The sequence below is a fragment of the Lissotriton vulgaris genome, chromosome 12 (assembly GCF_964263255.1).
Source record: "Lissotriton vulgaris chromosome 12, aLisVul1.2, whole genome shotgun sequence".
NCBI lineage: Eukaryota > Metazoa > Chordata > Amphibia > Caudata > Salamandridae > Lissotriton > Lissotriton vulgaris.
The window spans coordinates 650,444,302-650,516,390 of NC_141700.1; positions in this window are offsets into that span (position 1 = coordinate 650,444,302).

The following is a 72,089-nucleotide window of genomic DNA, read 5'->3' on the forward strand; positions in this document are numbered from 1 at the left end:
TCACATGAGTGCAGGGTGAGTAGAGTACTCGTGAGACTGCAGGGTGAGGTACAGGGTGAACAGTGCAAATGCATTGTGAGTGCAGAGTGATCACTGTGAGTGCATGGTGAGCGGGTGAATGGTGTGAGTGCATGGTGATCAGTGTAAGTGCATTGTGATCGTTGTGAGTGCAGGGTGAGCGTGAAAGTGAAGGGAGAGAATGAAGAGTGTGTCTGGGAATGCACCCTGCATTGAGACAACACTTAAGGTAATTCAGCATGTTATTGACGGCGGCCTACGGTTTAAGTTACAAGTTAAACTATTGCTACTATGACATTAATCATGGATCGAGGGTGGAGGAAATAAATGATGTACTGATTCTGCAACAAACTTCCAATCTTATGATTAGGGCTCCCGGTTTTATGGTATTTAATTTTTTTAACATTTCCATCTGTATTTATCCATATTTATTTTTTGGTTTTTTTATCTGTATTTATCCACATTTATTTTTGTTGCAAGAGAAAAAAACCTGCTGAAGCTAGTACTTTTCCAAATATATTTAAATTGACATGCACACCTGCACTAGGTTGTTATAGCTGTTTATTTAATTGGTGCCTATGCCTAGTGCACTTTACATATTGAGAGCAAATTTCTTCCTTGTCCTCTAAGAAAAGATGCTTGAATTAGTGATTTTGATTAGGTCTCGTTAATACAGCTGCCTGGCAAAATGTCAATGCATTACTCCCTATTTTACTCACATTTAATCAGCTATCACAGCGAGCGTCTGCTCGAAGAATATTAGATCATTCTTAGAGTGCACTAGAAGACAACCTACCCCACAAGGCAATGTAACTCACCAAAATATCTAAATAATCCTGCATCTTCATCTGCACAGAATAGTGTTATCATATGGACACTATGGAGAAAATGTAGAGCACAGGTGGTGAAACGGTCATTTCTGTTTTTATTTTTATTTAAGTGCTACTGTTTTTCCAGAGTCTGGCTGTTATTGCTAAGAAAATTTAAGTGATGCTAACTGACTTGCTCACCTCTCACTCAGCCTCAGTGCCCCACAGCACACAGGGAGGTGCAGCCCAGCTTTATGCTAATAGTTGTTTAGGCCCCCCTTCCCACCCCACATGCCCTGCCTATCAACCTCCTTCACTCTCCCATACAACAAAATACCTAAAGGTTGCTGGGCCTGCAGCCGATGTCCTGGGGTGTTTTCACACCTCTTAATGGACATCGGCTGCTTGCACTGCTCCAACAATTATCTTGCGTGACTACCGCTGTGAGGGGTGCTGGAGGGTCTCTGCACACACAGCGCTCCCATCTGCACTGGTTCCCCCATCTCTGGAGCAGTTTGAGGGCAGCAGTTTCCCATTTCTTTTGGCAGCCCCTGTGCACCTGTGACTCTGATTTTACAGAAGAGCACAGAGGCAGCAGGAGTATTTGTTTTGTAAGTATTTTCCAATTTTTATATATAAACAGACAAAAACCAAAATGTTTTAATCTGTATTTATTTGTAAAAATCTTTTTAAATGGAAAACCGGGAGCCGTACTTGTGATTAGGGTTGCCAGCTCCTTTTTTTATGTCCCAAATGGTACATAAACAGTCACCAAAAGCCGTATTTTCAGAACTTATCTGTGCATACTTCGAACCGCAAATTTAAATAAAAAGCACTTCTAATTGTGTTCTAGGGCTGCCTGAAAGATCCGTGACTGATAGTTAAAGGGAACAAAGACAGAAAAGTCACATTACAAATGAATACATACTTTTTTATTTAAAACCCAATTTAGTCAAGATGAGATCTTTGCAGGCGCTTTAAACACATGCCTTGCATTTTTCTTTTGCCAACCCTACTTTATATTCCTTTTCATGAAATGCATTCTCACACTACAGCAAAGGAATAGGCAGTACTCCCTGGGCCCCACAGGGAGGACTGGAACCAGAAAAAAAAATCTAAACCTCGGTAACCAGTTTACAAAGCTGTGTAAATATGCAAATGGTCTTTAAAGACCCGTGAAAAACTTGGGTGTGCCGGAGATAAGACCCTGAACACTGCCCAACCGGTCCCCAGCAGCCCAGCCTGAGGCACACAAAGGGGAGGGGTGGGGAGCTAAAGCCCTTTCAGCCCAATGGGGGTTGCGCGCCTGACAACAAACAAAAACCTGTACCGCAACTGGATCCAGTAATCAACAATGTGTAACTGGTCAAATAGAAACTGGAACTTTACTAATGTGTTCCCGAAACGAGGGTACATATGTGACCTTTTTGGATAATCAGACTAAATATGAGCAACTTTAACTGTTGATTAAACATGCCCCTCTAGAAAAGGAAACCATGACATAAAAATGCCTGCTTTAGGTTTGACTATGGACTGAGCTGGATTTTTAAAGTGTGACGATGTCACTTATGTAAATATCGTAGCGTGTGCTTTGGGTGGAACGGAAATAAACATTGTTTCTATGTAACAGACCTTACATGGCCATGTTGTGTTTGTAAACTCTGCTCTTCTGCATCAAACAAAGATGTTTCAACTCACACACTGTGTAAATGTGTGCAGCTCCTCCTCTGGCCTACATTCATGCGCAATCCCTGTGCACTCCGCATAGAGCTCCTGGACTCACCCTACTGCCTAAAGAGGGTGTTGGCGTAGTGGTCCCAGCTGACAGCCTTTAAATAGAAATGTCCCCTCCTATGGAATCAGGTCCCCCAGAAACTCCAAACCTAAGTTGTGACCCGGGCTCATAGCGGTGAAGGCATCTGTGGGAAATCCAAGTCCTCTCTTTTGCACAAAAGGTTCAATGTCAACGAGCCATGATCTTTATGCCCTAGCCCTGCCTGTTGGCTTAATATATGCTGCAGTCCCAACGCAGAGCTGTGCACAGGTGTCGTCTGCCAGTACCGACTACACCAATCCTGATAATCCTTTCATGTTGTATTAGTGAACAACATGTCTGTAGCACCTGGATTGGATAGGGCAGGCAGACATAGGGCTCATTTAGAGACTAGGACACTGTGTCTGTTTTCTCCAGACTCTTAGCACACTGCAGATTGTGAAGAGACGAAGTACGCATGTCATATTGGCTGTGGGAAACAAAATGGGAAAACTGACATGCGCACTTCAATTCACTGCAATGTGCAGGGTGGCTGCCAATCATCATGTTTGGACAGCCCACAGTACGTTATTAGGTGCAGTGATAGAAGTAACGGCCATCAACCGGAACATAAATAAATTACTTAAAATGACAAAAAATACATATATATTTTTGTGTGCTCACTGGTACACAGTAGGGAAATGCCCTGGTGCTCCTGTGGACAGTCTGCCCCTGCCATGTCTATTATCTCCAACTTCAGTACTTGAGCATCTTGCTATGGGTTCTTTAGAGTCTTTTGACATTCTGTTCATGTCACTGCCTTCATGGTCCTTAAGACTTAGGGTAGCAAAACCACTGCAAGGAGTGGCAAAGGACAATCGAGGGTTAGCAATTTCTGCCCGCTAATGGTGTTCATGCTGTGGGTCAGGCAGGACAGCGTTAAATAATTTTGGTAAAATAAAGCAAAATATATATACTGTTGTTGCCTGTTCTGGAGCACAGTGTTGCCCGTATAAACAATAGAATTGTAAGGCAGTCCTACTTTATGATGGTGACATGTCATGTTGCACAAGAAGCCATAGAAATGGTCCATTCACCATCATCAAATACACTGAAGCCTTTTTCACCTCTACCGAAGGGCACTATACTGCCTCTTCATGTGGCAAAATGTGACTTTGAAAGGAGAGGAGTCAATTCGACCTAGGTGAAAAAAAACACAAGCACAAGCCCAGATCTACACACCAGTCCTTTAAATATGAATTTCAATAAGAACAAGTAGAGTCGTCACTTCCTTGTCTTTGTATGGATCATGGACCAAGTGCAGATGAATTTTAACTTAATTAGTCTCCATGGGGAGGCGCTAGGGGGCGCACAGCGGAATGGCTGGGTAAGACTGCAGCTCCGCCGGATGGCCATGAACGGAAAGGGATATCTCCAACTAAATGCCCACTAAATGAATACCGAAGCATAACTAACGACGTGGGAAGGTATCGAGAGTCTCACAAGATGCATCAGCGGTGAGAAGATTGCCAGAACCTAGCGATATCGGCATGTAAAACCTAACGGAGGCGACCGGCATCGAAGATGGCGGCCGTCTAAAGCAGAGAAGCTAGACTATCAGGATGCAGGCTGTGAGTACGCTGGCAAACAAACATTATGCGAGGCCAGATGACCTGAGCCCACTGTTGTGAACATTGTGAGACTGCACCTAACAGAAACGATCTCCTAAGCGCGCAGAGATATAGGAAGGCACCCAGACCCATATCGGCAGACGTCGACAAAATGGCGGCGCCCAGGGAACCGGAGCTGTTGGGGAAAAAGTAGCGCACCGGCATTAGCGACAGAACTGGGGGTTCCTATGTCGAGGGCCATTCTCCGATAAACCCTGCAATCAACCTGACGCAGATTTGAGGCTTGCTGCTGTTGAGCGACTGTGGAATCACCGAACACTGCTACTGACGCAGTGCGAAATAGTAGCGGGAATAAATGTACACGGTAGGCAGCGGTTTAACGTAACTGTCGAGGCGGCTGAGAAACCGTGCCATGATGATTACCCTTGGTGCATGACACAACATATTGATGGGCTCTGGTGAAAATCGACCTACATATACGAGGGAGTGTCTCTTGAACGGAAGTGGAACAATGCATTGAACCCCGCTGGTGAAAAGCGCCGGTGGCATAGGTGGCGACACTGCACGCGGGACATCCTACGAGGGTAAACGCCGGAAAGCTACACTATAACCCAGCTAGTGCCGTGGATGGGCCGGACTGCTTTGACATAGTAGTGAGGGCTCGCGGACTATTGCTGATGCACCTGGGACAGTACTCCTTCATTGTAGGCCGGTACACTACACTAGGTGGTAGCTCCTCAGGGCAGGACTAACGTCACAATGGCGGCTAATAACAGAAAGACCAGGGCAAAAAAACAGTACACCAGACTAGCAACGGATCTCTCAGCAGCAATGGTGCGCCCAGACAGACAACAACCAAAAATAACATTAGAATCCAAAAAGGCGCCAAAAAACACAGAGGGTGTAGCTGACACTGACGCTACTGCAGAGCAGCCACTTAGCAGCAACGTAGAACAGATACTGCAAGCAATACAATCAAATTTACAGGACATTAATGGGAAGCTTGACCACCTGACGTGCCGTGTGGACAGCATGGCAGCCAAACTGGAAAAACATGGTGAAAGACTAGAAACTGCTGAAATGCGCATTTCAGCGGTAGAGGATGAATCAAACGCTACCTCGAGCAAGTGTGCTGGCATGGAACGTGTCCTAGACGTAATAAAGGCGAAGGCGGAGGAATTGGAAGCGCGCTACAGGCGCAATAATGTGCGCATTTCAGGGCTGCCAGAAACGACGAACACAGGCCGCATGGAATTGTATGTGGAAAATTATGTACAGAAATATTTGGGGCAGAAGCACTTTCGCCTATATTTATCGTTGAGAGAGCGCATCGTTCACTCGCGCCTCGACCACCAACAGGAGCCACACCAAGACCAATAGTAGCTAGAATATTGAACTACCGAGACCGTGATACTATACTATGTCTTGCATGTGAAAAAGGCCCAATCACACATCAGGGATACAACCTGGAATTCTACCCAGACCACACCGTAGCAGTGCAACAAGCGCGGAAAGAATTCTCATCAGTAAAAGCGAAGCTTCGGGATCTCCACATAAATTATTCCATGTTGTACCCGGCCAGGCTGAGGGTAATGTGGGATGGGAAAGCTGTCCTGCTGATGAATCGAAAGCCGCACAAGAGTTTGTTAAAAAAGTTTCAAAGCAGAATAAAGAAGCAGCACGGAGAGAACAACAATGTGACTCGGAATGAGCCAAGGATATCAGGTTGTAAATGGTCTTCATCACATGGCGGTAAGGTTATGTTACATGAATGACATGACAAGACATTGTAATCCCCTGGTTTGGTGGGACGCTGGAGATGCGCAACAGGTTCTACTGGCAGATAAACTTTAATGTTTGTATATAACGCATCTATATATTCTAGATGGTTACAATTTAGTAATGGAAAGGAGTGCGTTGGGGTGCAGACTCACTTGAATCACGTACTTATTGTGAAGGGCTTGACACACCCATAAACTATGGCATCAGACTATGTTCCAGGAGCCAAAGACTGATGAAGGAACGGGCCCTGCAGGTCTCCAGAGTGCAATATGAGGCTACACGGGATACAATAAACTGATTGGGCATGGCCTGGCCATCATGCTTAACATGTATGGCACATTGCAGAAACACTATTTGCGCCACATAAGCTCTTGACCTGAAGCCTCTACTTATACTCCTGACATGGTTGCCTATTTATCCCAGATTACTTCTGGTTTATAAGCTTGGTATTGTACTGGGAGTTACTGTGAAACATACTGCATAGACTGTTCTATATGCGAATTATGGTATTGGGGGGCATGTTCGAAATCCCTGCAACACACGATTGTAGATGCTGTGGTATAGAGCTGTCCACATCCATTGATTTGGGTGGTGAGATGTGCCCCAAGCGGACCTCTAATAGGGTGAACCCCAACACAGTTATGTTAATGGGAGTTGTTATGAAGGGTATGAGGCTTCGGCAGGTTTGGGTTGCTGAAGTGGGTGGGAGAGGGAGGGGGCAGAAACTTGTTAGTGTTAAGAGACCAAGACATCTGAGATGTATTAACCTACTGCATGTTCAGCAACGGCTGGTAATTGTGGCACACCTGGGCACACACTCTACCATGACTTATCGCTCCGATCATACTTTTACTTCTCTGACTATTTATATATATTCCCCCTTTAATGACGCACAATGTAAACAGTACTGGTAGAACTCATGTGAACTTCCTCACGTGGAATGTTAGGGGTTTCACACAGCCCAAGAAAATAAGACAGGTGTTTGCCTACTTGAACAGATGGAATATAGATATAGCCTTCTTGCAGGAGACTCACATAGCACCTAACACACATCAGACTATAGGCAAACTCTGGGCAGAATCGACCTACACATCCAACTACTCATCATACTCGAGAGGGGTAATAACGCTGATTCGGAAAGGCATGAATTTTACGGCACAACAGGTGATACATGACCCAAATGGCAGATATGTTATTGTGACAGGCACACTGCATGGGCAAAGATTAACGTTGGTTAATGTCTACGGACCAAATGTAGATACACCTGACTTTTTTCAAGGGATGTGGGAACATATGCTCACATTGATGGACACTCATATAATATGGGGCGGAGATTGGAATGTGGCTCTAGTGGATAAGATAGATAGGTCCTCTAACTCAACCAAACCGCACAGACAGGCCAGGGCAAAACTTATACATATGTTGAAAGACATGTCGCTAACGGACCTGTGGGGACATACATACCCAAACATACCAGGTGCGACGCATATTAATGTAATTCACAACAGCTGGTCACGTATTGACTAATGGTTGGGCACAGATAGCATTGCACTATGGTTAAAAGAAATAACGGTCCTTCCTAGAACACTCTCAGACCACAATCCCGTTTTATTAAGACTCACAATACCGAATTATACACCACCCCCCTTTCAATGGAGGGGTGATGTATATATAGATATAGAGTCAGGATAAATGGATACGTCTCAAACGCTTTTTCTATTGAACGTGGAACCAGGTAGGGTTGTCCACTATCGCCCCTACTGTTCGCGCTAGCCCTTGAACCGTTGGCTTGCCGGATCCGTCAGGAGTACAAATCATCTGACTTACAGTTCCCATCCAGACCGCTCCATATCGCTTTATATGCCGATGATATGTTGTTGTATGTTCGGGACCCGGCAGAACATCTGAACCCGTTGTTGAGAGAATATATTAAATTCGGGGGACACTCAGGCTTGGCCATAAACTGGTCTAAATCATCGATCATCCCGCTGACAGACACGACTACTCCACACGACACTGAATACCCATTAGATTGGCAAACGGAACCTATACGATACTTGGGGGTGTTGTACCACAGAAACCCGGAGGTGGTAATCCGTTCAAATTATGGGTGCACTTTCTCCAAATTGGAGGACAAAGTGAAACGTTGGATACAATTACCATTATCATTGGTGGATCGCATTGCGATAGTAAAAATTAATATATTACCTAAATTCCTCTATCTTTTTAATAACATAGCTATTCCTCGTCCCGGGGAAGTCTTTCGGCGCTGAAAGTCATTGGTTTTACAGCTGATATGGGTGGGCAAACAGGCTCGCATAGATCTCAGAACGCTGACTCTCCCATATGACAGGGGAGGATTCAGGGTGCCGGATTTCCTTTTGTATTATCTATATGCACAGGCACAATATGCAGTTTACTGGTACCACGAGGTACCATACCTCACTCACACTGCTGTAGAGGAGGGAGACGCGAAACCTATACCATTGACAGCAATTATGACACATATAAGACAGCCACTACATGCACATGACATAAATACGATCGACACTACAGTGAAAGCGTGGAGGAAGCTAGGACAGTTAGCGAATAAAACCCCACTATACGCACCAGAAATGCCAATACACCACCATCAGGCGTTGTCGGTCACAAAGGAACGAGTTGGCATGTCACTACTGCAACAGGTAGGCATAGAAAAGATGGGGGATCTATTTCAAGATGGCACTTTCAGAGATATGGAAGAGTTAACTTAAATCCAAAACAAGACGCAGCTGTTTTGCTTTACACATTACAGACTAAAGAGGGCTTTGAGGGACCACTACCCCACTTTCCCCAACGAACCAGAAAGTCTAAATACACTACAACTTATACTCAAAACTCAAGACTTATCACACCTAGTGTCAAGACTATACGCAATGGCACAAGCAGAAATACCACATACCACAGATAAGGCTAAAACACGAAGGGACTCTGTATTGACTCATCCATTAACAGAGCAGGAATGGCAGCAGACATGTGCATTGGTAAAGATTCTTACTCCTAACGGAAATCTCCGAATTATACACTACAAGTTCCTTCACCAGGCTTATTACACACCTGCCAAAATGTATACATATGGCCTACAGGATGATGATAGGTGCAAAGGGTGTGGTGGGGAGGGAGCGAATTTTGCACATTTGGCATGGTACTGTCCGAAAACCCAGGATTTCTGGAGGGCAATAGCTTCTAAACTGGCTATTATGGTAGGTGTGGAAGTGGAATGCACGTTAAGAACCTGCTTGCTAGGTATAATACCACAAGTCAAAGCTACTAAACGTAAATTTTGTGTTGTGTAACTGTTACTGGCAAAGAGACAAATTGCACAATGCTGGAACAGTAAAAATGTGCCCATAACATCTCGTTGGATGCGAGATATGACAAACTGTAGAGATAAACTTCTAACATATGAGGAGGAACTACAAGTGAAATCTCGACCAAAAGATTACTGGAGTTATTTTACGGAATATGTAAAATCATTGGTGGATGATGTGGAGGTGTGACCTACGAGACCGTACTACCAGGAGTCAGATTACGCCATTGTGTTTAAGTGCCTTAATATAGGGTCTGCACAGGTGTACTGTATTTCACACAATTGTCATTGATATAAGTTTTGGATTACACTGGTCTCAATTTATGGATATAATTGTATCTTATGTTATTTCTGTTATGTTTGAAGAAAATCAATAAACAAAGTTTTTAAAATTTGTCTCCATCCGCCCCTCACACTGCAATTGAGGTACTTTTCCTTTTAGTTTTATATTTTTATATAGGCAAACTCGACCTCACTGGAAGGTGTGGGGCGCTTTACATCAGCACCAGTTACATTACACAAGTTCACATTCATTTTAATTTGTTAAAACGGGTAGATGACGTGATTTGCCCAGAATCACTGGATGTTGAGGCGAACACGAGACTCAAGCCTAGTGCTCAGTTCCAGAGTCGTGTCACGTCTGTCTACATTGCCCGTAGTGCAGCGTCAGATTGGTAACAGGGGTATTCGGGCAATGCCCGAGGGGCCGCGGTCCGAGTTCCAGCTAAGGGCTGCTTTTGAGCAGCCTGGGGGCCGATTTGGGCGGTGTCTCTGTTGTTCGACTATACCGCCAGCGGCCCTGTGGGTGTCTGAGTGGCCTTTCTGGAGGGAAAATGGGCACTCATTATCTCCCTTATAGCAGCAACAGGTACAGGTGTCATCCCTTTTCTTTCGCTGGGCCTCCCATTAATGTAGGCATACTGAGCGGGGCAGGAGACCTGAGCAAAAGTGGCCTCACTTGTTTTCAGGTGTGTTTCACTAGTGTAAACTGATGCGTGCATTCCCCCCCACGCCGCCTTTTTATGTAAAATTACGCTGAAAGCAGTGATTTGAGGGAAGGCATTATGCAAACGTGGGCCGATTTTTTTATGCGTGCCCGAGCCGATTTTTAATCCCAATCCAACCCTGCCGTAGTGCCACATTATTCTTATTGGTGTCAGTGCTTGCTATCCAGAGAATCATGTCTGGGGCTAGGTCTAGACATTTTAAGACACCTTGTTCCCAGTGAATGTGCAGAAGGTGTAGCCTTTTCATCTGAAAGTACAATTTGGCAGTTCTTTCATCTTTTACGTTCCACGTAAGTATCAGCGGAAAATCCGTTCCGCTTGCGGATTTTGCGAATTTTCGGTCGATCCGCGAACTCCCGCGAATTTACCGAGAATTCGCAAATCCGCGAGCGGTGGATTTTTCCGGGGGCAAAAGTTGAAGCCTGGCCTGTTGTAACTATTTTAGGATGGCGCCGGCAAGCTGCCAGCGCCATCCTAAAATAGTTACTAAGTTAGCTTCAACAGGAAGCTCTAATAGATAAAATAAAGCAGGTGCTCGATTTTATCTATTAGAGCTTCCTGTTGAAGCTAATTTAGTAAGTATTTTAGGATGGCGCTGGCAGCTTGCCGGCAACATCCTAAAATATTTACCATGCCCTTCCTGTGACTCTTTCATCAGCCCAAAAACAATCGTGAGCGTCGTCGAGGCAGGTGTGCCTTCTTCACAAATCTACCGTGGAAAATCAGCTGTGATGCTGGATAGAGGCTTTTGCATCCGTGACTTTCACGAGCGCAATACCCGTGCTGTTTCTGTGACCAGGAGCTTATTTCTCTTCATCTGCTGAACTGATCTTTCTCTGACCTTTTATACACACTAGAAGCATGTGTGAACTCACATGGTAGCCCTGCCCGTTTGGCCCAGCCCACACACTCGTGGTTTGCACCGTCTTCCCGCCATTCACCCACTATGATGGACAGCTCACTCAAGGGACCCCTGCGCCCTTCGGGGCGATTGCATAGTAACACACACATGGTCGTTCGAACTAGTTGATGCTCAAATTCAGTGACTCATTCATTAGCCCAAAAACAATCATGAGCGTCTTCGAGGCTGGACAGGTGTGCCTCTTCCCAAATCTACAGTGGAAAATCAGCTGTGATGCTGGGTAGAGGGCGGCCTTTGCATGGTCGCTCGAACTAGTTGATGCTCAAAATCAGTGACTCATTCATTAGCCCAAAAACAATCATGAGCGTCTTCGAGGCTGGACAGGTGTGCCTCTTCCCAAATCTACCGTGGAAAATCAGCTGTGATGCTGAGTAGAGGGCGGCCTTTGCATGGTCGCTCGAACTAGTTGATGCTCAAAATCAGTGACTCATTCATTAGCCCAAAAACAATCATGAGCTTCTTCGAGGCGGGACAGGTGTGCCTCTTCCCAAATCTACTGTGGAAAATCAGCTGTGATGCTGGGTAGAGGCCTTTGCATCCTTGACTTTCATGAGCGCAATCCCCGTGCTGTTCCTGTGACTAGGAGCTTCTTTCTCTTCATATAATTGGGTTCGCACGGGTTGCTGCAAGTTCGCACGCGTTTTGTACAATTTCGCAATTTGCAAAATGGTACAAAACCCTCGCGAACTTGCAGAAACCCGTGCGAACATAAAAAAAAAAAAATCCGCAAATTCGCGAGAATTCGCGGATTTTGCGGATTGCGAGTTCGCAAATCCGCAAAATCCGCGAACGCGAGATTTGCAAAATTCGCCCATACTTAGTTCCACGCACGCCATCTGGAACTCCAATACAGATAAGAAATTACAAAAAGACAACACCGACCAAATTAGACAGATCACATGAAAAATGTTTACCATACATCTCACTTTGCGTGTGTATCAATTATGGTGGCATACGTGTAGATGATGTCGTACCATTACATTGGTGCCAACATGGTATACTACATAGACAAAATCATTGCGAAACTGGTAATTCTAATTAAATAAAGACTGTGTGACTTTGGCAAGGAACCATTTATTGTAGTTTTTGGTGGAATGCTACTGCGACATTTTGCATAAGCTTAGTCTGCTTTCATTGTTTTCAGGTGCGCCAATATAACACATGCAAAGAATAGTCATTTTCTGCTGTTTTGAAAAGCATTGCTTTCTTTTCCAAAACTGTGGGTGGGTGCATGCTATCTTGTGCTTATCACCCTTCGCCAATGTGAGAGCATCATTTACCAGTCAACTGTTTGGCAGAGAAGAGATTAAAGCATTGCCACTGAAATTATTTTTATGTTATGCTTCACCAATCACTTACGCAGAGAAAGTTCGTTTAAGTGCATAATGAAAATCGGCTACTGGAGAAATCAAACTTAGCAAAATAATTAAAACACAAAGGTAGCAAATTACATCTCTCCAAGGAAAAGGTACAGTTCTAGTTATTCTGGTTTTGGGAAGGCGTACCTAATTTCTTTACTATACACCTGTAGTAGAAGTTTATCGAAGCTGCCCCCCCAATCTCTTCACTGCCAAAGATTGCAGGGAGCAGTCTGGATCCATGAAAGGGAGCACATGGACGGACAAAGCTAATAGCTCTCCCATAGGTGAAGCCTATTGGCTTTGCCAATGCTTGTTAACTTTTGAGCTTCAACGATTCCAAGCAACAACTCAGTATAGTGGCCTTATCTCAAGGATTTGAACCTGATATTGCCACTCAAAGACATCCTCTTAAAGATTTTCCACACTCACTGACACCTTGAGTTGTCAGTGTTTATCTGTGAGGTGCAATACTACTGACAGGCTTTGAGAGTAATGATAAAATAGCAACAAAAAAAACAAAACAGACTGAAACCTGTCGGTATTGATGCAATCCTTGCTGCGCACCTACAGCATGAAGGTGGATTGCTTTTTTAGTCAACTGCAGAATAAGAGCCAGATGTACGACCCATTTTTGCATGCGCAAACGTGATTGGGAACCCATTTACGCATGCAAAAACATCATGGGCTATGTACAATCCTATTTAGCGAGCCTCAAACCCATGTACTAATGTTTTGCGACCGCAATTGAGGTCGCAAAACACTCGCAATTTAACACCTACTTCAAGTAGGTGGTAATGCATTCACAATTGGGGAGGACCCCTTTCCCTTTGCAAATGCATGCAGAATATTTTTTTAAGGCAGGCAGTGGTCCACTGCCTGCTATTAAAAAATGAAACAAAAACGTTTCATAATTTTTTTTAATTGCATACCGGATCGCATTGAAAAAAAAAATACTGCTTAATATAAAAGCAATCCCAGACATGGTGGTCTGCTGAGCCCAGCAGGCCGCCATCCCTGGGAGGGCCTGTCATTCCCAATGGGCTTGCAAATTGCGAGAGACTCATTAATATTAATGTGCCTCGCAATTTGCGACCCCATTGGGAATTGCAAACAGGGTTAAACACACTGTTGTACATTTGATTTTGGCTTCGCAATTTGTCGCAAATTGCGAGGCGCAAAATCAAATGGCCATACATCATCCCACCCTAATTCTTTTTCTTTCCTGCTAGTTGTGCCTCATGTTTCTTTTGTAAAAACAAGTTATGTAACCGCTCTTCTATAAAGCGAGGGCCGTGTCTGCTGTCTAATTGCTGCGCCTACAAGATCCATTTAGCCTAAGCTTATGTTAAGAGAGAAGAGACATTTCGTTTACTAAATAATAACCATTGAAAAATTGTTAGCTTAAACAGTTCTCTGTTTCACGGCCCCTCCCTTCCACAACTGTAGTCTAGGGACCACCTGTCACTCAGAAGGAAGTGGCAGCTGTTCCACAAAATAGGAATGGACACGTTCTGCTTGCTATGTGTGTTTTTATAATTCAAATGTTTTTTTTATTTCCTCCATTTCTACTTGGATGTTTGGAATTCAAATTAAGTCGCCTCAGTTTTGAAGTGTTTTATATTTTATTTGTTGCAACGATTGTGAATTTCGTTCAACAAAGTTGGACCACTGAATGCTTTAAAGAAATGTTGGCCCCCACATTCACAAAGGTGAAGGGGTCCCTTGAGAACCCCTTCCCGTTTGCGAATGCGTTACCACCCCCTTCGCGGAGTCGGTGAAATATGAATGTTTTGCGACTGCATTCCGGTCGCAAAACATTCATACATGCCCCTGCGACTCGCTATTAGGAAGTGATGCCCTTGGCACGCCCTTCCTAATACCAACTCGCAAACCCTATTTTGTGAGTCGGTAATAGGTTACTGACTGGCAAAATGAGGTTGGTACATGCTAAAGGCGGTTTTAACTGTTGCAAACAACCTGATTCTTCTCCATTTGCAATGACACAAAACTGTCATCCATCTGGCCCCAAGTGCCTTGTTTCTCTTTTTTTTTCATCATTACATTATGTTCATAATCGACCATTTTATGTTTTTGATATTTGATAGTGCTAGTAGTCATGGACACGCGCATGCCAATGGCTGTGATTCTCGGGTATCCCTCAGAGCTGCTGATGTGAGGTTTTGTGTAGTGTATCTAGGAAGGGGTTTCCATATCTGTGATTGCTCAAATTACAGACTGTTTATAAATATAGCTTACTGAGTCGTCGACAACCCCCGTGGCCAGTGTGGTGCGGCACATGCTACGACATGAACATGGGAAGCGAATACATCTGTTGTTCATGTTTACAAAAGCGCACAGATGACACCAGGCATTGTATGGTTAAATAGTCCTGTAAGGAGATGCCTGTTTAGAGCCTGTCAGGATGTATACATGCCTCCCAGGTGGCGCTCCAGACCGGAAGTCGCCTTCCCCCGTGTGCACCTAATTACACCGCCCGAAGGCCCGGCCCTGCGGCTCAAGTTTGGTTTCCGCCTTGTCAGATGCCCTTCTCTCCCTTCCCGGAGCCTCTATCACCCTCCAGTACTTTGGTCAACACGTTTTTAAAGAACTATCAATGATGAGAATGCTTTGGACAAAGGTAAAATACCCGGATGAGAGGGTCAGGGGTCGTTGCTCCAAAAGGAGCACTTTAATTTTTGCACAATAATATATAGTTATTTTTGGCTACAGAGCACTACAGATTTATTTTTATCATTACAATATTAATAATACCAATAATAATAATAATAATAATAATAATAATAATAATAATCATAATCATAATCATAATCCTAATCATAATAATCATGATTAATAACAGCTGGTACTAATTATTTCTTCATGTTAGCTGAAAAATTAGATTTTTTGCAAATATTTTTTTTTATTTGAACACTTTCCATTCATTCTCTTTAAAGCAGATGTAGGTATTTGAAGATATTTATAACTCATCAAGCATCAATTCTGTGTACAGTGAATTGTCGATTATTACTAATGAATAGCGTCTGCCACACCCAACTCTGTTTCAAAACCTTTTAACAAGGCCCCTTACCTGTACTCGTCACAAGTGGAATAAAGCGCCCCCTATCAAATGTTTTCAGAGATATTGAAAGTCATTCCGCAGGTCAGTGAGCTGAGAAGGCCGAGTTCCTTTGTAAAGTCCAGGACTAAAAGGTGACTTTGAATGTTTTTATTACAGTAGGTGGTATCTTATGTCTTCTAATACATAGTCACATCGTTAGCCAAAGTAGGGACAACGCCCAGGTGTTCTCCTCTGTCTTACTCTGCCTCCTACACATGACCAAAGGTAGGAGCGCAGTTTTCCCACTACCCCTCTCTACTGCACAAGCTAGGTAAGACAGCAATACCTGGAATTACAAAGTGTGTACCTGCCATAAAATGGCAGTAGCTTGACATATGTTTAGGTTATTTATAAAGCACTAAATGAATAATGAGGTTGTATTTGGCAATGTGTACGCAGCAGTGGCGTAACGAACCTCGAGGGGGCTCCCCTGCAAAGTCCATGGAGGGCCCCCCTTCCGGCTCACTCAGGAGCTCTCAGGCCAGCATACTTTGCTGAGGGGGCCCCCTGGAGCTCGGGCCCTCCCGCACTGCAGGGTCTCCAGGGCACGGGGCTCACGATTCAATCCCTGGCACCAGGGGCGGCCTTAGGCGTGTGCAAGCTGTGCACTTGCACAGGGCCACCAAACGCTAGGGGCCACCACACCAATATATATCCTTAATATAATAATCCTCTGAGGATGGATACATATTTGTGTGGTGGCCCCTGGCAGGGATTTGGCGGCCTCCGGCTCTGTTCCACTTCCAAACACCCTGACCCCCCTCTTCAATGGCCTCCGCGCTCCGCCCTGCCCGGACCCACTCTTCAGGGGCCCCCTACCTACGCTCCCTGCCCAGGGCCACCATGAGCCTAGAGCCGCCCCTGCTGGCACCAGCGGCAGCTCAGCATCATGTGACTCTGGGCAAATCATTTCATCTCCCCAATGGCCTCCCAGCTCCTGGATACCCTTAGGGCTGATAAGTTCACTCCTTACAAATGAGGATTTATAACTCATTATTTATTTAATGCCTGTATCTTCTGATGTCAGGCTGCACTTGCAATCACACAAACTGGGTTGAACTTGCTGGCTCAGGATTCCATGTGCTGTGTCTGCGCAGTAATAGACCTGGGAGAACATGCTGACTGAAGCCTATGTTATATGTATTTATATTACTGGAAGGGATGAGCCCTGGGATCGGTGTTACCCCAGTTGAGGTGCTATAAGATAGGGCAGTCTGCACAAAGTAACACACTGTGCTCAGGGCCATAAGGGGTCATTGAGCCCCTTTTAAAACTGGAAAATAAAAGATTTTTCTCTAAAAACTGTTACTATCCAAACCCAAAATCACCAGTCAACCAGATAATCAATACCTTATAGACACCCTTTGCCACAAGCCACTTTGAAACTTCAGATAAACCATTTCTGTGCTTGGTTTTGCAGGACTGAAAGTAAGTATTGCTAACCTACTTTATAATGCATAAATTAATACGGTTTTGCACCATGATGTCTTGCATGACCTAAACATAGGTAATGAATGAAAGTTTCTCTGACAAGTGGGCCCCAAGATTAGTCCTGTCTGTGGCCTCAAACATCCTTTGGATGGCACTGCCACAATTGAAGGCTGAACGCCTGACCCTGCTGGGTAAAGACTAAAGGCCTCATTGCGAGTCTGGGGGTCCACGGACTGCCAGACTCGTGGGGGAGCAGTGGTGGCAGTCTTCTGACCACCCTATTACGGGCAGGGGCGTCGAGTCGCCCTGGGACCACTGAAACCAGCAGTCTTGAGGTTGCAATATGCTTGGCAGGCCCGTCAAGCATATTACGAGTTTCCTCACCGCCACACTTTTCATGGTGGTGCGACCAACATGAACAGGATGGTGGTGAAGAAACAAAGGGCCCCTTTGTGTCTCTGCACCATGGGGTGTATGCAAGGGTGGTCACATGATGTGCCCTCCTGTGTGCATACACCCCAGGACCTGCATGGCATGCACTGCAGAAGTCAGTGCACTGCAGGTACTGATTTAGACATTCCCATTGAGGTGCCTATTTCATAGGCACTGCCGTGGGAACACCAAAGAACCACCCACCACACAGGAGAGAACCCCTAGTCTGACGGACAGTTCAGCCACTGGTGTGGCTGTGCGGGAGTGGGGCAGTCCCACTCCCACACCCACAAAATCGTAATGAGGCCCTAATGTAAGAAGCACTTTACGTCAAACGCTGAGGCATGTAAAATTTCTGAGGCTTCATTTATTCAATAAAACAAGATCAAAATGACAAAATTCTAATAAGTAGAATCATAGCGCCTAAAAGCATAAAACGCCAACTGCAGCCATATGGTCGCGTTAGACCGGGTCAATGTCAACATTTCAGCATGACTACTATGAAGCACAGGTCGGATACAGTCTCAGATTAGTCCTGCTGTAGTTTTATCTGCTCAAGTTTTGAGCCAAGAGTCCCGTTCGAGTTGGATTGGATTTTTGTTAAAACAACGAATTCCTGTGCTTTTAAAATGACGCAGTTCGACGCAGCCAAAAATGGCCGACAGCGATGTGCCATTTTGTAGTAAATGAGGCCCTGAATGTTTTGTTACCGTGATTCAGTTGCAAAACAATCATACATAGCACTGCAATTCAGTATTTGGAAGGGATGCTCTAAGATGCCCCTTCCAAATACCGAACTGCTAAAGATAAATTGCGATTAGGTAACATGTTAGCGAATCGCAATTTGTGCTTTGTATATGGAAAGGCTTTTTTGTGGTCAGAAACGACTGCAAAAATGCTTGTGTACATATGGGCCTTAATGTTGTGCCTTAGAACTGATCACTTATAAACTGCACAACACTGTCATCTAGGTTGGAGTGGACGGTTGGGCACATATTTATAAGAAGTGCATGTCACTGTCCTTTGGTTTGGAGTGAAAGGTTCAGCACACATTTATAATGCACACTGCATTGCGACCTGGTTTTGGGTCAGAGGTTGAGAGCTTAGTTCCAACCTGAAGAGTGTTGTGCTTTGTTGGGGAAGGAACTTTTGCTTTAATTATAAATTCATGTAATGCTCTGATTTGGTTTGGGATGTGTGGCTAAGCACTTATTAGTAGGCTGCATTGCACAGAGCTCCTCACAATACTGTGCTCCAGTGTGGGTTTGGTAGTGGCTGTATGTTAGTGATTGGTAGGGCTGCAGAGTACAGTCAGTATACTGTTTTTGTCAGAAGCTCTTTAAAGCCATGGAGGGGAGGTGGGGCTGGTGGGAGGACTATGCTGGGGGAAGAGACGCTGAATTCGTGGGTTAACTCCACCATGTGTCAGAAGCAATGAGAACATTAAAGGGAAAGGAAAAACGTTTAAAGTTATTCAAGCAGAGACATAAACTGCATATCATTTGCTTCTAAAAGATGTGTGTTAAATTAGCGACTATGAAATTCTATCTGAATTCCAGGCCATGCAAATCAAACTGAGTGGAGGCTTCCAAATTCTTAGCTAATCTGCTATTTCAATCTGCAAAGGACCAATTAAATTTTCAGTATAGGAGGAAAAAGAGAATCCTCAGAGGGACTTGTGCAACATGTGAAGAAGCTTGATTGTGAACTGTGGCAGGCGTGACAGGAGGGGAAAAAGACGCATGCTGAATTTCACAGGACTGTTGCACTTAGGTCTAGGTTAGAAACAGCTTTATCTAGATGCCAGCCTTATGTAATTAAAATGAAGTAATAAAAGAAAAATATATACATAGAAGGGCTTTAGATCAGCCCTCATCACCCATTAGTCTGTGCAACTGTTATTCACATTTTGCTTTTTGCTTTAGCCCGCCACATCATACAGCATGGGGCAATGGCTCAGTCCACTCTACCAATTAGCTCTCTTGCACTGTGAGAGATGGCATTTTACTTCATCACATGTGCGTATCCACCTGAAAAGAAGTGCATTTCAGTGTCAAGGCTTGTGGTGCAATACTTTACCCATGCTCTTTTATTTCTATACTTTTTTTTAAATTATTTTAGTCATCCTTTCTTTTTTCAACTGTGCGTTTAGGTCACAACAATTGTACATTTTCTTTGCACCAAAATAAATGATATTTTCTTGTGATGTACAGTAATAATAAAAAGGGTTTCTATGCCCGTTGTAAGTGCATCTGTTTACTTGGAATCATCCGCACTTTCTATTAAAATTATATGCAATGGTAATTTTTATTTTACAATTTTACATTGCAAGCATTTAGGCAACTTGTGGCATCGGCTTATAATAATAAAATAAAAAAAATAACCACTGCACCAGCGTGCCAAGGACAGAGCTACTGGCTTTACCAAAGCTTGTTAAACATTTCTGTTTACAAAGTACTTCAAGTAATAGGCCTAAATTTTGAGATTGTGGTTGGTGCTGCTCTGGCCAGGTATTTGGCCCAGCGGATGCCATCCAAGCCAGAGGAAAGAGCAATTTCTTTATTTGGACATCAGAAAGAAAAGGGCAGCCAACTGGCTGGGATCTACATAGAGAAGGTACTTCTGCCAGGACTTTCAGACAGGTTTATAGAACAGCATAGAAGAGCAGCAAGTAAAAGCCATCAGACCTCTCCTGGAGCTTAGCAAATTATGGGAACCCCTGCTGAGTCATGCATGCTTTGCAGGGCAGGGCTATTTCCCAAGCTTTCCTTGTAAGGGGAAAGTGTATAAAATCAGGAAGTGAACACCACTAAATGCCTAACTTAGAAGTGGCCGGAGGGATTATGAGTGGGGTAAGGTGAAGCTTCAAAAGGACTTCTGTTAACCCCTTTGCCGCAGCCGCGATTTCGCTGCAGTGTGGCACTTCCGCAAAATGGGCGGGCCGACGGCAGCACTAGCGAGGTAGTGCTGCCGTCGTCCAATGGCCGACAGCAGCACACAAGGGGTTAATAGTGATTTGGGAGCCCCATGGCACTTAGAGGATGTTAGACCTCAATTGAGGTGGCTAAGTCTGCTTGCCTCTGGTATCCTGCAACCAGCTTACTAGGACCTGAAAACTGAGCACCAAGTGAACGACTTTAGCACCACACCCTCAGGATAGCAGGGAAGTGGTGTATGGCTAGAAACTCAGAACTCAGCAATTCACACAATTTACACAATAACCTCTAATAATGTGATTGGTGGAGAAGTGTGGCTCACTGGTTAGAGGAGGCAGACCTGGAAGCAGAGGTCAGCCTGGGACCAGGGTTCAATTCGCGGCTCGGCGGGGTCTTGAGTCCTAAAATGTCCATGGACTCGACAATTCTCGCTCCGGTGCCTACTCGATTCACGGGTTCACACTCTGCGACTCTGGGCAATAGCTTGCTTAATCTCCACAACGGCCCCTCGCGGCGGGATGCCTGGCTTTCACCTTGAGGATACCCTGCCGGGGTTATCTCACAGGGGAATGCCAGGACGGGTTCCCTAAGCAAGCGCTTAGAAACCGCTCGGTGATTTGCGCTATATAAATTCCGGTACATTTACATTTACATTTACATTCAGCAATTGCTTTATCTTTGCAAAAAAAGGACTTTAGTCTACACCCAATGGGATCCTATATAAATATCCGCTGACTAAGAGTAAGAGAGGAGTTCCACAGACCAATGGATGAGGAATTCGTAAGGTGACTGCGTTGACTCCTCGAGTCTGTCCTCCAGGTTTCCATGGGGTGCAGTAGACAGTGGAGGCATATTTCACTCCAACAAACTCCAAATTGCCACACACATTTCTATTGAACATGAAAAAACTAGCATTTCACAGAACTATGGGGGTCTGTTTGGGGACATGAGGGGACTATCCATGCCGAGCTGTAAAATGACCAAAGCCTTTTACCACTCCAGGCACAGTATTACAACTTTAGATTGGTAAAATACTATTCAAGCTAACCTGAAATTAATAAAAGCAACCCCTGACACGTGTTTCTCTCTCATTAGAGCTAGTCAGAGATATAAAGTTTTGTCCAGACACAAGGGAGCACCTAGTATAAGTCAAGACAATAACCTTTCAGGCATAGAGTGACGCATACATTATGCAAAAAAGAAGCAAAGAACTCTGGTTAGTTCTCAAGTTTAGGTGGAAAGCAGCTCCAGTATAGAGCGCTCTCAACACTAGTGACACTCTAAATTTGCTCACCTCAAATGTCTGCTTTTCTATCAAAGTCTTTAAGCATAGGAATAGCACAGTGCCATCCACGTCGAGATAGAGAGGGACAAAGTATTTTGCCATTTCTACAGCAAAGTCTTTAAGCTTAGGATTAGCAGTGCGATCCATGCCGAGCTGTAAAATGACCAGAGCCTTTTACCACTCATTTAATGGCTCAGGGCGGACTGCATGCCCCCTCCCCATTGAAAAGACATTGGCCCCGGGCATGGGGTCTCCTGGGACTGCAAAAGGTTTGAGGAGGGGCGCCGTATACCCCCTTCCGAAAATATAAATATTTTGCCAACCTGCCCAGGCCCTGGCCCACTCTGGGGGACTGTTACTTAAAAAGGGATCAAATCTGCTCTTTTTAAAAAAGATTTTACAACTGATCCTCTACAGTTTTTCCACTAATTAGTGGTAACCATTTAAAAAAATGCATTTATGGCCTAAGTGTGTGGGGGGGGGGGAGGCTTAGCCCCCTTTTCCCAGTCCTTGGGGGGAAGGGTATTCCTGCCATGACCCCTATATGTATTTTTTTTAAAAAAAATTCAAGACACAGGGACTGAGTTCCTGAGTCTTAAAATTGCTGCTGCAACATTTTTGTTGATGTTGTGGAAGCCAACCATATCATATCATGTGATTGGTCAGGTCTGCGGATCCTCTGTGGTGTGACATACACAAACTTTGGACCTTTAATTTCTCAAAAACTACTGAATGGATTTAAACCAAATCACATAAAGCACTTTCTTGGTAAACATTCAGCTTTTTGCCAAATTTGGTGTAATTCCACTCAGCCCTTTTTTTCTTGTATTGCAGCTCAATTTTCCTATGGAAAATTGCATTAGGAAAATGCATCTTGGGACCACCACTTTTTCGAGGTCTCTGCTTAATGGAGCACGAGTGAGACCAGGGCACCCACTATAAAAAAATGGAGAACAGGTGTGGCCAACTTCTGTGTGGGCCCCATGCCATAGGGGCCGCATGCAGTGAGCAGGCAGGGCCATTCAAGCTTCAGGATCCCCCTGCATCCTCCAACAAAAAAAACACAGGGACACCAACAAAAAAAATTCAAATACAAAAAAAACCTGAGGGAAGTATAATAAATGAGAGGCCGGAGCAGTTGATTTATTATTCACTGTCCCTGGCGAAAAGAGCCTCATAATGCCTGCCTTTCATGGGCTAATTAAGATATATTGTGATTCATTGATGATCATGATTGTGTGCCTCTGAGCTTTGCTCAGCAGTTACAGTGTGGTCCATTTGGCCAAAGGATGAGCTGTGTTCCCCAGTCTACCTTCCTTCAGTATATTTGTGAGACAATTACCCTACATAAATCATGACCTTCTGCTTGCACCTGCTAGCCACTGTCCCTACTAGCCAATGGGAGCTAGGTGTGGCAACAGGTCACGCCGATTTACCCTGATAAACACTCTGAAAGAAGTATGACTCTTTGACAAAATTCTGTGGTATGTCCTCTGCCTCTGTCATCATATACATACAACCTTTATCCATGCCCTGCAGGGACAAAACAAAAGATCTATAGTCATGCCTCATGCTCATGTTCACAGCCACAGTACAGAGAAAGCTGTTTCTCTGAATGAATTCTTTATTGTAATGGAAACTCGTACTTGAGTAACTTTGTACAAACTAGACCACAGAAGACATCTTTTTCTCTGACGTTTCATTGTATCATGGGAATAGGCTTGTATTTTCATGTCCCATTAGAATTTAAATAAACAATGTACTTTGCTGAGGAAGACAAGAACTTTCACAGACTGTTCTGTAGGTAGAGGGGCAATGGGTCCTGATCCCTTACTATCCGTTGGATATTGAGCAAATATTTATTGTTGTGTTACTTGTCGCGGACTGGGGGATACCCCTACCCCCTACATTTTAACGGGGTTCAAGGTGGGTGTCAGGGGCAAATACAGGTAATCATTGTATTTCAGGAATAATTCAAAGAAGCTGGATTCATTGTGAACATTGTATTTATAGGTGTTGTCAGTCATTGAAGAAAAACTGAGTGGGTGTGCAAGTAAGTAACCAACAGCCAACACATGTTTCGCTCCATTACATGACCATCCGGCCTGGGGCTTCCTCAGAGCGTGGTATCGTTTCAAAGAGAATTTTAATGTTGTTGATAAAGTGGGTCCTTGTGCAATATTCAAATTCTCTGGATTTTTTTCTGAATAGCAGGCACTATGAAGAGAATTTGAAGATTGCACAAGGACCCACTTTATCAGCAACATTAAATTGGGGTGCCGGCCCAGTGAGCTATGTGCCCATTCCACAAGAAATGTGACGTAAAGGGTTCCTTACCAAACAGAGCTGTAAACAGCCGCTCGACGATCATATACAGGCGGCCAGTATTGGTGGATTCTAGTACCTCCCGTATGCGTGGGTTATTAGCATCTGCCTTGCTGCTATCTTTAGGAGCCTTGCAATTCCTTCCAATCATTTCATGGTTTGGGCAGCGCTGTCCACCAAGTTTGACAATCGCCCCTCGGCAGCCTCAATCCAGTTGTCATGGCAGTCAAAGTGTTCATCCATTGTATCTAACTTCCTGGCCAGGGTGTAAAACCGGTCATCAATGGCCAAAAAGCCTGCCCTGAGTTCCACCATTGTTACGTAAGTGCCGGTCAGTGGGTCTGGGCCTTGCACTGCTTGTGCCACCGTGCTCCCCATGTGTTATGTGGTGTCTGGAGATTTCTGCTTGTTGAAGTTTAGACATCATCGTTTGGGGTCACCTCGAACCATAGCCCGCAGGTAGAGGGCTGGAGGAGGATACCGATGTAAAGTTGTGCTGTGACAGTCACCATAGGCATGCAGCGTGTCTTGTTCGAGCAGGTGAGGGCACGAGGTGCCAGCAACAGAGCAACTCCTGGGGGATACCACCATACAATAGAGATGGGGACAGCTGTGGTCTGGGAGTGGGTTAAAGTTCCTTACTGAGCATTGCTGGGAGCAGACAAGTGGACAGGGACAATATTGGCCACAACAGGTAGTGACCTACCAATAACTCATCAGGTCTAAATGCAGGACACCAGAATCACCACGTGTCTCTATGGGTGTAAGCATCAGCAAAAGCAGCACAAGTACCAACTGCAGGCTGGAGGCAGGAGGTGGGGCGAAATGACAGCTCACCAGCAGGTGAAAACCACAGGGCAAGAGCACCAGTTCCGCCACAAAGGTCAGCACAGTGACACAGACACTTTGAAAAGGGCACAGCAATGCAGTTGAGAGAAGGAGGCCAGATGAAGGGCAACGTGCGGAAGATGAAGTGGAAGCAACAAGGCAGGAGTGCCCAAGTCATAGGACATGCAGGGTGGTAGAGGCACTCATGTGCCAGGAGCAGAGGGTGAAGGGTCCACACAATTATGCCCAGAATACCAGGATAGTCAGAGAGGCTTGTCAGGTACACTGCAGTACAAGGCCAGCATTGCCTGAAGAGGAGGAGAGGCAGGACATCATTAGCGCCGGTACGCTGGCACATTGCCCGGTTGCAGTGGGACTCCCCATCCCAAACACAGCAGGTGGTTGCTGGAGAGACAGGGGCGTAGGAGGCAGCAGGCTGGCCCGACAAGGCCCGGCAGCTGGTTCCCCATGCTCACCCACAGCCCCTGTCACCGCAGGGCCTCTGGGGAGACTCCGTGCCGGCATTACTTCCTGGTGGAAGCCACTCTGATGTAGCAGCGCCTCACCCACTCTCCATGACGTGAGCCACAGTGACCCCAGCCCTGGCTGGTATGGCACCACAGGCCACAGTCGTTCCACTTCTCAATGGGGTACAGGAGATAAGGCCTCACCACACCGACGAGGCCTCCAGCAGGGGCGTGGCGACGTTGGGCACCTCCTGGTCTGCAGACTGCTGGAGGCTTGTACTGCTGCAGAGATGAGGGTGGCGGAGGCTCGGATTGGATGGCTTTGGAGCTTAGCAGCTTCTCCAGGGGCAGGAGTTCAGGTGCAACTGACTGTGGCGCAAAACAACGCGGTGTCTGGAGGCACTGTTGTGCAGCGTTGGGGCAGGCCATGGGCGGGGGCCTAGCAGTGAGCCCTGTCAGTAAATATCCCCCTCCACAGCGTCATCACGGCCCCAGCTTGAGAAAAAACTTTCCCCACAATGTTGCATTGACCCACAAGGATCTGATGGCAAGTGATGGTGTTGCATAGCCCAGTTACATTAAGGAATATGGTTGAATCAGATGGAGCTTCATTTCCGGCAGCCAATGCAATCAGCGGCTTGGCCACGCCCCCCCTAGCACAGCAACTGTTGTTTATGTATTCAATATGAATTAAACGACTATTGACTGCTGCCCAAGCCATTCTAACAGCTTTGGGGTTCTGGAATAGGCTGAATTCAGGGGCGGCTCCTCCACAATGGCAGAGGAACATCGCCTCACCGGTTCCGAGCCAGCAGGTGAAAAATAAAACGATTACCTAAATCGTTTTATATTTCATTTTCCGTCTCTGAGCCAGCACGTTCAGAGAGGTGGGGCCGAGGCGTGGGAGGGGGGAGGAGGAGTGCCAAGTACAGTCTCTAAGTGCACATATCTGTTTGACCGGTTGTCTCAGGTCGGCCAAACAAACATGCGCACTTAGGTTTCTCCAGCCCAGCTGCATTGAACAGCCGGGCTGGAGAAACCCCACAGACTGGTCTGAGCGGGCTGTCTATTCAGCCCTCTCATGCCAATCCCTACGCTGCTCTCACATGAGAGCAGCAGGCGGATTGCACAGGGAGTCTGTCCCAGTGTATACTGGGAGTCTGGGACCAGGAAGAGAAGATGGAAGCGTGACCTGGGAGGCGGCCTCTGCTCCAGGCAAGTGTGTTTTTGTTTTTTATTTTTTATTTTACCCCACACACGCTCCCCTCACATGCTCCCCTGCTCCTCCACCACCCGCACTTTCACCTCTTCTTTGTGTTGGCCCCAACTAGCTGAATTGTCACACTTATAGGAGTGTGATGATTAGTAATTGTGTTGGTACTGTCATTAACAACACTGGGAGAGGCAATGTGTGGTGCAAGCTGCAGTGCCCTCCTGACGAAGGCCCTGGCACTTATTTTTTTTACAAATTAAACTTTGCGTGCAGCAACTGGTCTACTGCCACACCACTTACTCAGTGAACCCTCCCTGAGTACTTGACCACCAGTACATGCTAAACACATCTTTCCGCGGTATCACACATTGAGTAGACATGACATGCAGCCATACCCAGCATTTTCTGGCATAGGGTGTGGCGGTGTGTTACCGCTACAACGCATCTTTTACAACGTAATGCTGTTACAACGCAGCTATTACATCGCAAATACCATTACAATGCATGCCATTACAACGCATGGCATTACATAGCAGATGGTATTACAACGCATACCATTACATCGTAAGTATTGGTAAGTATTTAATTTTTTTTTTTTATTTTATTTAATATGTTATTATTGATTTAATTATTATTAATTATAAAAAAATATTTATTTCGTTTTTAAATATTATAAATTAAATATATTAATTTAAGTATTTTTTAAAATAAGTATGAGTATAGGAGTATATGTTTTGGGGTACTGATGTATATGTTTTGGGGTGTTTGGGTATTTTTAGGTTTTAGGGCAGTGTTTGGGTTTTGGGGTACAGGGGTGTTTTTAGGTTTTAGGGCAGGGTTTGGGTTTTGGGGTACAGGGGTGTTTTTAGGTTTTAGGGCAGGGTTTGGGTTTTGGGGTACAGGGGTGTTTTTAGGTTTTAGGGCAGGGTTTGGGTTTTGGGGTACAGGGGTGTTTTTAGGTTTTAGGGCAGGGTTTGGGTTTTGGGGTACAGGGGTGTTTTTAGGTTTTAGGGTAGGGTTTGGGTTTTGGGGTACAGGGGTGTTTTTAGGTTTTAGGGCAGGGTTTGGGTTTTGGGGTACAGGGGTGTTTTTAGGTTTTAGGGCAGGGTTTGGGTTTTGGGGTACAGGGGTGTTTTTAGGTTTTAGGGTAGGGTTTGGGTTTTGGGGTACAGGGGTGTTTTTAGGTTTTAGGGCAGGGTTTGGGTTTTGGGGTACAGGGGTGTTTTTAGGTTTTAGGGCAGGGTTTGGGTTTTGGGGTACAGGGGTGTTTTTAGGTTTTAGGGCAGGGTTTGGGTTTTGGGGTACAGGGGTGTTTTTAGGTTTTAGGGCAGGGTTTGGGTTTTGGGGTACAGGGGTGTTTTTAGGTTTTAGGGCAGGGTTTGGGTTTTGGGGTACAGGGGTGTTTTTAGGTTTTAGGGCAGGGTTTGGGTTTTGGGGTACAGGGGTATTACGACTTTATATAAATTAAATTAATTAAATGAATTTTATTTAATTTAATTAAATTAATAATAATATTTACAAATATTAATTTAATTGTATTAATTTACGATTACAATTAAATTATATTATTTAAAAAAGTTTAATTAATTAAATTCTTTTAATTTTATTAAATATAATTATATTATGTATTATGTATAACTTAATTAAATTATAATTATATTTATTGTAATTAATTGCATTATATTATTTTCTATTTATAATTTTTTTATATATCATTAATTATATTATTTTAAATATATTAAATTAATATATTATTAATTTAATTGTATTAATAAACGATTATAATTAAATTATATTATTTAAAAATGTTTAATTAATTAAATTCTTTTAATTTTATTAATTATAATTATATTATGTATTATTTATAACTTAATTAAATTATAATTATATTTATTGTAATTAATTACATTATATTATTTTCTATTTATAAATTTTTTATATATCATTAATTATATTATTTTAAATTACTATAATTAAATTAATTTCTGTTTTAAAAATGTTATATTATTTTTATTATTTTAAATTAATTTAATTAACTTTATTAAATTTTTTTAAAAAAAGATATACTTACCAATACTTACGATGTAATGGTATGCGTTGTAATACCATCTGCTATGTAATGCCATGCGTTGTAATGGCATGCATTGTAATGGTATTTGCGATGTAAAAATCGCGTTGTAACGGAACGCGTTGTAAAACATCGCGTTGTACTGACACCAATCCGGTGTGGCCTTTGGTGATGTTTTGCGCCCAGTAACTTGCCTTTGTTCCAACAGGACACTGGATGCACTTTGCCCAGAAAGCACCAGGAATAGGTGTGTGTTTTTCGTACATACTGGTGTCACCACCCCTGCTTGTTGGGCATGATTGTCTGGCAGTGTTTGTGGCACTCTTGTTTATCAGAAATCCCTCCAGAAAGCTGAATGAAACAACAACTTTGGCACACAAGCTTCTTTCTGTGGCAGTGTGCATTATCAACACGTAATAGCACCAACTTGACTTGAGTACGTTTATTGAGGATGGCTGGTATTTTTTTTATATTTTTTTTACAAGGCGACGCAAAAACTGGGACAGGTCAGCTATGTACCTTGATCACTGTCAGTATTTACAGTTTTTAGTCTGGCCTCTCCCGGGTTCAACTTCTGAGAATAGGGTCACCCTAACTCGACCGCTGGCCAGCATTACCAAGCCAAGAAGAGCAACCACTTTACTTAAGAGTTTTTCTACCCAGGCAGGAAGAAAAGCATGCAGCAAAACGTCAGAATAGATGCATGTCAAATAAAGTACTTCGAAAAATACCGCGCTCTGTAATGGCACGCATCATTCCTGAAAGGCAAAGGGCTTGTTGTTTTGATGCACGCAGCCATTAGGCCCAGGGCGTTCCCAAGCCACCGGCCGGCTGCAGCGCACGTGCTTGACTTGTGTTCCTTCCCACCTTCGGAGAAATACATCTTCAATTCATTCCTCCTAGATTGAAGATCCATGCTGTCACCCTGACAAGTCTAAACCGCTGTACATGTGCTCTGCACGGTACCTGTGCTGGGCGCGCGCTCCGCCCACAATCCGGCTCCGCGGAGCCTCACATCAGCAAAACAAGAAAAGACAGATTGAGCAGAAGGGCGAGGCCTGCCCTGTGGATGTATTGAAAAATAGATACAAATGGAACTTCTAAAACAGTGACCTTCGTGTGAACCCCGCGGAAAGTCGTAGATCTTCTCAGCACATTTATAAGCCTCTGTGTCAGTCAAATTCCGCGAAACAATCATTTGCTAACAGAGATCGGCACGTCCCAGCACACGCTAAACTTCCATTTTGTTTGTAGGGAAATAGGGGGGGTTTCCTGTAATGGCGCCCTTAATATTAATCTTGCTTCCCCATTTTCAGGGGCCATGAATGCAGCAGCCACGGTTCTAGCTATTCATAGTGCAGGAGGTGCAGTTGCACCGGGGCAGAAGGTAGCGTTGTGCCCAGTCCATCACAATTATAGCTGTTTTCTTTTTACTAAGAATTTAGGGGATGTGGAGACTTTTCTGTGCTTGCTTTAGAGCCCCCATGGCGTCCTCGCACCTGCAGCAGCAGAACAGATAGGGCTCTGAAAGCCCTTTTATCTTTCCGTTGATGCAAATTTTGGAGGGTCTTGTTTAGCCTCAGAACTGAACAAGAAGCTTTAGAAGCAAGTAAGGATACGAGAAGAAGTCAACCTCGTGAGCTGAGATCATCGGGGGCATCAAAGAGTGTGCTATGTAATTTGTGCTACCCCTAACATCTTGGGGAGTTCACATCCATGCTCATATGAGGCCGGTAAGGCTGGGGCAGAGTGTATCTTACCCCGCTACATCTACCAGCCCTTCAAAGTCAATGATCTACTGGTAAATACCCTGACTCCCCCAAAAGTCCAATTTTAGTTTGCAAGATGAGATGTAAATAGAGATGAAGGGGAACCAGTGCTTAATTTGTGCAGGTGGTTTCCGGTGCTCAGCACTGGCACCGAATTGTCAACACTGGTGCGTGTGACAGTCGGCCACACGATGGTGCTGTCTGGCAACAAAAGGTATTAATTCAATATACACTAAAAAAAGGACTATTACCTGCCACCCAAGTCATTCTTATAGCTTTGAGGGCCTGGAATAGTCCGATTTGTCACACTTGTAGGAGTGTGAGGGTTAGTAGTTGTGTTGGTACTATCACTTGCAATGAGGGCAGGGGCAATGTGTGGTGCAGGTCACAGTGGCCTCCTGACAAGAGCCCTGGTACTTATTTTTTCACAAATTAAGCAATGAGGGAAACACACTTGAACGAAAAAATGAAAGTGGCATAGGAATCTGAGTTTGGTGGACCACAATCATTGCAACATTAAGGAGAATTTATTTTTCTGGCATAATGATGTTCATTTCACTCAGTACACCCACATCTATTTAATAGAGGATTTTTATTGAGGCTTACTCTGGTGCTCAGAAAACTGGGTTTTAATCCCGACTTTGGCACACATGTGATTCTGAGCAAATTGCTCAACCTACCTGTTTGGATAATTATAAACCTACTCAATATTAAAAATGTTAATTTAAAAAATCTGCAGCAAGTAGTGCATCAATCAAATGTTCCCATCCTCCCTTCACATCCAGGTTTCACTAATCCTGTTTCATTTGGACACCACACACGCTAAACACCTGGGATGGATCCATATAGTTGAGTTTAGTGGGAATCTGCCTCACACTTGTCAAGCTAGTGATAGATCTAGGAGGAAAGGCTGATGCTTATTTCACAAGCAAAGTAGGCAATTTCACCTACAAAGTTGCTACTGTCTCTAAAAGTTCCTTCTTATATTTGTTTTCGTTATGCTGGATTGTTTCTTTCCTTGGTTTTTCCCCACAAACTTTTAGTGGTCATCACAATCAGTCAAAGCACATCTTGACAATTGCAACTTCGTGGGCTCGATTCACAAACTGCATTTTGTGGTATGTAAAGTGGTACTTATTGACTACAAATGCAATTCAAAAACCTACAAGTGGAGCTCTCCAACTTCTCTGTGCACAGATTTCAGTCTCAATAATTGACACAGTGGCGTAGCAAGGGGAGGGGGTGGTCCGCCCCGTGCGGCATGTGTTTTGGAGTCAGCAAGGCGCCTAGCTACGCCACTGAGTTGATATCTCAGCACATTTAAGTGCACTACTTTGTAGTAAATGTGGGAAGAAGCGGGTAGTGGTGATAACATAGGGAGAGTAAGACCATTGATATTCACAAACCACACTTCGAAAGTTTCTAAAGCCCTAAAAGTATCAAAACCACTGCAAATTATTTTCAGTCCAGTCTTGGAGTAAGGACAAGCACCACACCTGACCAATGACAGGCACTGCAGCAGACTCTCAGAAAAAAAAACAATGTAGGCAGGGAATATATATTTCTAGGTAGTTACACTTGGGTCTGCTTTTCCATAGACAGAGCATTTTTTAGTTTGCTAATAAACAGTGGCATCTCCTCCGCGAAAGCGGAGGAGCATTCCCCCACTGCGCGAAAAGGAAAAATAAATGACAACAGCATTTTATTTTTGCTATAGCATGCACTCAGTGGCATGCAGTGTGGGTCAGGCTAGAGCAAGGTAGGAGTACTGTGCGCTCCCTAAGTGCGCACTCCGTCCATCATCCCCTTTGGTTTTGCTTTGTTCGCCCTGAGTTGGCAAGGTATGCCCAGACGTGGGTCCCTTGCTCACTTTGCCACTGGATTCAAGCTAGCCTGGCTGATGACGGCTGATTAGCCAGAAACCGGTCCCAGGATGCTTGTTTCCGGTCCAGCGAAGTCTTGGCGTGACAGCTCGGGCTGGACTGTTCCCATGAGGCACAGGGTCAGACTGATTTGCATATGGCCGTGTCTGAACTGGGGTGGCGGAGTGAGCTAAAGAATGATGATGGATTAAACACAGATCAGTTGCATGGGGGTGAGTTCTTGCAATGTTCAATACTCCGTCCATCATTCCCTTTGGTTTTGCTATGACAGGCACTGCAGCAGATTTTCATAAAAAAACAATGTAGGCAGGGAATATATATTTCTAGGTAGTTATACTTGGGTCTGTTTTTCCATAGACAGCATTTTTTAGTTTGCTAATACGCAGTGGCAGCTCCTCCGCTAAGGTGGAGGAGCATTGCCCCACTGCCCAAAAAGAAAAAATAAATGACAATAGCATTTTATTTTTGCTATTGCATGCACTCAGTGGCATGCAGTGTGGGGAGAGCTAGAGCAGGGAAGGAGTGCTGTGCGCTCCCTAAGTGCACATGAAATGTTTGGCCGCCCTTCTTGGGCCGACCAAACAGTTCATGCACACTTTGAATGTTCCTACTGGTCTGCATTACAGAGCCTGGTGAGGTACATGCACAGGCTCCCTGTTTGAGTCTGAGCACGATCCATGGCGCTCAGACCGATCCTCCACCCCCTCCGATCCCAGTCCAGTTGCAACTTCTACTGCTAATAATTTTGGCTCTGGTTGACAAATCTTTACAAAACTTTCCAAAAAGAAAGTTTATCCTCCCCAGCAGCTTCCTGAAAAGTTCCGGAGTGATCCGTCAAGCGGGGGCTGAGAAGAAAGAGGAGTCCTAAAACACAAAATCCCCATGCATTTTCCATATACTTCTTTAGAAAAGGTTATAGGAAAAATTGCTCAACAGGATTGCACCAAACTTGGCAGGAAGCTAGATGCTGGTCCACAGATTGAGCTTTTTGTGATTTGGTGTAAATCTGTTCAGACGTTTTTGAGACTTTGAGGGTAAAAAATAATTGTATATTTTGGCAGTTAGGCTTGCAAGAGTCTACGGAACTCTTTTGGGAGTGTGAATTTAAAAATAGAGTGGCAGATTTACAAGCCCCTTGCGCCTCTTTCACGCAGCCGTTGCGTCACTTTTGTGACGCAGCGGCGGCGCAAAAGATGCGTCATCTGGGAGATAAGTCATGTTGTAAAGCCCTGTGCCAGAAGTAGGCGTTCCTGCGCAGGGGGGGGCTTCCGGCGTAGGACGCCTCCTAAAAGTGGCTGAATGAAATCTACAAGATTTCACTCAGTCATTTTTGGACCCATGCTGCGTCAAAACCCTGCGCCTGCTTGAAGCAGGCGTAAGGATTGATGCAGCATTGTACAGATAGGGCCCCCCAGAGCATTGCTGGAGCTGCGTCGCGCTTGCGACGCAACTCCAGCAAAGTGCCGCCTTTACAGCACAGATGCGTCACGCATCTGTGCTGTTTTTGCACCATGGTGCGCCACATTGTAAATACGGCGCATGCATGGTGGCGGAGCCGCGGCGCACAATAACTGGTTCATCCCTGTAGATATGCAGGGATGGGCCAGTTATTGTAAATCTGCCCCAGAGTGTTCTGATTGGCCCAGGGAGCTTTATTTCCTTGGGCCATCTCTCTCCACCAGGAGTCAGACCCCTGCAAGTGCTCTGTTTGGCTACCGACAATATAAGAAAAATGTTGATGGCAGCCATTAGAGGACTCAGGGACTTACTCCATTGTCCTGAAGTTGTAAAAAAAAAAGAAGATACATGGAGGTATGGTAGGGATACGCTGACCCCCTAGGCCCCATGGGGGGGGGGGGGGGGAACCAGAGGGAAACCCCACAGAACCAAAAGAGAAAAGAAAATGGCAAGAAATTATGCGATCCTGAGAGACTCTTGTGGGATCAAAAAACGAAATAAATAAAAAATGGCAGCTGGGCTGCTTTTATTTATTATAAGTCTGGGGAAACCTAACCCTATGGCTGTGTCTATAATGAGGAGGGTGACTGCGTGGCCTCCTTTCCCAGGCCTCCTTCCAACAACAATTTTTTGGGGGGCTGCTCTTTCTCCCTCCCACACCATTAGAGGCCTTGGAGAGCCCAGCCGGGGCCAAAATTGAATTTTATGGGGATGGGGTCTGTGTGGCCCCCCCTCCCTGAGGCTCTAAAGGCCCTGAGGAGCCCAACCCCGAGGCCAAACATTCACAAAATGGGAAGGGGGCTCTGCAGCCCCCCACATCAAGTCTTAAAAGACCCTGTGGAGCCTGGCCCTGGAGCCGATTACTATAAAGGAGGGGGGTCCACAACCATTGTGAGCCATCTTTAGATCTGTTTTCCCGCCCGCAGTGACGCGGGCAGGAAAACAGATCTAAATATTGCTCCTGCCAGCAGAGTGCAAAATTATTAAATGCTTCCTGTGGGCGGGAGCTGGGGCCTTGGGGGCTTTGGGGCTTCTCCCTCAACCCCCAACAACAGTGTGGTGGGTGCCCTGGGGGGACACCAGGGCACCCTCCTTTTGGTTGCACCGGGGGGTGGTTTCTCTGTGGCCAAAATCAGCCTATGAGGGTGGCTGCTTGCTCCTCTCCCCCTTTAAAATGGTGCTGAGCCCTGGCAGATTGGGTCCCTGTGGCTAAAATCAGCCTGGGGAGTGGTGATGTATGCCCCTTCCCCCAACAAGCATGCCAGACCCTGGGCGAACCAGGGGGTCACTTGCTTTCCTCCCCCATCAAAATGGTGATGTGCCCTGGAGGATGGAGTTCCCGGGCCAAAATTGGCCAGTGAAGGGGGGTTGCAAGCCCCTTCCCCCATAAAAATAGTGCTAGGCCAGGGGATTGGGTTCTTTGGGTCACAATCGGTCTGGGGAGTGGAGCTGCATGCCCCCTCGCCAAACAAGCACGGCAGGCCCCGAGGGATGGGATCCTCAGGACTAAAATTGGCCTGAGAGGCAGGTTGTGTGCCCCATCCGGCAAACAAGCATGCTGGGCCACGGTGGATGTCGATAAAAGAGTGGCCCTATGGAGCTCACTTCCCAGGGCCTAACAAGGCTTTGGAAGGGGCCCACATTGCCCCAACCAATTTATTTGAATAAGTGGCACGGGGGGATTGGGTCCTTGGGGCAGATAAAAACTCAGAGAGAGGGTCCGCATGGTGGTCCGCCACCCCTACAATAAAAAATACGTATCTGGGATCTGGGGTCCCCAGGGATCAGCCAATGTCCAACCACCCACAGTTGTGCACAGCATGATGTTGGCTGTATGGGGGCGTTGGCTGCACGGTGGGGGATAGAATTTACATATGGTAATTATGTTACATTAAAAAACCCTTTAAAGTCACAGAAAAAAACTAAGGTTAAAGCAGCATTATAGTCAGGTGGTACAAAAGGATTTGTTTTTTTAAAAATAAAAGACCATAGAAGTTTCCTGAAAAAAACCAAAGGTTATAATGTATAAATAACGTATAGTTACGTGAATTTGCCAGTGACAACATTAACGTTTTCAGCTAAAAAAACACATACATTTAACAGTTATAGTTAGCAGCGCTAACTATAACTTACACACCCGCTTTGCACTGCTTATGAACTCACATGTGGCATCACTAATGACATGATCTATGACATCATTTATGACATGCCAGTGTTTAATGCATGAACATAAATTTGTTGAAATGAAATTCTATACCAGATGAGGTATTTAAAACGTACCTCTTAATAAGGTAAAAAATTGTCAAATTCTCTCACAATTGTATTCAACATTTATTATATAGCTCAAGACATTATGCCCTGATTACGACTTTTTTGCAGAGCAGTGGTGCAATCCGACATGCCACTGCTCTGTCGAAGTTCGCCGCCGCCAACCCACCAGATTCCGAATTTTTAGTAGTCTGACAGGCAGGCTTCGTGGCGGTGTCTTTTTTAAAGGTCACGGTGCCTTTGAAAAAGGCACTGCAATGGGCCCACACTCTAAGGTTCCAGCACGCCATGGACTTCAAAGTTCATGCCATGCAGGAACCATTGTGCATGCACAAAGAGGGAACATGTTATGCCCCCATGTGCATCCACCTGTGGTTGAGGCACAGGGTCCCTTTTGTTTGTCTCCTCCAAGGTTTACATGGAGGAGGAACCTCTATGTAAACCCTGGAGGAAAGCAAACTTGGTATATGCTTGACAGGACCACAGCAGTCCCGCCTAGCATATTGCAGCCTCTGCTGCCGCTCCAATGTCAGGGAACGGCGGTTTCCTGGCAGAGCCAATAGTCCCTGGGTTGCCAACTCCTAATGGGGCGGTCGGACGACTGGCATGGTGGTATGTCGATCCATCACCGCCGCACCACCACAAGTCTGGCAGTCCTTCGACTGCCAAACACATAGTCAGGCCTATTAATGTCTTCAAAGAACATAATATTTCTTATGCACCTGAATATCAGTTAAAAACATATAATCTTCAAAATGTGGGTGATTTCACAGACATGCTGTATGATGCGAAAGGTTGCGCACATTATTACTAGAGATGCAGCAGAAAACTTGGTCATGGTGTATGTAGTTGCTGCATACCTTCCAGTGCGAAAAGCATACCACAACAGTGTCATATCAGCTGCATGACATCGTCAGTGATGATCTCAATGATGTAATTTGAGATGTCATCAATGATGTCATTTAACATGTCATGAGTGTTGTCATATTTCAGGTTATGAGCAGTGCATGCAACGGGTTAAGTTATAGTTAGCTCACTGAACTATAACTGGCAATTGTAAGAGTTGTTTTGTTTTTTAAAACGTTACGTTGTGTATGAATTTGTCACCTAACTATAATATAATTTTACCCTTTTGTATATTCGTGGTTTTTTCACTTTCCAATACTTCTGAGAGATAACAAAGGTTAGTCTAGTGCTACAGTAAATTTTAAAATAAGTGCCTCTGATTGCCCAAAAGAGCTTTTTCTCCTGTCTGCCTTTTCGGTCACACAGGACTGGTATCAAAAAGGTACTATGAAAAGAAAAAATAAATGTACTTGTGGGTTGAGTTCTCTGAAAAGGATTGCCATCTGTGGGGGGTTGGGCACAGGATGTGACCTAAGGCCACACCCTGCTTACAAATCTTTGCAACAAATTGCCAAAGGCTGTCTTCAGCTGGGGTTTGGGCATATCTGGAAGGCAGCACACACAGCTTGGCCTCATGCCGAAGGCCTGTATGGAGGGGAGTTGGCTGCCAGCGGGGGCACTTGGCCTTCTGCTTAGGGTTGGCTGTAGGGGCCTGGCCTGCAGTGAACCCTATATACACACAGACAAAGTCTGTGCACAGCAAGGGTTAGCCTCCTGCAGGAGATTGGGCAGAGGGACTGACCACAGGCAGGACTCTATGGCTAACCCCCTGCCATGGCAAAGGCTTTGTGAGGGTGGATGGGATAAGGGCCTGGCAAGAGGCCAATACCTGCAGACAACTCACTGTCTAGCCGGGCAAAAGTTACTCTCATTGGGGCAGTTGGGTGAACACGAGAAAAAAACTCGGGAATTCACAGAGAAGGTTCTTAAGTACCTGAATATCAAAGTATAATATCTATTAAATGTGGATGACTTCACAGATTTGCTTTATATCCTGCATGTTGCAAAATGTTACACAATTTAGCAGTAGAGCAATAATACACAATTGGGTTTAGGTGTAGCTTGCCAAATACCTTACAGATTAAAAAGCATTTAGAAAATGGTCATGTCTATTGGATGATGTCATCATTGATGTCATCAGTGATGTAATTTGGGATGTAATTTAACATGTCATGGGTGATGTAATATGTGCTGTCATAAGCAGAGCATTGTGGGGAGAAAGTTATAGTTAGCTCAGTGAACTACAAGTGGTGAATTACAGTGGTTTTAAATGTCACCTTAACTTTTGTTTTTTTCAGTAAATATATATATATATATATATATATATATATATATATATATATATATATATATATATATATGTATATATATGTATGTGTATATATATATAGACCGTGAAAAAAGCCTTGTCTTGCTGAAACGCGTTGGTGGGGTGAAACGTTGAATTAAAGGCTTCCAAAAGTATCCGGTTGTGCCGCCTCCTTTGTCCAAGTTATAAATATATATACACACACACACTCTATATAGATATATATATATATATATATATATATATATATATATATATATATACACACATATTCGCATTGGCTGCCTGTCCGATGCAGAATTCTCTTCAAAGCATTAGTCCTGGCTTTCAAGGCTCTGCATGGCATTGGGGCTCCTTACATCCGCAGGAGAGTTTCACACTATGTTCCAAGCAGATCCCTTAGATCAGCACACCAGCATCTAATTGCCTTTCCTAATTTCCTCAGAGCCTGCCGTGGCTGCCGCTCTTTCCAAGTGCAAGTGGATCGAATATGGAACAAACTGCCACTCCCACTCAGGCAGGCTTCGAACATACTAGTTTTCAGGAAACAACTGAAAACCTGGTAATGGCTGCTACCCCTGAATCGGAGCTCCCCTTTCAGGCCCCTGCATCTTCTGTCTTAGCGCCAGGACACTCTGCTGATTAGCTGCACGCTTTATAAGCCCTTTTTAACATAACATAACATCATATTTATACGCACACACATATATAAATACGTATCTTTATTTTTCCAGTTAATTTCTATGGTTTTTTAATGCTATTTCCTAACTTTAACATCCCTGCAACCTGGTGTGAGGGGGTGTGAGTGGGTGTCTGAGTTGTTTTGTGGGTGTGTACATAGGTGTATGAGTGTGTAGTGGGTGTGTGAGTGCATGTGTGAATGGCTGCGTCGGTCTGTGAGTGGGAGTGTTTTTGTGGGTCAGTGAGTGGGTGTGTGTGTATGTAAGCGTAAGTGGGTGTGTGAATGCTGTGTGGGTGTTTGAGTGGTTATGAGGGTCTGTGAGTGGGCATGTGAGTGGCTGCATGGGTGTATGAGTGGTTGTGTGGGTGTTTAAGTGGGTATGAGAGAGAGTGTGTGAGTAGGCGTGTGGCTCTGTGAGGGAATGTGTTTTTCTTTTTAAATTGGAGTCTGGCTCTGTGGATCCGGGAGGATCCGGGGAGGATACGTGTAGGATTCACAGATCCTCGCGTATTAGTAAAAAAAAAAAGGTGTTTGGACAAATTCTTCCTCCAGACCCCTCCATTAGTGCCATTGGGTCAGGGTTCCTCTACTTAGACCTCTTCCATCACTTTTTAGCTATATTTTCCCCACTGGAAACCTAGTCTGATGACCTAAATGGCAGTTGCAACTTTCCTCTTATGTTGCGGCCAGCCAATCATGGCATTGCTGTTGGTGTGTGGATTCACGAATCTAAGGATGATCCGAGGAGGATCTACATCCCTAGATATACAAATTTGGATTACAGTTAATATCTCCAAAACTACTGAACAGATTTACACCAAAAACAAAAAGGGTTCTTGGTGGACCAAGCACTTTCTTTCTGCCACATTTGGTGCATTTCCGTCCACCGTTTCGGGCTGTAGTCAGGTCTAAAATCTCTCTGGACATTAACATGGGAAAAAACACTTTTTCAACCCCTGTTTTCTCACCCTACGCTTGACGAATTGTCCCGGATCCTTCCATGCACAACTAGAATTACCGGCACACTTTTTTTGGAAAAGTTTATGAAGCTTTGTCAAATGGCATCAAAGATATAGGCAAGTCAATAAACGCTTTTGCTATGAAAACATGGTCCTAACTATACCTACCTGCTTGCAATCGCCAGCAGGATATATATATATATATATATATATATATATATATATATATATATATATATATATATATATATATATATATATATATATATATATATATTTATCATCACGTGCACAGGGTTTAAAATGGTGCTTTTGTAATGTTAAAACTTTATTCGTGAACAAGCCTCCTGGTACAGGCGAAACGCGTTGAAGATAGACATTAAAAGGAGATGAAATCACCACATGACATTGTCTTTCCTCCTTGTTAATGAGGTTGTTGTTGGATATATATAATATATATATATATATATATATATATATATATATATATATATATATATATATATATATATATATATATATATATATATATATATATATATCCACCACACCTCCTCCCAAAGAAAGAGTAGAGGCCACACGGGGGACAGTCAGGAAACACTTTGTTCGGATGAATTCGGCATAATGCATTTCAGCCACCACTGGCCTTCTTCGGATGCCTTGAATGTTCAGGCAGCTTTTAAAACACCTATTATATGTGTCCTGCCATTTCCCCATTGGTGGGAATCCGCTCCGCCCCCTTTCCCTCATGCTTGCTCACCAGCACCGCAATGTGTGGAAACTGCAGGTCCCAAAAAGCATCAGGTAGGTGCTGCCGGGGGGATGTACTGTCCATAATGGAATGGCGGTATTTGCAGGGCAGACCACTGTGTTAAAAAATTGCCTATTTCCTGTTTGTAATGATTCCGCAGTGTCTCCTTAAGTCCCCAATCACGGTTGCAGACCCAAGCTCCAGGTCACCATGCAGGCAGAGGCAGGAGTGTGAAATACATCCTGCCCTACATATCGCTGCCGTCCAAATGCTCCCGGAAATAGAGGCAGGCCACGGACTTCCCGATACCTCGGAGCACAGACCAATTCTGTTGCAGCAGCTGCCAGTAGTGTCCGCGGCCAACTTGCGCAGCGGGGGCCTCCAAATCACGTCACTGCAAACTGTGAAAATATCCAACACACCTCCTCCCAAAGAAAGACTGGAGGCAACACATGGGGCACTCAGGAAACACTATATATATATATATATATATATATACATATATATATATATATATATATATATATATATATATATACATATACATATACATATATATATATATATATATATATATATATATATATATATATATATATATATATATATATATATATATATATATATATATATATATATATATATATATATATATATATATATATATATTGTTCTCAAAATGCTCTCAGCTTTTGAAAGGTCACACAAGTTAGGATTTTTTTGAATAGGGATTTCTGAAAATTCTATGTTGAATAACTTTGGCGTTGATGGACGGAATTGGCTGAAATCTTCAGGAAAATTGCACATTTTGTTTCTGAGCGTCCCCTGAAAGTTTGGGGGGTTTCGTCAAGCGGGGCCGAGAAAAAGGGGGGTCCCAAAACGTGTTTTTAACATTGAGTTTTCCATAGGGCGGTTGAACTCACTTTTAGCTCGAACGGCTGAATGGATTTCCACAAAACTTGGCAAAATTGTAGGGACTGGTAGCCCGATGTGCCTTTGCTATGTCTCAAGATATATGCTCCAGTGGTTTTTATGAAAATTAACTTTGAAAAATATATATTGGGCTACATTGGGCTATATATATGTTAGAGCCCAAATGTAGCCCAATGTAGCCCAATGTAGCCCAAAGATGGCCACCAGAGACAAAAAAAAAACAAATGTAGCCCAAATATCAGCCAGATGTAGCCCAACTATAGCCCAGTGACAGAATGTCCCAGAGTGTTCTAAAGAACAACTAGAGCGCTAACAGTCTTACTTATGACAAAAGTATGGCACACCTGAAGTCATCTTGATTGGAATAAAGTGTTAACACTTAAAACATTTAATTTGCAAAGGAACAAAATGAGGGGTTTCATTTTGCCATAGAAATGTTATATATATATATATATATATATATATATATATATATATATATATATATATATATATATTCACTGAAAAAACCATAGGTTATAGACCATATATAGTTAGGAATTAGCATTTACAAAACCTTGAAAATTCACTGAAAAAACCATAGGTTATAGGCCATATATAGTTAAGAAATAGCATTTACAAAACCTTATTTTACTCACATAAAACCATTGAAATTCGCATATATAGTTAGTTGCACTAACTATATATCGCGCACCCACAATCCACTGCTGATCATGTCACATATTACATCATTCATGACATGGTCAGTGACATCCCTGATGACATCTCAAATGACATCACTGATGACATCACTGATGACATCTCAAATGACATCACTGATGACATCACTGATGACATCTCATTTAACATTACTGATCACATCACTGATGACATGATTCATGTGATAATACGATGAACCTCTTCAGACTCTAATATAACCTTAGATACACTCAGTGTAAACAGACACTCACAGACTGTCACTCATCCATGGAGTTACTCACACACCTAGTCAGTCATGCAAAGAATCAATCACACCTCCATTTCCTCAACTATACAGTTATACACACCTTACTTATTCAAACATATACTGACACATATTTACTCTCTTATACAATCCCTGATACAAGTTCACAATGATCCATACAGCCACTCACACATTCACTGGCTCTTATGCACAGTTATTTATATATGTCAGCTCTCACATGTACTGTGTTTTACATATGTACTTACTTTGACATGTAAATGTAAATGTGTTTCGATTTATATAGCGCAACACTTTAACCCAGGGGTCTCAAGGCGCTTGCTTAGGGAACCCGTCCTGGTATTCCCCTGTGAGATACCCCGGCTGGGTATCCACAAGGTGAAAGCCAGGCATCCCGCCGCGAGGGGCCGTAGTGGAGATTAAGCAAGCTATTGCCGAGAGTCGCAGAGTGTGACCCCGTGAGTCGAGTAGGCACCGGAGCAAGAATTGTCGACTCCGTGGAATTTTTGAGCCCGAGACCCGCCGAGGCGGGGAATCGAACCCTGGTCCACGGCCGATCTCAGCTTCCGGGTCTGCCGCCTCTAACCACTGAGCCACGCTTCTCCACACTAGCACTGAGATATTCATTCACTCACCAATACACTCATGCACACAGTCAACCGCCCATACAGCTGTTTCCACATGCACTTTTGAACCCATACATCTAGTGAATCAACTGCTCACACATCTATGCACAGAGTCATACACCTCCCAGCCACCCACACACACACTCAGTCTCCCATACAAATACTTGGGCAACCAATCAATAACCCATATAGTTACTCATATAGCTACTGATCAACACATGCAGCAGTTTACAGAACAACAGACATAATGATGCACAAATTAAGACAGTTTAGTCACTAACCCATGCACTCAGTGAGACACATTTAATCATTCACTCATACAGTCAGTCATGCACCTAATAAATCCTTCATCCAGACACTTATACATCCACTCATTCTTCAATATGTAAGACATATTTTAACTTTACAGAAACATACAGTCACTGGATGTTGTCATCAGTGATGTCATCAGTGATGTCATTTGAGATGTCATCAGTGATGTCATCAGTGATGTCACTGACCATGTCATGAATGATGTAATATGTGACATGATCAGCAGTGGATTGCGGGTGCGCGATATATAGCTAGTGCAACTAACTATATATGCGAATTTCAATGGTTTTGTGTGAGTAAAATAAGGTTTTGTAAATGCTAATTCCTAACTATATATGGTCTATAACCTATGGTTTTTTCAGTGAATATATATATATTGACTTCCTCGATATTAGAATTACCCCTTTGGATAATAAATTAGAAACAACAGTGTTCCGTAAACAAACTGCAGGGAACTCAATATTGCACGCCGAAAGTGCCCACCCGACTGCATTGATAAGGAGTATTCCATTTGGGGAGTACTATAGGGCCAGGCGTACATGTAGCAGTGATGAACAATTTGACACCATTGAAAAAGAAATGACTCAGAGATTCCTAGAAAGGGGATATAGCAAGACAATTCTTAAAGGTGCTTCTAGTAAAGCTAGGAAACTAACCAGACACTCCTTACTCTTTGAGCCCTCCAGATCTCGTAAATCGAATAAAACTCAACTAGATCGAGGTAGCTCAAGATTCATCACTACGTACAATACTAAACATAAGGAAGTAAGATCAATACTTAGAAAACACTGGTACCTAATCAGAAATGATCCAGTTTTGGGTTCCAAGGTGAAGAAGAATCCTGAGATCACCTATAGAAAATCTAAGTCGCTAAAAGATCTAATTGTTTGTAGTGATTTTGTAGATAAACGAAAGAGTAGTGCTGACTGGTTGAAGCCAAAACCCGGTTTTAAAAAGTGTTTTAAATGTAAAGCGTGCCAGCATGGAATGAATCGCACGGATTTTAAAACGACTTTTAATAAAACCGTTAAAGTAAAAAGTACCATCACATGTAAAAGTGAATATGTTGTGTATCTATTACAATGTCCATGCCCTAAGATTTATATCAGTAGTACGATTTTACCTGTACACCAACGGATATTACAGCACAGAAGGGCAATAGTCAATCAGGATAGGCCCAACCCTGTGGCCCGACACTTTAAACTCCACCATCAAAGTAACCCCGAAGGCCTGCGGTACTCCTGTATTGCAGAAGTCCCAAAAAAGAAGAGAGGGGGGATAGAAAGAGTGAGTTGAGGAGATTGGAGACTTACTTTATATTAGAATTTAATTGTAAGGAGCCACAGGGTTTGAATGTGGATGAAGACCTATATACCTGTTTGAGCTGATTGACTATGAATTTAATGAACTGTTTTCTAACCCTCGATTACTCCTGAACTGCATTTTAAGATTTTTTTGACAATGATTTTTTGATGAAAATCTCTTTCTGATTTTAATGGTCTTATTCTGAGCTCCTTCCTTCTTCAATTGCGTGTACAGAGGTGGTTTTGCTTTTAATGAAATTGGCTCAGGGACAGTCATATTGCAATGAATAATGCTGTTTTTGTTCTGTGATAAGCACTGACACTTTGGAATAATATTTACGGAGGTGCAATATGAGTGAAATGTTTACATCTATGGAGTACTGTATTTGATGTTGAAGCACTAGCACTTTTTTGAATATAAGATATTTCCCAATTGACTTATAGAAATATACTGTGTGGGGAATGTTTACAGTTATCAAGTACTGTGAAAAGCATAGAAACATTAGCACTTTATTTGAAATGATAAGCACTGTATAAGCACTAGCACTTTTTATTCCCTTAGTGCAATATCCAGTCAAATTGTTTACAGTATAGAAATACTTGTTGACTAAAGCACTTGCACTTTATGATTGTATAATAAGGTTGTTTTGATTGACAGCATTATCGTTGGCAACAGTCCCATTAGATTGTGTGACATAACATGATCTTTAGAGCCAGGGAAAATTCATACGAGACTTTACTGTGCCAAGTTGAATACACCGTGGTGTTTTAACAAACATGAGATGTAAATAATGAATTATTCCCGTTTTATAAATAGGGTATAATTCCTTCGAAATAGGCACTTGCCTTAGTTGAATTATGAAACATTATGTTAACGTTTTTCAAATAGAAAAATGCACTTGCACTTTAAAAAGTGAAAACTGTTCTTCTGAGAGATAGCGTTATGAGTTGCCTCTTTTAATGTAGAACAGTTGCAATTATTCCCTTTTGAATGGTTTAGCAAGCGGGGATTTGAAATGTTGCATTCATTTTTACATCTATGCCAAAGACATTGTTAATATGTTAAAATGGCCGCTGTAGTTGCACTAACAGTTTGTCTTGTTGTGAGTCCCTTTTCTGTTTTTACCACCGTGTACATGCTTGAAAGGGAGGGCTCTGACAACGCAAAAGCATTGTGATCAAGGGAGCCTGACTCCCGAAACGCGTTGATGTAATTGCTTAAATAAACAAGCCTATGAAACTATGCTCGTGAGTGCCTGGATGTTTTCAGCGGAAATGGGACTGGAATCTCATCTTTAATATATATATATATATATATATATATATATATGCAGAAGCAGAATTCAGGTAAAGGAATTCAGATAAGCCCGTAGTTCTTCCAAAAGGTCTTTATTCGGCAGTCAAAGAGTCGAGGGATAACGCGTTTCGAACAACAAGTTGTTCTTGATCACAATATACATATATATATATATACCTTTTTAATCCCACTGGGTTCCAAGCCTCTTGTGAACGGCGTTCCGCGGCAGGGTAGTGAACCCCTATACCTCCATATAATCGTGCACAACGTTCTTTCGAACAAACCCACCGTGGCCCAAATTGCATTTCAAGCGTGTTTTTTAATCAAGCACGGACGACTCTCCGTGTTTCGGGTCTTGTTCACGAGTGTTTTACAAAACATTTCCTGTTGTCTATATAACAAACCCTGTATGCAGAGGCGGAGCACCAAAACTTGGACTTCAGACATCTATCACACAATGTATTCACAGCACAGGAAGCAGCAGTGCAGGGTTCAGTCACATACATAACAGTTTGAGTGCAGGCCTAGTGTAAACACCATTTGAATAAATAGAACAGGGACAGCATGAAGAATTGCTCTACAAGCTCCTGCTAAATTCAGAGGTCCTGGTTATTAGTAAATCAGTGTTTATTGACCCCCTACACAAACCACTTTCTGTGTGAGAGTTAGGAATTCTGAGTTTGGTGGTGTTTACTGTTAGTTAGATAACTCAACCGTTGTTACATTTTTGGCAGGTCAATCCTGGGGGAGTTTAACAGAGGAAAACAGTACAGTATTTACCGTAGCATGCAGACTTTGGTGTGTTGGGCACTAAAATCTGCCTATTAGTCTACAAACAACACACCCCATCGGTGTCAGATTTTATCGGGTGTAAAAAATAGCACCTAGTTTTGGAACACACAGAACCAGGGCCACAAATCATGCAGCATCATCAGTAGATGCGAAAGATTTGCTGCGAAATATCAATCTCTTAGCAAATTAAACAACATGGATTTGCACTGTTTGTGCATTTAGACTCATCTTAGGATCATGATGCATGTCTCATTTCAGGCATCACGTTATTAAATTTAGGACTGTGTAAAGAAACACCTGTAATCTGAGTCAGGCGATTTATTTTCATGTATGTATGTATGTATAGGCATTTATATAGCGCACTACTTACCCGTAGGGTCCCAAGGCGATTCGACCGCTGCGAAACCCTTCCTGGCTTCCCTGAGAGATGGTCCCTTTTTAATGGGTATCTCCAGGGTGAGACCAGGCATCCCCGGCGGTCTGGTGGGGCCGTTAGTGAAGATGAGGCAAGCTAATGCCCAGAGTTGCCGAGTGTGAACACTGATCAGAGTGGGCACCGAGGCGAGAGAATTATCGAGTCCGCTGACCCTGGTCCAGAAACCTGCCGCGCCGGGAATCGAACCCTGGTCCCGGGCCGTCCTCTGCTCTCGGGTCTGCCGCCTCTAACCAGTGAGCCACACTACTTCACTGGTTCTGTGATGATGGAGAGGCTATGAATTTAAAATGGAAACAAAAAGCCATTGAGCAGTGGGAAACAAAAATCACCACATTAATATGTACTACTCACTAGTTAGGTGCTTTCTATCTGCTAATATTTGGAATGTATCTACCAGTGGCCACTTGGCCAGAATAGTAATATGTGCATTCATTTTTAATGGTTAACTTATTACTCACAAGTCTCGTCATGAATGTGTACAAAATTCTCCCCACGTATAACAATACTTTGTTATTATATCACTCTCTAAACTACAGTGTTTGCAATTCTTATTACCCTTTCTACACAGGGGTTTTAGGACCTGATTCACAAACTACATTTCGTAGTATGTAAACATGTTCTACTGATTTACTACTTACTAAACATACAATTTACAAACCTATGAGTGGAAATCTCCACATTCACCTTTAATACCTTTTGCTATGTGGAGATCCTCACACATTTGAGTAGTAAATGTGGGAGGGACCAAAGGTATTGCCTGGAAAAGCAGTAATACTTTCTATTGAATGTGAAGGGTTGAGGGACGGCTAAAGAGAGGTTTAGGGGGGGACCGACACCCACTCACAGAAGAGTAAGCTATTCCTATTTACAAACAGCACTTCTAAAGTTACTCCATCCAAAAAGAACCCACAACAATAGTGAATGTACTCCAGCTCACATCTGAGGTAGGTTCAGCACCACACATGGCCAACCACTGGTACTGTAACACCTTTTAATCGAAAATAATGTAGACATAGACTTGCAATTTTATCCCAATAGAAATACTGTTAAAATACATTTATTTCAACTTTTTAAAAATATATATACATTTAATTTAATATTAAAAAAGTATATATAAATAACGTGAGTATTTGGAGAGAGCACCTTCACCCAATTGTATCTTGGCGCTGAAAAACCTATGTGTATTGTTATCCAACTCAATGGTACTCATTTTGTCAACCGCAGAAGGATGAAAGACTAAGGGAACTTGCCGGAGTTTGAACCTATGACTATATGGTTGAACACAGACCCCTAAAGTGGATGCATTAGTCCACTAATCCTACCAGACATAGCTTAAATAAAAACAGATTGGTAAATATAAACATTTAAGGTAATTTAAAAAAATACATATTAAAAAATAATTTTAATTAAATCTAATCTATTTAAATTAATTAAATACTGAATTCAAAATGAATGGGAAAGAGGGGCAAATTGGTGGAAAAAGATGCCCCAAGAAGTGCAGAAGCTGTTATACCTGAGGTTATTCCACATCTAAATTAAAAAAAAATCGAATGGCCTGGTAATTCCTCATCATGGGACTACCAATCTCATATTATCAGTAACTTTGGGTGCAAACTTAGTAATGTGTAAGTCCTGCATCACTAGTAATTAAGGGTGCGTGAAATCACAAAAGGTGTATTTTATCAATAATTATGAGAAATATGTGAATTTCGCTTAATGTACTTACTGGCACCTTGTGTGAAAATTGAATAGCTTCAAAATTGACATAATATATCATCAGAAGACTAATTTGATGAGAAAATAGCTATCAACGAAAGTTAACTGTACCTACAAATCATTTTCAGTTTGAACAGTCTCCATTGGATTACAAATATTGCACAATTTCATAAAATTAGCATAACGGTACATTTCTGTACTTTGAGAATTTTACCCATATCTTCAACATATGTATTTCATTACGTTTCCTTGAGTTTAGGCTATTGTTTTGAAATGAGAGATAGTAATTTATCAGAGAGGTGAGCACAAATGGACCTTACCTAACCAACAGGCACATGCACTCAGTTACTTTAGAGACACACGTGTCTTAAACAATTAATACATCCGCGTGTTACTGATTATGCATTTGCAAAGTTATTAGCTGCTAAAATGATTTTTAAGTTGTATCTTCTATATATGGAAATGAGGTAATGTGCTGTTTTTAAGTTATTCATCTTTTTTGTAAGGGTTTTAATTAACCTCTACAAATAAAGATTACTTACTTACTTACCCACATAATACATATTTTGCCTGGCTTAACTAATCAGGCCCAAAGTACAAGCGATGAAGTTACAACAAGCAGGAAATTAGACAACCATAACTCAAATTAATATCTGCTTTCTATTTTTTCGTATGTCTAATGAAATTGAAAAATAGGTCAATTGGCATAAGTGGAAACTTACCATAGCGTATAAGACTGTATCAGATGGGGAAATGGTTAGAGAATATTTTGACTTGGGATCTGGAATTTGTACTGCTTTTTGCAAGGAAGCATCACTACAATTGCAGTGCAAATCTTCAGTTGCATAATATTCTGATTGATGTGCATTTGTAAATTGCACATTCACCCGTAGGCATCTTGGCACTAATTGTTTATTGTTACTCAAAAGTACTCATTTTTATCAACCTCAGCTGGATGAAAGGCTGTGTGGACCCACCAGAATTTTAATATTTTACCATGAGGTTGAACACAGGCCCGTGCAGTGGAAAACTTAATCAACTGAGCCACCAGACTGCAATACTGAAGTGACTGTTAGCACCATGCAGGATACAGGAAGCAATATTAACCTCTGGTCTGCCAATGCGTGTTGTAGACCTTTGGTGTTCGTTCTATGCATCGGGGCTCAGCCATTATGGGCGCCTATGTATATCGTTTAGGTGGCCTTACTGCTATGTACCTATAGTTATGTTTGGCAGGGATGGGGCTGTGTTTCTGATTTGTGCTGTTTGTCATATGCCTGTTCGAAAGCTACAAACCTATTTATTCCTGGGGACCCTCCCACAGTGCAATGTGGAGCTCTCACATTGAGGGAGTTTTCTCTTGATGACATTTTTGTCTGTTTTTACATCTCAAACTTTAATATACATTTCAATACTGTTTGGCAGCATGGAGCTTGAATTAGCAAAAATTGGGTGATAAAGTTCAAAGTTGGTCCCAACAAGGGACCCACAAATATCTCTTGCCTGTGGCCACCAAATTCCTTATGGTGACATTGGGCATGGGTCTAATGTTTGTATATTCATTCTCTGTATATCCTTTTCCGTACTGGTTATCACATTGACAGTGCTATGTATGCAAATATACTCAAATGCATGGCAAATTATCGTCCATGCAACAATGGGATTTCCTTATCCCCCCTCTGGAGTCAGGATCAATGGAGTTCTCACTTCCACTACAAATGTTTGGGTGAAACAATATATCCCCATCTTGGGTCATTTAAGTAGTGTAGCTCCTTCACCAGAGGTTAATTTGTATATGTCCATTGGCTAAGAAACCATTTGTAAATGCGATAAAGGGGATTTTTGCCTCATAATTTGTGCGGATGTATGACGTTACAACACGTAATTTTACAACGCAGACCGTTACATCGCAATTTTTACAACGCAGCAACATTTACAACGCATACCTTTACAACGCAAGACATTACATAGCAGATGCTATTACAACGCATGCCTTTACAACGTAAGTATAGGTAAGTATATTATTTTACTTAAAAATGAAATTTAATTACATTTAATTAATTAAATAAATTAAATTATTTAAAAATAATTAATTTGTACTTATATATATTTTAAAAAATAGTTTATTTTTAAAAGAACTATTATTATGATTATTATTAAAGAACTATAATAATAAATAAAATTAATCAAAATATTTTTTTTAATTAATTTAAATTATTTATTTAAAAACTGAACCCTAAAAATACCCCTGTACCCCAAAACCCAAACCCAGCCCTGAACCCTAAAAATACCCCTGTACCCCAAAACCCAACCCCAGCCCTGAACCCTAAAAATACCCCTGTACCCCCAAACCCAACCGTAACCCTGAACCCTAAAAATACCCCTGTACCCCAAAACCCAAACCCAACCCTGAACCCTAAAAATACCCCTGTACCCCTAAACCCAAACCCAGCCCTAAAACCTAAAAATACCCCTGTGCCCCAAAACCCAAACCCAGCCCTAAAACCTAAAAATACCCCTGTACCCCAAAACCCAAACCCAGCCCTAAAACCTCAAAATACCCCTGTACCCCAAAACCCAAACCCAGCCCTAAAACCTAAAAATACCCCTGTACCCCAAAACCCAAACCCAGCCCTAAAACCTAAAAATACCCCTGTACCCCAAAACCCAAACCCAGCCTAAAAACCTAAAAATACCACTGTACCCCTAAACACAAACCCAGCCCTAAAACCTAAAAATACCCCGGTACCCCAAACCCAGCCCAAAAACCTAAAAATACCCCTGAACCCCTAAACCCAAATCCAGCCCTAAAACCTAAAAATACCCCTGTACCTGAAAACCCAAACCCAGCCCTAAAACCTAAAAATACCCCTGTCCCCCAAAACCCAAACCCAGCCCTAAAACCTAAAAATACCCCTGTACCCCAAAACCCAAACCCAGCCCTAAAACCTATAAATACCCCTGTACCCCAAAACATATACCACAGTACCCCAAAACATATACTCCTATACTCAAACTTATTTTTTAAAATGACTTAAATTAATATATTTAATTTATAATATAAAAAAAACATAAATTAATATATTTATTTATTATTATTATTAATTAAATTAATTAAATAATATTAAATAAAATAAAAAAATATATATATATTTACCTATACTTACGTTGTAATAACATGCGTTGTAATAGCATCTGCTATGTAATGTCATGCGTTGTAAAGGCATGCGATGTAATGGATCCAGCGTTGTAAAAGTTGCGCTGTAATAGAAGTGCGTTGTAAAAGTTGCGATGCAACGGTGCAATACCAATTTGTGCATCATTGACTGACAATTATTCAGTTCTGAGTCACCTGGCATGTGGGGTGGAAATGTGTGCTCAAGCTTATCAGTCTCATTAATTTGAAATAAACATGAATGCTTAGTTCATCCTTATATTTTTTTATGGAATTCACCAGGCCTTGCCACAACATTGCCGTGCACAGCAGTCCCAGATCCAAAGTAATGGAGCAAAGATTTTGGTATGCGAGCGTAACTTTGCATAGTTCTTGATGATTAACCTTCATATTATATACTTGATAGCTTTGTGCTTTCCCTTCCCCACTGACCCAGGCTTTCATTGTGTGTTGCCCTTAATTCCTGGTGGTGATTTTGGCCTCTAAAAGCAGCCTATATCTATGTGAGACACACCAGAGAGAAGCATTGGGGTACTGGCGGTAAACTGATTCTTGTTTGTTATACCCCCAACTCATATGATCCCTGCAAATATCCACATTTGAAGTTACAAGGAGTCCTGTTAAGAGTAATTGCAGGGGAACCAGGAACTGCTGAGAATTAGGGCCACTAATAAGGAATGCCCAAATATAGGGGCTTATTTATAAGGTCACGTAAAATCACCCTGCATGACTTTTCATGAACTTGAAAATATCGGCCCTTTTCACAAATTACTGTGTGTGAAAGGGGCGTTCCATGGGTGCTGCCACAAGTGTTCTCACGCTACATCCATGGAACTTGACACACTCCCAGATTTACAATGGGGGAGGCATAGAAATGGCACAACGAGGAGAAATACTGTTATTTCTCCTAGATTTTCCTCTTTCTATGCGTGCTGCAGAATGCCATTAATTATTGTTTTTGTGCAGGAAGGTGTCCCTTATTCTACAAAATCTATCATCCCACAGCTCATGAACCCTTGCTAAATGACGCAAGGGTGCCTGCCCTGGCACATGGCAGACAATTGTGCACCAGTGCAGGGGAAAGCTCAATGATGCGTTGTATTGTTTTTAGTACAACTATCCCTGTGCTTTGAAAGTTATGCAGCACGGGCAGCTAAATGACTTGCGACGCAGTACTGCATCATTTTCTTGTAGATGAGGCATTTAGGTGCCCATTAGGATCGCGGACGGACTTGCGTCCGTCCGCGACCCCAGAGTAGGAGGGAACCTCTGCATGGCCTGCGGAGTTCCCTCCTGTGCAATTAGGATGTGACCGCCACCCTGGCGGTCACATCCTCTATTTTTACCATTGCGGCGGGTGCGGCTTCAAGCTGCACCCGCCGCAATGGTAAAAATGCACGCATTGCATTTGTATGCAGAAAGCCCCCCATTCACCCAGGGGCCCCGCAACGGGCCCCTGCAGTGAAATTCCACATGCTTTTCCACGGCGGAAAACCCGCCGTGGAAAAGCATGTTTTGAAACCCATCCTAATATGGCTGGCGGTGTCTGAGAGACACCGCCACCATATTAGAGCTTTTCCGCCGCGGTTGTAAGCCAACCGCGGCGGAAAAGCTGCGGACTGAAACCGGGACCCACCAGCCATCCTAATGTGGCGGTGGGTATTTGGTGGGTCCGCAGCGGATTTTCCGCATCCTCCGGGCCGGCGGTGGCTTCCACTGGCCCAGAGGATGCGGAAAATCCGCTATCCTAATAAGCACCATAGTGTTTGCCTGCGCTCGAACTCATATCTGTAACAAAACATGCCTCCATTAACAAACTTGCTTTACTTTTCACTTCATCTTTCTCTGAATCTAATTTATGTAGCTTGGAAATGGAAAAGGAGTATGTTGTACGTGGGTGAGAATCATGCATGGCTTTTCCTCGTGGGTCGCTTGACACTTATGAGGAGAGTACGTAATATTAAAATCCTTCCAGACATAATGATATTCACAAGAAACCCTAATTGCACAAAATTTTGCTAAATTTATCCGTAGTTCTTGCCAGAAAGACACAAGTCGCAAAAAAAAACTATGCAACTTCGCACACTGCTAATAAAGCCACAGAATCTGCCCATCCTCATTCTCGTAGGCGCTTGTGACTTTATGCATATCCCTCTCTGCTCTTGTTATCACCCACTTTAGTTTAAAATTGACTATGACATTTACTGTTTCTTATGATCGATGGTTACAGGGTGTTCTCACTGGTTTTCCCCGAAATTTAGCAGGCCAAGTCGATCTTTCCCCCTCTTCTTCACACATTTTTTTGCACATTAAGAATTGGCAAGCACATTTGCTTTTTTAATGCGGCAAAAGGGCAGAATTATTCCTGGCAGAAAGAAGCAGAAGCTCTGTGCAGAAAGTAAAATGGAATAACTTTTGGCTTGGCTCTCAATTCTTTCCCAAAGAACAGGCTCCAGTTCACTAACTGGGTGATAACTTCACCGGTAGTCCATATGTCAGAAAATCGTTTTTTTAGCAAATAAATAGCATGCTTCTCATTTGGCACCAAGGCAGGAAAGACTGAAGAACTTGTCAGGCATTTTAGAACCGATTTTTCTTTGGCTTTATTGGATTAAAACTATTTTTACTATATTTTTTTCAAGGCTTGCTTTTCAATTATTCAAGTTTTCATATCATTATGTATGTGGCATTTGTATTGTGCAAACGAGCCAAAAAGGCTGTGGAGTGCTTTACAGTGTCATAGGTGGAGAAGTGTGGCTCAATGGTTAGAGCGGCAAACCCTGATGCAGAGGTCTAGCCCGGGACCAGGGTTCAATTCCCCGCCTTGGTGGGTCTTGGGCTCAAAATTCCACGGACCTGATAATTCTCGCCTCAGTACTTATTCCAATCATGGAGTCCCACTCTGCAACTCTGGCCAATAGCTTGCTTAATCTCCGCAACGGCCTCACAACGCTAAGGATGCCTGGCCTCCACCTTGGGGGTGCCCAGGAGTGGATGCCTCACAGGGAAAGCCAGGATGGGTTCCACAGTGGTATTCGTACAAGCGCCTTGAGACCCTTGTGGGTGAGTAGTGCGCTATACAAGTATCAATTTACATTTTTTAATTTATAGGAAACCATACAGCCAATGAGTGATAGGAAAGGCTGATGGATATTGGATTGTTACTGCATTGTGATGTAGTGGCTTTAAAAAGGAGTGGCTTCAATTTTTTTCTAAATTCGAGCAAGATTGGGAGAGTCCTTGTTGATACAGGGAAGCTGTTTCATATCCTGTTTGTATAGATGGAAAGGCCCTGCTGCCTTGATTTATATTTTTTATGCTCCAGCCTAATGGTGGCCTGGCTGCTGGTGTGCTGAGAGTCACTTGACCTCAAGATAAGCAGAGGTGCTGGTTGTGATGGCTTTCTAAATGATGCAGCTAATTTGAAGATGTTGGAGCCAGCTATGAGAGCCAATGGAGAACATCAGGATTGTATTGTATCGTATAGTAATTGCATTTATTTAGCGCTCACTACCCCTGACAAGGCATCAAAGCACTTTTTTGGCAAGTAGCATGCTACTCCGAAACCCATAAAGGATTAGTGGTGAATTAGTATAGTGAAATATGAAAGCAATTTGAGTGGTGGATAGGTTAGTCAGTTATTTGCATCACGAAGGATAGTGGAGGGATAGAAGAGGGAATTTATTTATTTAAAGGTTTTATATAGCGCTGGCTACACCCGGAGGTATCAGAGCGCTTTACATGAGTATCAGACAATAATTGCAGGTTACATCTTTACAAGGGTTACACAGTTATTAGAGCATGGCAACATAGTGACAAGTAAGGTTGAGACAAACAAAAAGGAACGTATAGGTAAGGGAAAAAGCAGGCAAGGGGAGATATTCCGGGGAGTGGTGGTAGGAGCATGGGAAGTAGACAGAGAATGGAGTATGCAAAGAGGAGGGGAGGGTTAGAGACATGGCATGGCAAGAGGAGGGGGAGGGTGATGGGGACACAAACCGGTAGACGAGTTACAGCTGTGCCCAAAGTACAGTAAACTGTGATCCCAGGGGGAGTGGTATCATTTCCCCATCTCTGTTGCAAGAGGCTCCCTAAGTGCAGTGGACTCTCTCAGAGGGTTCTCTGAAACTCCAAGGCCTACGTACTGGATCCTTCCTCAAAAAGGGGAGAGGGAGTGCTTTGGTAAGGTGTGCCATACCATACCTCAAATGTGAGTGGCTCCCTTGGCGCTGTGGACTCTCTCAGCGGGTACGCTGAGACTCCAGTGTATATATCTTGGATATTTCCCCAACAAGGGGAGAAGGAGTACTTAGTCAAAGGGCACAAAAGGGCAGGGGGCTAGGCGGTGTAGCTGGCAAGGGGAAAGATTCAGATGAGAGGGGATAGGAGCAAAGGAAGTAGACAAAGAATGAAAGAATGCTGAATGGGAACAGATAGATAGATAGGAGACAAGGAAAAAGCAGAGTAACAGAAATGCGATGAGGGGGGGACAAAACAGGGAGACGGGGAGAAAAACTGTGCCCAAAGTCCGGCTGGGTAGGTGGCACTCAGGGGATGAACCAAGGCCGATCTCCTCAATAGCGGAACAGAGCAGCTCCACCCGGCGTCGGACATTTAGAAGTCTTTTTTTTCTTTTTTGTGGGAGCTCACGGAAGTAGGAGGACGCTTGGGATGAGTAAAAGCGAGGTGGAGGGGTAAGAGTCAGAGGGAAGGGTTTAGAAAGGCTTGTTTGGGAGATATAAGTGGTAAAAGAGGTATGAGATGATGCTAGGAGGGGCAGAGTAGGCAAGAGTCAAGAAAGGGTTATTTTGAGAATCATAGTAGTGGTATGGGGTTTGGGTTGAATGAAAGAGTGGCGGTAGAGTATATATTGATAGAGGTATAGGGTGAGAAATAGTGTAGTGCATTGGAAAGAGTAGTAGAATGAGGTTTGAGATGAGTCAGAGAGTTGAGGTAGAGGGTATATATAAGAGTGGTATAGGGTTAGAAATAGGGTAGTGCATTGGATATGCAGAATTAGAAGAAAAGTTATAAATATATAGATACATAAGTACATGGGAGGTTTATATATGCATAAGGAAGGTAGTATATGTAGTTGATGTAGTTTTAATTCATTTCTTTGTGTTTTTCTGGTTGTAATTTAATAGAGAAGCAATTGTAGATAAATAGTTATGATAAAAGATTTACTTATTTATGCAGTCACTTATATACATGTTCAAAACATAGAATAATGTAACTATCGGAAATATGTACATTTGTTAAGCAGAACTAATGAATATCAATATTTTTAACACAATTTTAATACATGTTTATAAAAAGCAACACATATATAGGGTAATATCTATAGTCCAAGTAAATGCTTATATACAGAGGGATATGCTGTATATTTCTGTATGCGTATGGTGGTTAGCAGCCACGACCCATGCAGGTAAGAGCAGTGGGGCGGGGAGGTTGGGGGGGGGATTTCGACAGACGATGACAAGGGAAATGTAATTATTTTATTTTACCTCGTGATCGTCCATCGAAATCAACCCCACCCAGCCTCATCGCCCCACCGCTCTTAACTGCACAGGCAGCGGCTGGTGGTTATGTGGGGAAGAGCCAATTCTTGAGTAATTTTCTGAAGATAAGATTGTTATCCGTGGATCTTATGTTGGGGGATTGATAGTTCCATAGATTGGCTGCTTGAACAGTGAAGGATGTGCCACCCATGGTTTCTTTCTTGGACAGTAGGATTTTGACCTTAAAAAGTCCTAGTAATCAGGTGACGCCTTCATTCAATGGGAACCGTACCCTAAACAGTCACAACATTAGCCCTAAGCCCTAGAGCCAATAGGACAGCAGCCTCTTATAGCCAATCACAGCCCTAGTCCCAGCAGCCAACCAGGCACGAAATCCTAAACCCTACATCCAATAGAACGCCTAACCCCAGCCCTGTCCCAACCTTAGTCCCAGCATCCAATCATGCAAGAAACCCTAAGCCTTACATCCAATAGAAAGCCTGGCCCAGCCCTAGTCCCAAACTTGGTCCAAACCCTGGTCCCAGCAGCCAATCATACAGGAAACCCTAAGCCCGATGTGTAATAGAAGGCCCAGCCCCAGGAACCAATCTGAAACCCTAAACCTATCCACCAATCAGATTAATAACCTTAAGCCCTACATCAATAGAATCAGTGACCCAGGAACCAATCGGCACCCTCAAATACTCAACAAATGAGAACACTAACCCTAATCCAATAGAAACACCAGATACAACCACCAAACAGTGCACACATGGAGCTTCCAGAAGCAGCGTATATAAGGTCCTTGCAACCGCAGGCAATGTTTCCTGGCCAGGGGGATGGAAGTTGCTCCTCAATTAAGAATCTCCTAGGAAACAGACAGACTCAATCCACACTCTGGAGTTCTGCAGGTAAGGGCCTAAAAAACTTTTCCCTCTAACAATATTATTTCCAAAACTTTATTCACTCTCCTAGTCAAAAAATGAGTGTACAATCCCTACAAAACACAGCTTGAAACAACTGCTGTCTCAGAGCACCCTCTGTTCAGTCTCTGATGTATAATATCTCTGTTGCTAAGGGGGAAGGAGGGGGTTAATATGGTTTCACTCACTTGCTAAAACAAAATGGAGGCTGGGGGTGGACTGCTTAATGCATAGGTCTGGGCACAGATCAAGGGAGAAACTAGGAGGGAGAATCAGGTAGTTGTGGGCAATTTGAAAATACAACAGATTTTGGACTGCAAAGCCCACAATTCAACAGGTAAAATGAAACAGTCACGGGCAAGTAAAAACGTCAAATTTCTAGACAAAACAGGTGAAAAATAATGCAATCATGAGCAGGTAAAAATGTTAATTTTTAAACTGTAACAACCACAATCAAAACAGGTAAAACCGGATGCAATCTTTGGCAGAGGAAAATTCTCTTTTTAAATTTCATGAAAGAGACAGCACAAGTCTGCCTTCTTACTACCTCCTGGTTCTTGGTTCACTGCAATCTTGGGCACAGGGAAATTGCAGCTACAAAAATGGAGGTGAATGTTTTGGGGTCACCTAACAAACCCATTAGGGGCCTTGGCAGGTGTGAGTTGAGGGCTTAGGGTTGCTTGGGAGCTAGGAGCATTCATTAATTTAACATTTTTTGAGTGGAAATATTTCAGAGCACTATAGAAAATGACAACTATATTTTTGTAATAACACTGTATAAATATTATGGAGCAGATGATCAGACTCATTTGGAAGCAGGTCTGTTCACACAAAACAGTGTAAAATGACATGCATTGAGAGAATAAGCTATCACCGCAGGAATTCAAAGTTGCAACTCATACAGCCTAGAGACCGGCATCTTGACCCATTAAGCCAACCTTCAAAGGCTCCTGCAGAAACGTGACAGTGGTGCTCCAACTTTGCTTTCTGCAAAGGCTACTTCCCTTCCAACTGTAGAAACTCAGGGTGCACACGGCCAATTCCTGCCCTTGAAACAGTTGGCTACTACCCTTCACCCCACTTAATGCCCTTAAATTTAGTATTTAAAGGATCCGCTAGCACCAGAAATTCTGAATTAACTGACTCAAAAGGAAGGAGAAAGACAAGCCAAAAAAGAGCCAAAGAAGCAAAACTGAGGGTCTGCAACTGACTTGGTGCCAACCCTGCCAATCCGTCTGCTGTTCCTGCTCTGCAACCTCCAAAAGCCTTAGAGGGCTGCCAATCGTTAGCCAAACAGCCAGCATCTCCAGTGAAGCAGCTGAGCTACGTCCCTGCATCCTGTAGGTGCCAACATGCAAGCTCCAGTTTACCGAGCTGCTGATCATCAGACTCCACAATGCAGCAGACACCCAGGAGGAGTAGATCTGTGCTCCCAGAGATTAGCCCCATTTCCCCAGCAAGAAAGGAGAAGCTAGACCCTCTAGGAGCCCCTTGCAGCAGCCAAGACTTGTTTGTGGTCTAATCAGGACAACAACCCAGAAAGACCAACCAGCCAACGAGGGACATCAGCCCGGTAGAGGTCAGCTCCTAGAGTGTCCAGGCTGTGCCGTTAAGTCCCCATCTCCAGGTCGAACTGTGAAGTAAAGTCCCTGATCACCGCGGCTCAACACCTCACACCACATCTGCACCCAAGCCCCATAGCCCGAATCCAAGTGAGCAGACTGTGCCTACGGGGTCCTGAGAGCCTTAAGACCTGAGCCACCCTTTGGTTTTAGCCGGACTGGTTCCAGCCTGCATTCTCTTTTGCAGGAGACCGAGAACCGCAAGAGCCTTCCTCAGCGCTACTCCATCGGACAAAGCTACACGGCACATAAGCTTATCAGCCTAAGTCAAATTGAGCCAACGGTGTCCCTAGGACACAGAGAGCCTCAAGACCTGGATCACCCCCAGTCCACATTTGTAGCATCATTATATTTGGAAAATACTAACAGACACCCAAACAGACATGGAGGCTTGGAAAACTGAAAATCAACAACACAACAAAAATACAATTATTTGGGAGTTTGGTTTTCCGAAAAATGCAAGACTAATATACAGCTACAGTACCTCTTAAAAAAAGCTTCAGCACATGTATTTGCTCTCCGTAAACTAAATACACATCTACACAGCCCTTTGGCCATCTTACAAGCTGTGAAAGTAAAACTATTGCCCACTGTTTCGAATGGCCACCTGGCCTACCATGGGAGACTGTTGGTTGCACTAGACAAACTTCAGTGCACTTCCCATATGCAAATCTTTAATCTAACTAACTACAAAACGCAATCGCTGCTTCTTCTCGAGTTCGGTCTAACCAGAAAAGACCTGGAATTCAAGTTCTCTCATATTAAATACTACCCCTCACTAGCTAAAGCAGACTCAGGAACTTTAAAACAGGTGCCACTGGAGACCTTTAAGGCCTCGAACAACCACTAGGGAGGATAACTAACAAATGCAGCCAACAATCTAGTGATTGGTCTAGAGATAATAAGCAGAATTTACTTTCTATAACTATTCAGGCTATTGAGTCAATGTTGAAAAACAGAGGTTTTGGTAATCTCTTAAAAAGTACCTCAGGGAATCTCTACCTGTAAAGAAGTGTGGGACTTTTGTCTAAGCACCAACAGACGAGGGACTCTGCCTGGAAAATGTATTAACATCTTGCTCATCACAATAAAAAGACTGGGGAGGGGGGCTGTACCCGCTTACCCGAGTATGTCTCGAAGACTCCTATTTTGGTTTCACTGGAATTATAACATCATGGTTTATCAATTTTAAATATTTTATTAATAGTAGTGTTAAAATGTTTGCATATCACAGAATTCTGTGTTTTTAATCTGGGTTTACTGTACCAATTTTTATTAATTAAAAATATAGGATACATTAATTCATACTGCACTCCACAGCCCTTCCATGATGTCCCTTCTCACATATTCCACTCTGCAGCCCCATGCAGCATGGACATCAATTCACCCAAAACCTAAGTTAGGGAAAATTACATTACACACCGTTTGACCTCAGTGACATCATAGGAAGTGATATCATAGGACCTTAGCTTCTGATGTTAAGAGCCCCATAATAAATGCAAAGTTAACACAACATAATAGTTAGTAACAAAAAATATATGTACATTTTGAAAACACAGCTATATTAGGGTGCTGAAAAGTTATCCCATGGAAACATTACACATTTCTTTTCTTCCTTTTTTTTACTGGAGAATATTGTGCTACAAAGCAAAGAAAAATGTTATCTGCTTGCAGTATTCATATGACAAAGGTGAAGGTATGCTACTAGTATAACATTTTATCTATTCATAAAGAAACAGGATAAGTTGTTCAATAACGTATCTTTATTTAACTTTTTTGTTTATTCAGAAGAGTGGCATTTCTCTGCTGAATATCCCTTTTTTTAACCCCTTAAGTGCTGATGACGGAACCGCTCCGTCATCTGCTACGGGTGAGCTGTGCTGATGACCGAGCGGTTCCGTCATGGCCGGCTCGGCGCGCCTGCGCGGTGCAAATTTCGTGCCTGCGCTGAGCGTTCTATTGAGCGGGGCGGGCCATGACGGAACCGCTCCGTCACAAGCACAGCTCAACCGACGCTGGTGACGGAGCGGTTCCGTCACCAGCATGCGGCCGCCGCGCGGCCGCCCTGCCCCCTTAGCACTGCGGCGGAATAGCCGCCGCAGTGAAGGGGTTAAAGGATGGGGCTTATGTGATCCAATTTCTTTTAACACTGGATGAGTCATTTTTCAGTTTGTAGGAGGCTCTTAAGGTGTACCACTGTGCAGTCTGGAAGGGCACCGGAAAGGGCGTTACCACTTAACCAGATGTGACATGAGGTCTTGAAAAACAACTCTGAAATCACTTTAAAGAAGAAATGGTTTCCGTTTCTTTAGGAGAGGTAGTCATGTTTGTACTATTTCTTGTTTGCTATTTTGCAAATAACAGGAATTCTGTCTCGTCTGGGTTGAGCTTCAGGCTGGTGCTGGACATCCAGGTCTGGATTATGTGCAGGCAGTGTATTAGGCATTGATTACCTGGATCAAAGGAGACTTTCAGATAGAGTTGTGTATTGTATAAATATTGGTGAATCTTGATACTGTTATCTGTGAGTAAAGCCTTAGAGAGCTCCATGTATAAGTTGAAGATAACAGTAGACAGTATGCAACACTGAGGAATTCCATAGGGCCCACACACCTTTAAAATGTCTAGTATTATTCGCTCAAGATTTATACAATTAAATTAATCAAGCAAAAAAAGAAAAATGAAAAACACAGAAACTGCATGTGCAAAATAAAAATAATTCTATCTCAAATCATATTCAGTTAATAATATTCCAAATATGAGGTGTCATATAACTTTATGCATCCTGAGTTCGAAAAATGCATTAATATGAAAGACTTCCTTTTATTCCTCAAAATACTGACAGATTCCCTTGTTTTTCTAACTTCCAATTTGAATTGCATAAAAAGATTATTTCAACTTTACTCTCCTCATTTTCTTGTGCTATTCTTTAAATACAGATGTGCTATCCAACTTCCATAAATAAGTGATCATTTATCTTGGGTCTACCATACTATACTTCCTATTTAGTTACCAATAAAGATAAACACTTCTTTCCAGTAGGATTTCAAACGGGAGCAAGCTCAAGACATTTAAAACCATTCTCTGAAATAACCTCTTTTACCCCGAGGGCAGATGTGAAAAGCATTGACACTTGTTTTATGATGATATGCAGGGGTCCAAGTAACAATTTTGAACCAAAATTAATTTGTCTAAAACTGATTCTGGTGAATGGTTGAACAATTTGAATCATTTGAGTGCTTTCAAGTATCTTTTTAAAACCTGTCTCCTTTAACCATTTCTGTAATATTATTGGAAGGTACTCTAGCATCTTGGATTTATTCAAGTAGACATACCAGTCTCATATATTCTGCTGGGACTTGTGTTTGAGGCTTTGTGCCAAGTCAGATGACTGAATGACATTTTCCAAACGCATTTTGGAAAATTGCTGGTGGTCTGGGTATAAGATAATCAGAACCACAGATTGGACTCGGTTATCAATTGTTTAGCTCTACCCCCGCGTAATTTTAGAAACAATTGATCTCTGCTGCCAAAATCAAAATTTGGCTATGGTAGTAATACTCAATGAAGAGAAAGCCTTGCTAGGGGTGGTTCAGTTTTCATCACCAGCTCACAAAATTACAGTCCAAATTGTATGCCCAATCGCAAGCAGTAAAAATGATTAACTTTGTTACGGTAAGTACAATCATGGTAGCGTGGAGATCAGTGCAGTGTTGCTATAATGTTGATTTTATTCGTTTTTTATTAAACCTTAGCTATTGCAATTTGGAATGATTGTTTGATCTATCCACCTCCGACATGGTGTCTAAATGTAAGCTAAATTTAAATTATTTTGTGTTGTTTCTAAAAGCTGATATCAAAAACATTAATGGTGCCTTGGACCTGATCTAGAAGTTTGCAGTTTTGGAACACTAAAAAACAATCATGAATTTGGTGAAATTTGCTTGTTAGTGTTGCCACACTAGTATTTTCTCAGATTGTGCTTCGATATATGTTCATAAACACCTAAAAGGAATTTAGGAATGTATGTATGAGAAAATTATAAAAGCATACACTAACTGAACCACATCTTGTTGGTGAGTAAAGTATGATCCTTAATATAGAAGGTTGTATGTTCTTTCAACGAACTCCGTTGTAACGCATGCCTTTACCACGCATGCGTTACTTCGGAATGCTATGTTCACGCTTGTCCTTCTCCACGTTTTTTTCCCGTGGTGACGTCATACGTAGAAAAAAAGAAACAGCCGTTTTCTTCCTCTGCGACGCCGATTGCCTTCCTTCTCGTCTAAAGGTTAGTGGGTTTTTTTTGGGGGGGAAGCCCCCCCCAACCCCTCTTTTTTTATTTGTACCCTTTACCACACATGCCTTTACTACGTACCTCGTAGTAAAGGTATGCGTGGTAAAGGCTGTCGTTGTAACCACGCATGCGTTGTAATGCATGCGTGGTTTAGGTATTCGTTGAAACGGCGTCGTTGTAGTGGCCGTTTCCCAATATAGAAATGAAAATGAATATTTATGTTGTAAATGTTTCTTTTTTTGTGTGCTCTGTGTTTTCTATGCAAGGTTCTTTATTCAAATTCAGGATTAATTTTCTGATTTTATTTGGGGAAATAAGCAACTGGGGATTGTACTCCATAAATGTAGATGACAAAAAAAGACAGCATATTTAGCAGTCCAAACAAGTGAAGGGTATTATCTTGATATTTTTTCATCATATTGCGCCAGGTCTACTCGGTCTAGAAACTTCCATTGCTATTATAGTGTCCTGATAAATGATATTTTCGACGATTTATTCAAACCAGATCTTGATATCTAGGTCAAATTCACATCAAAGGCAGAAGTGAAACACAGCTACTTTTACAGATCAGTTTGAAGGTTTTCTGAATGTCTTATGAACAATACCACATTCCTTCATGAACTCATTAAAGGGCTCTAGAAGACTCTAAAGATATTTTACAATGTCAGTGTTCATTGGCGTATTCTCTAGTTGGACGTAGCGGGAATAGTTGCTGGTAAGGTAAATCACATCTCTGTAATCCTGCTGAGCTGTGCTGGAACATATTCAGTGACGTTGGATGAGTATTAAATATGCTCTTTCAACTCTAACAATATTGCATGCTTATTGATTGATGTATTTTATTTTATTGATTTTTAGATTTTATTAGGTCAAATATTATACAACAGTAAAGTTTGAAAGCAGGCTTCTAACATACTTTTAGGAGCATATAAAACAATATAAAACAAAAGCAAATGATTTTGATAGATGTCCAAAGCCAGATCTAAATAAGGAAATTAAATAAGGAAAACTAACAAAAGATACAGTATGAAGGGTATACATGCACTAGAACGGATGTTGAGTCCACTTTTATAGCATTAATTTTTTTCCATTTCATGATAAAAGCAAAATCTTATTCAGCCTGTTCTATACATGTGCCACTAGGGTTCTAAATATATATTTAAAAAAACATGAAAGACGAAAATATGATGTCTTTTTTCCAATATATTAAGGAGCTTCAATGAGGTTATTTCCTACAGTGAAACTTAAATATAGAAATTATGGAAATTTGTTTTGAAAACACTGGAAACAAGCTTGCATTTGCATAGTTGGTCAAATATGGACTAGAAAGTCAATGCTAACTTTTAAAAGTTGTATATTTATATCAACAGGGAGGCATGCTATAGGTGCTTGGTCTTCAGTTCACTACTACCGCTTAGTTGTGACATGACCACTTGTGTGTAGTAAAAAAATCTGAAATTACCAGACGTTAGACTTATTGCAAGCAGCCTCTCATCACCTTCTGCATTTAATAAAAAACAAAAAAAAATCAACCTCACTACTCTCCTGTCAGGAGGAACAAAGCCATGCCTCCTATTTAAAGCCAGCTTAGCAGAGGGTGTTAATTGCAATAATCTGAACAGATGGCAAATTCCATTTTAAAGGTTAAAGCAATTGCTAGTTTTCTGTTCTAATTTTTGTGATCTGTTTCCATGAAAATTCATGATCATTAGCTGATAGAGAAACACCAAATCATCAGCTCCACTTAGAAATCAGGATGACAGGATATTCAGGGGGATATGTACAAGAACTGGCGAAAAATACCACTAACGTTAGCTAGCGGCAAATTTATTATCGTCGCGTACCACCGCAAACTATCGCCACGTTAGGTACGTATGTACAAGCCGATGCAATGTGGCGATAGTTTCTCATGTCAGTGGAAATTGTCAACATTAACAACAGCGTCACAGCAATAAAAATCTTGCCGCTAATGTGAAAAAAGTAGCGGCAAGTCAGTCAATATCCAGAAACTGCGGGATGCCACATTTTTTCTTGTTAGACTGGAAAATCGACTATAAAACGTCCGCAAAGTATCACAAACTGAGTGGGAAAAAAGTGAAGAACCATGGATGAAGCTTGACTCAGTACTGCAGGAGAAAACAACCCCCCAAAAATCCAGGAGAAGGGCAAGGAGAAGAAGAAGAGGACAACCAGATTCAGCCAGCAGGAAAACCAGGCCCTGAATGGGAAGGGGACAGAAAAACAACACCAGCTGTTTGTCAGCTCCACTGTGTCATTGGGGACCAAGAATGCAAAATAGCAGTCCATCGCAGCCTAGGTAAATGCTGAGGGAGAGGTGAGGAGGACAGTGAACGACTGCAAGGAGCGCTGGCATGATGCTAAGAGCAAGACCATGGAGAAACTGGCGGCCAATCGCAATGCAGCACTGCAGACCCGAGGTGGGAGTCCAGTGCCACAGGAGGAGCTGGATGGGTTGGAGGAACAGATGTCCGCAGTCATCTGCGAGGAGTTGGTGGTTGGCGTCCAGGGAAAGGATACTGCTGAAAATGACCAGCAACATCAGCATCACAGCGAGTAACAACCAGGGACTGGGGGTGGATGGGCCCAATGTCACTCATGCACAATTAAATATCAACCAGTGCACATCCACAATGACGGCAGATCTTGTCATAGATACTCTTGTCCCTGGGGGTATAGACACATATCACTCTAATCAAAAAATATGTTGCAAGACACATATTGGTGTTGTCATAGACTTGGAAATCTGCACAGAAAAGTAATTCTAAACATAGCCAAAGATTCATATCAGTCCACAATATAAGGGCAACATCAAAGAGCAAAGTGGCATACTGCCTGGAGATGCGGCAGGCTGGCAAAATGTTCCCCTTGCCTCAACACCACGCATATACAATTTGCCTGCACAGGGCTGCATCTTTTCAGTTTCCATTGTGCAAAGGTGTCTGACTTGATTTGCAGATTGTATATGTGCGAGAAGGGGGACTTTACTGCACATACACATTCTTGTACACAACTCAGGCACATGTGCCATACCTAAAGTGTACTATACATTAGTCCTGGTGTGACTTGCCCATTACACATTGATGTGCATGTAAACAAGTATTTTGGGAAAGTCAACAGTGTCAGTGAACAAATATGCAGTCATGACTGCTATCATCTGCACACAAACTCTGGCAGCAAAACTTCGGAAATAGTACCGCATGTACAATCCATTTTAGCATCTGCGTGCAATATTCACAAACACACATCACCCTGCCAATCACACATGATGTGATGTGGGTGCGGGGTGATAGGCCTGAGCAGCACTAATAAGTGTTTTGAAATCCACAGCCCTGGAATCTAAGCCCACTTACACACTACACGTGGTGTCAACGCTGAGGGTAAGGGCTGTTGTAACTGTGTGTTCAGCCTGCAACAACAATAGAAAGTCACACTGCACCAGTCTCACAACGGTTAAGCCAACAGGAGAGCAGCAAGCAATGCATGCATGGAAAAACATGCATGACGCCATGCACACAAGAGAATTCATAAGAACTGTTGCTAACCACTGTTAGCGGCAACTTGTTCCTACGGCAATAATAAAAAAGATGTTGTAGCGTCAGAAAACTGACGCAACTGCAGTGTTAACTCCTTGAACCTATGCCCCTCAGTTTCTACTTTATTTCATTGTTACATTTGTAGAAGCTCTATAATCAAATTCTAGTACTGATGAAATGTATTTAGTCTGTCACATATGATGGGAGGCTTTGTGTGCATAAATGTACATTTCATAAATTAAAACACATCAAGACATGATTATTTTTCGGGTCAATTTATTTAAAAGACTTCCTGCAAATGTTAAAACTTGAAATGTCTAAATGCTAAATTATGTTTTATCCATTTCTATAATATTTACAATATACAATTTAATATACCAGTGTATCAAACTGCCACTTCAGAAAGAAACACATTCTTTCTTGTCATTGACATTCCATAAAATGCAGAAATCGTTTTTCAAAAGAACAAAAAATGTCAATGGTGTTGCAGCTGTGAAGTACGGTAAACATACTTGTTCAGGATAGAATGCTCAATTATTTTGTGTTGGTTCTGACAACTTGGTAAAGAAGATGTGGAGCACCCTGGAGTATTGAAGCAGCGCCATCAGTAATAGCTCTGGAATAGATACCAACAGACTGATGGGCGCTCACCAATATATTATTAGGGTATCTAGATAAACTATATCACATGTGGTGCTCCTAGGAGGGTGGATGTGTATCCAACATCCATAAAGTCCCGTTAGCGCAGAAACAAATTGAACCAATATCCTCAGAGCACTCAATTATCCAACTAACTTAAGGTAATGACACAAATCAATTGGCAAATGTCACAGTTCAATTGCTTGCAGTAAAAAGTCAATTTTTTTTTCAAATCAAGGTTCTTCTGTGTTTATTTTCATTTTCTTCACAACCATAGGTTCACGATACATCAGCCAACACGTGTTTCGTCGTGCAGTTATACAACACTGTGACTTCCTCAGGGCTGTAACTAAATAAACAGTTCCCATGAATATACCACGACCTACGTATGGCTTATAGTTAGTAGTGTTATTGTAAAAATGCCAGTATAGAAAGATATCAAGTCCGCACAGTGTGTAAGTCTCAATTAGAGAAGATTGGAAAAAAAGGAAATACCACTCCAAGTTCACAATACACCCATAAATTGTGTAAAGGATTATATTCCCATGTCAGACGAGTTTAAAACGTAAAAAGAGGAAAAGAGAGTAGCATGCCTTATTCTATGCAACAAAATTCAGTAATCACCTATTATTCCATGGTTCAATCTAATATAGTAGATTCCTCTAGCTTCATCTGTAAATCAAATCTAAAACATAATCACCAAATTCAATCCATACTCTCTTTACCGTACTTCTGACACAGACATAGACACCTATATGTAATTCACTATACATTCACTATAGGCACTCTTAGCCAAGGATTCGACACTGTGGTCCTCACTACCCCACATTTTAACTACCCCCAAATAACCTAACTTCTTTTCGGGTAACATTATCTGGATATCCCCTGTTCATTACCTCTTTTATTCTGTTATGAGGTTCCTTCCAAATTCCACCCGTTTCTGGTTCCGTCGTTCTCAAGTTTTCTGCTCCAATATCTAATTAACTGAAATAAGTCATGATATTACTCACTCCCATATAATACTAATATTGAAATCTCTTCGCTGTATACAACTACACTCACCCTTACGGTCCTGTGTTCAATATTCTCAGTCGTTATAACAAATATTATTTATATCACGCTGAAAAGATAGATCATATATATTATTCTATTATGTGCCCTGCTCGGGTCATTTCGACACACCAATTTCTCGCTTAAGCACTCACCCTCGGAGAATACCACTTCTTGACTTGGGGTCTTAATTCATGCACAACTCCCTATTAGTATCTCTGCAATAAAACAATGATATAATGCATTTGTCTCATTACCAAATTCATGAGACTGTTTAGTAACCTCATAAGCTTTCTAACAGTCAGCTCACCTTCTCATTCTATAGATACATCTTTACGTCCCCAACTCAATAAAGTATTCGGGGTTCTCGGTTCCCTTGAGTTTCTCCCTGCTCGTATTGCTGAAAAATAATACATTAGCCTTATTATCACAAACGGTAGACTTGTCGGTTACCTAGCAAGCCACCTGGCAGTCAGCTCACCTTTACAAACTTTGTCAAGTGCCTCTTTGACCCCAACTTGAAGAAGAATTTCTCTTCCTCCTCAACAGAAGTAAAAAAGCGACCTAATAAAAGACCATACTTATACAAGTATAGGTCATAAATGATAGAACGATCGAGAGCGGCAGTCTCCTTACCTTGTTCCCTGTAGCACTTATCCCTGCTACTCAGTACGGCGTTCTACACGGGCGCCATCATTAAGTGCCTATTTATTCTGATTAACAATAGGCACCATCTTGTAGCATGTTCAAGGCAAAATCTTCTCTCTCTGCCTAATTCCAAAGTAAAAGGCTACTATATCCCCTATTCGCTATATTCACCATACCGCAATAATATGATTAAACATTACTCTAAGATCCGAGATATAATTCCGTGTCAATAATTCTGGATCATGCATTCTGTATATGCGTCTACTATAATTACCTCTATGTCCTGCACATTATTGGGCGCCATCTTATAATGCAGTCTAGAGTCATAATTATTCGTACAATTACTATTTCCTATAATCACGAGCCATCATTTCTTACTGATAATTCAATCTCCTTGCCACTAACACTCTATTATACGTATATAACAACTCTCAATCCGAATTATCATAAACTTTAGTTCACCAACCATTAAATCTATTATCCCACTACATATCAAATTTATCTGTAGTGCTTTTCAGGAGCATCATTTGTAAAGGAAAGATAAGTTGAGTTTTCAATTATTAAGTATTAGCAGATAGTTTATAGAGTTGGAAGTCCAATATAAGGATGGTTAGGTTTTTGTAGGATAAAGTAGTGAGTTAGTAAAGGGGTGTACGTGCATGCACGTCTGCCAGAGAATCACAATAATTTATAAGTCAACCTTAATCTGATATGGTGATGGCTGTATACATGAATATTAACGTCTTGTACTATACTTTTCAGTAGCATCAATATGCCCTTGTACACATATATACAAGCTTGCACAAATTACAAGTAACTAACAATATCAAATATACGGATACCATAATTCATGTAAATTAACTCGTTGTAAATTAAAACAATACAAAAGTCATGATTTTGTACATGTGTTCTCAGTCCTATTTTACATCCTTCTACTTGTTTAAACCAAAATAATTACTAACAATTAACAAACCGGTAACAGTCTCTAGGCCAATATATACTGTATTTAGTATGTGTCTAAAATATTCATAGCCTGACTATCCATTACTCTCAGTGGTAGAATATTTCTCTACACTCCTCTATCAGTTTAGTCTTGTCCCAGATAGAATTGATATTCATTATCGATATTCAAACCTCTCTCAACCGCTCTAAGCTTCATAATCCATATAACTTCTCTCCGTCTCAGTTTCAATAGCCTGTTACCCCCTCGGGGGTCATGTGTCACATGGTCAATTCCATGAAAGCTATATTGGTGTTTGTGCTTTCTATCCACATTCTGTATAAAATGGGCAGCTATTGGGTACCTAGTGTCTCCATTCTTCCAAGCTCTAAAATGTTCTGTCATTCTATCACGAAGTCTCCTAATCGTGCTGCCAACATAGATTTGCCCACATGTACAGGCTATCACATATACTAAAAAAGTATTGTCACAATTGATAAATGTATCTATCTCATATTTTTCTGAACCATTGCAACTGAAACTCGTTACCTTTTTCCTGGTCCATCTACACGAGCTGCATCGACCACACTTGTGGAATCCCTTTACTTCATTCGTTAGCCAGGTCCTTTTAGTTCTGATCGGA